At 39.0% G+C, this 72,089-nt stretch overlaps 1 non-coding gene across 1 annotated transcript; it reads left to right on the forward strand.

Moving 5' to 3' along the window:
* The first annotated feature begins 34,824 nt into the window (after positions 1-34,824).
* On the forward strand, positions 34,825-34,931 carry LOC141615832 (small nucleolar RNA R71). The gene has a single exon (XR_012530227.1). It is a non-coding gene; the product is annotated as a small nucleolar RNA R71 (small nucleolar RNA).
* Positions 34,932-72,089: the final 37,158 nt, after the last annotated feature.

Raw genomic sequence — 72,089 nt, forward strand, 5'->3', positions numbered from 1 at the left:
GGAAATTTGAGAACTATCATGCTAGTCGTGCTCTATTAGTCCACCATCCGGGCATTAGAGTGTGGCATAAGGTCATAGGGAATACCATCATTGCAAGAAAAGACACCAACCACTTTACCAAGCTCGATTGTGTTCTTCTTGAGTCGGCCTTAAATATTGGAAGGGAATTCACCAAGCCTTACAATTCTCTGAGGCTTTTGGTGGAAAGATGGCTAAATATTGATTGTGGGAAGCAAGGCACCACCGTTATTGTGAATGGAGGTCTAGTCACTCTTTTGGCTAAGTACTTTGATCCGAACTTCAACAAGGATAGCAAGTATGTGGCGAAAAAGGGTGGTCATCTCATTGATTTGGATGCTATGATTAACAAGTACAAGTGGGTCACTCATAACCCTCTTGACACCAAGTACGGGTGGCTCACCAATGAGGCTAGATCTTTTACTTTGCCTTCTAAGATTTGTCGTTTAAGTGTCCATCGGACCAACTACATCCTTCCCCTCTCAAAAGAAGCCGAGTACATCATCCGACAACAAAGGGATGAAATTGAAATGCCCTCCTCTTCCATTGTCACACCACCCTATCCTTTCAAGTACCAAAAGTTCAAACCCGAAGGTGTTGAAGCAAGAAAAGATTATGTGACTCTACTTATGCAAGAGATGCACAAGCAAGCTTTTAAGGATCGGGAAGATGCTTACTTAGCCCAATATCCACCCCTCCTTCATTTAGCTAGGCAAGGACTACTTGATCCTTCATGTCCTTTGCCTAGTTGGGCGGATAGGGAAGTCTTCTTTCCGAGTGCATCTAGGGGTGAGATTCCGGGTGATGATGAGGTTGTTGATGATAACATTGAGGAAGAGGCTAGTGAATAAGAAGAAGAGGATGATGAACAAAGTGAGCAAGAAAGTGAAGAGGGAAGTGGTGATGAGTCCACTTCTATTGAGGAAGATGATGATAATGATGATATGGTGGAATATTAGCAAGCTTTGGAGGCTCCTACCCTCTTGAGGTTTGTTTACTTCTTTCTTTGTTTTATTTACTTTATCTTGATCATGGTTGGTTGAGTCCTAGCAACATAGAGGACTAACACCTCGGTCCCATTGAGGTGTTCTTATTTTATTGTTCCCACTTTTGAAAATCCAAAATGACAAATTTAGCTTCATGCATTGCATCTTGTGTGCATGAACTACACCCAACCTTAGGACATTAGAAATAATGTCTAACTCGGTTTGGGGAAGTACATGCATACGCAACGGGAGGTAATCTAAATTACGCTCTCCGTCATAAACAAAAAACCATGCATCATGTAGTATAGATTAGTGTAGCTTGCATTTAGTGTAGAATTCATGCATCATGCTTGCATGATTTCCCATCATTTTGGCCATTGAGGACAATGCCCATATTAGTGTGGGGATGGGGAATTCTAACTTAACTTTTATTCAAAAACCCAAAAAAATCAAAAAATTTGAAAAACCATAAAAATTTGAAAATTTGAAAAACCAAAAACAAGTTCATTTCCTTTGTAGTGTAGTCATGTATATATTGTTGTATACATTGTTGTATACATTGTGTTTGTTCAATCCTTGTTCACATTGATCGACTACGCCACATCCGAGACATGAGGATATTGAAGACCGCATGGTATGATCTTTCCAATCTCCTTTTTCCTCTTTATGTTAATGACTATGTGGCTTTATTTTGATTGATGCGGTAAAACAATGTGAATTTAGGATTGCATTTAGTTTATATGTCATATTAGTTGGTAGAATCATATGCATTAGGATGTTTATATGTTAGTCGCATCATGGCATGTAGTTTGCATGTTATAAAAATTTTGCGAAACCGTCTACTTGGGAAGCTTGACAAGTGTATATAGGCCCTAGTAGATGCTTTTTCTTCTTAAGACTTTGCTTGTTAGAATACTTGTAAAACACCCTAGGATGTGTCATGCTAGTATCCTTTGACCCATGGATTAAGGCCTAGTCAAGAGTACCTTGTCGTGTGATAACTCCTTGGCTACCGTTTATTCCAAGGTGTCCCTTGAAACCATGCATCCATCCATCATCCATGTTCTACCACATTTTTGTCACAAAAGGGAATGGGCACAAAAAGAAATCAATTTGAGTTCAATGAAATGAAAAGTGAAAGAAAGTTTGCAAAATGCATCAAATGAAAAGAGGAGCAAAAATAGAACTCCTAAAGCTTCAAATATAAGGCACCCTCACTACATATAGGGTGACTTTGAAAATGTTCAAAAAGAAATGCAATGAAAAGTTGAAAGTTGTCAAGTGTTGAAATGCCAAAAATCAAAAGAAATGACAAAAGAAAGTGTTCTCAAATGTTATATGCCACAAGAAATTGGGGGAAAAACAAAAACAAAAGCAAACTCCCAAAGTGAAACTCAAATATCTATTGATCCCTTTATCCATCGTATCCATTTTAGTGCATGGTAGAGAGGGGACGACCCTTCTTCTTGTCTAGGCAAGAGGGGGAATTCCGCAATCCTCCAGTGTTTCTAACACCATAGGGAGTCTATTCTTGACAAAAGCATTTAACGATTGAGGACAAAGGTACCCTAGCTTGACACAATTTGGAGGTGATTTATTGGTATCCTTCTAGGCTTAGTAGTTTGAAGAAATTGCATCTATGAAGGAGTGTGTACCCTTGAATTGCTTCCCTTGTAGATAATTTCCGCCACTTAGATGAGGAAAGTGGTTATTCTTTTGTAGATGCATCCATTATTTGATTTTGTGTGCTTAATGTTTGGATGTGTCGCCATTTTGGCAAGACCCACCTTGCCTTGCAAGAAGGCATCCTACCTCATGATTGTCTTGTTGTGAGTTGAAGGGGCGGAGTGAGACCCGCTAATTATCTCATATCGGCTATGTTATTAGGTTAGTTTAAATAATGGTCCTAGTCTTTGTCACCTCTTTAATCGGGACGAGCAAAGGTTCGGTTTGGGGATATTTGATGTGACCATAATTAGAGCATATTTAGTCCCCGAATTAGCCTTGTTCCCATGCTTTTTATTGCATATTTGGGTCATTTATTGTCTTTATATCTTTGTTTTGCATATTCTTTGAGGTTTTGATCCCTTGGTAGGAAAGGAGTGCAAACCTTGCATTTTCATGGCAAAATGAGACTAAATTGATTGAATTCAATGACCAAGCATCAAGGAGAGACAAGATTAGAAGGCCTTTGTACATACTATAGTAGATGGGCAATGATGAGAAAAGATCCTTGCATCCCCGAGGAAATCCCCAAGGATCTTATGAAGAAAAAGGAAGAAAAGAAGAAGAAACGAAACTGCCCAGCAATCCGTGCGTCTTCCCCAGAAGACGCCCGTCTCCACCACCACAATCCGTGCGTCTTCACTCCAAGACGCCCGGGTAGCAGCTCCAGAAGACGCCCGTCTTCACCCCAAGACGCCCGGGCAGAAACCACCGAATCCGCCCGTCCCGTGCCCAAGACGCCCGGATTCCAAGGCAGACCAGTTTCGTCTTCTTCAAGCTTCAAGAAAGATGCACATATTTTTCTAGAGACCGGAGTCTCCCTAGAGACCGGAGTCTTTCCAAAAAGACCGGCGTTTCCTTAAGTAGGGACTTAATCGTCATTTAAGCCCTTAGTTAACCCTAATTCATCCACCTAATCCCCACTATAAATACCCCATTAGTCAAATTAGAAGAGCATGTTCTTCTTAGCAATCTTTAGTGTAGTTAATATCAATCAAATCTCTCTTTAATCTTGTAATCAACAATTAATCAAGTTTTAATACAAGTTTTATTTCCTTAATCTCTCTCTTGTTCATCCTTTATTTTGGGTAATTGAAGATTATTTGGGTTATTATTGGGAGATTGACAACCTCTCAATCAAGCATCAAATACTTCTTTTATTGTTTGCTTTATTATTGGAATCATTAGTAGGTATAATTCTCTTAATCCCTTCTTAATTATTGCTTATTACTTTCATTTATTCATCATGTTTCACTTTGTTGGTATGATTGACAACCTTGCTAGCATGTTCAACATGATAATGAGTGAGTAGTCACTTAGCTACGGTTAATGGGTAATTAAGGGAAACCAACATGGGGAATGATTCATGCTTAAATTAATAAGCTTTCATGGTTTATTTGCTTGCTTGTTATGATCTCATCTCATGCACATGTTATGTTTGATGAAAAGCAAGCCTATAAATCCTTGCATTTTTTACCCATCACCTATCTTTTCAATGAGACTTGTAAGACATAAACCAACTCGAGTCTCATTAGACCATGCATGTTGTTGAGTAGGGAAGACTAAGTCGACTTGTAGGTGTTGTACAATCTAATCGATTCAGCTCCGGGACCCAAACTTTCCTAGGATTGTGAGATATAAACCAACTCAATCCATCACAACAATAATTGCTTGCTTATAATTTGAGAACATGTTTGTATGATCAATTCCCATGAATCCCCTATGACCTTATGACACCCTAGTGCTTTTTATCAATTGTTTACATCCCTTTTAATTCATCTTGCTTGTTTACTTTCATTGCTATTTAGTTTAGTGATCTTCTATTCAAACCCCAATTGTGACACCCCTAAGACACCACTAGTTGCAATAGAAATCTCATCTCAATTCCCGTCCCTTGGGATCCGACCTTTACTTGCCTCTTTACTAATTGTATAGTTGTTGGTGAAGTTATAAATTGTGTTTTGGTCTAGGTGCTCCTAACGACAAGTAACCGAAAGATTTCAGATATCCCGACCAACGGTGTAGCCGATTCATCCCTTATCAATACTTTTGCTGAGTTTAACCCAAATTTCGAATAAATGTGTCCATAATCCAAATCCACATTAACTTGGGCACGGTGTAGCCGATTCATCCCTTATCAACATGAATTCGGTGGATAGACATTTATCACCCACTTCCCCTACGTAACAAGGTTTGTACCCCGGTGTGGCCGAGTGCAATCCCTCACGAAATAGGTTTTCATTGTTTCTACTTTTTGGTAAGGCTAAGTCTCAATTGTTTATTTTAGCGAGAGGTCATGTCAATTTATTATCTATCACATTTTAAGTGAACTAAAGCGGTGAACTACGATAATTGTAATTGACACGGTCGAAATACTCGATTTAAATGATAATGCATGTTTTAGTTATGGCGATTTAGCGATGCATGCGACATATAAATAAAATGCAAAGCATAAATTAAATCATAGTATGGCCTTCCTAAAATAGTAAATCTAATAAACTATTACATATTCGGAAACCAACTCCATTGGCCCCTTGAACTTCGGTTTTGGCACGCATCTCGAGGTAACACCGTCTTTAATGGATCGCCTTCTTAAGTGGCACCCTCTTCAAGGATCTCCGGAATAAATAAATTACATAACAAATTACATAATTTACTATTATACATTTGTAATTAAAATAAAAACAAAAATAAATCTATTAAATTACAAAACGGTGATACGAGATCACAATAAATTACAACCGAATCGATATTTCCATACATTTCGGGCAATACCAATTAAAAACTAAGGCCATACTAAGCAAAATTACATAATTCAAAAATTACATAAAATAAAATTATGACAATCATAAATAAAATGCAGCATTATAATATGTATGAACATGCCCAATTTTATGCGAAATCGTCTTTAATGAGCCAATATCGTATATTAATCGGTTTTTACGGATTTGCGTGATTCAACCTTTTAAAAAACACAATAATTACATAAATTCATATTTATGTACTAGTTAATTACCCTAACCATCTTAGGACTCAAAATTAGTCTCCACTAACATATTGACAATAATTAACTTTTATTTCTTAAAATTGTTCATAAATGGACTCAAAATCACAATAAAATGTCATAAACTTCAAATAAATCACAATAATTTCAAATAAATTTGAAATTTGAAATTTTAAACTCATGAACATTCTGGAAAAATACCATGACACTCATAATGTTCAAAAAACTTAGGTTAAAAATTTCGAAATTTATCGAGAAAAACAATGTTGCGGTTTATCGGATTTATCAATTATTATCATAAAAATATGAGAAAAATTATATTAATTTACTTTTCACTTTTAGATATTAAAAATATGATAAAATGCAACATGTGACATTTTTCCTTAGTCATGAAGTATGTTTTAGCAATTTTCACTAATTAAAGTCACTATTTATGTTATTTTTTATCAAAAATTCATAAATCATGCATAAGGACTTCATTATAGCCAATTATTTTACACACATCTTTTAAAATTTCATGTGACAACATACTAAATTTTTATGACCAGATTCGAAATATAACTCATATTAACCTATTTTTCCATTTAAATCCGATTTTATCATGAAAAATCCATATTTCGAGCATACAAACTCATAAAATTATGAAAATTTACAGGTCATCAAAATATAATATATGTGAAAACATATCCAAAAACCACTGGAAAAATCGAAGTTTAGCTAATTTTAGTCCTAAAATGACATTTTTATCAAAAAATCACATTTTAATGCCATTATTATATAAAATGAACAATAAAAATCCATAAATTAACCAAAATATCCTAAATATATTTTAGGACCAGAAACTTTAACATGCATAATTTATTTCGTGATATATCATAATAAACACAAATTTATAAGTTTTATTTGTTAATCGTATAACTCGGAAAAACTATAACCGATTTGCATACAAACAACCTAAGGCTCATGATACCGCTTGTTAGAAATCTATATCTCATAATACAACATATTCTTATATGTTCCAATTTAATTTAGTCATAAAATTAATTAGATCTTATGCATGCAAACATAAGTAAATATAAAGAAGAAATCATCATTCTTACATTGAGATTTCGGATCAAAGGGCACAAGTAAGATCTCCTTCTTACTTGTTCTTGAGCTCTCCTAATATGGATGAACAAAGATTCAAGGATAGAATCTCTCCCAAGGAATTATACCCAAGATAACCTCCTAAAAGACTAGTATTATTTATACTAGAACAATATTAATCTTAATAAAATTGACCCAAAACTAATGTTTTATCTCTTGTATTTCGACCAAGAGAGGAAGATATTTGGAGTTTTTATTTCTCTAGTTTTTCTTAGAGAGCATTTCAATTTCTTACACTAGAAATATTATGTGAATTATGAATGAATAATAATAGAGAAAAACTCTCTATTTGGTCTTTCAAAAACCAGTGGGAAGGAGGGAATGGGGAGTCAATGCATGGTCAAGTTTTTCTATCCAAGAAAACATAGGCTTGCATGGCTAGAGCTAAGTGTAATTATTTTGTTTCCACTCAAACAATTTAACATAATATAAACACCACACTCCCTCCATATTTCGGTCCATATGGGATAAAATGGATTCCATTTTATCTTTGTCAATTTGTCAATTTGTCACATGTCACAAGTCATGTAAAATTGTCATGTATTTTTAACGTACTAAAAATCAACGTATCAATAAAATACGTCATGTACAAAATCGACTTAGTAATTCACAATTACTTGTACCAAAACACTTTACCAATTATAAATTACAACATCTTGTATTTATAATAAATTATTCATTCAGTTCAATTGTTTCCGTAAACAATAATTTCATCTAAGTAATAAAACAATTCGATCACTTAGACCGTATCTTATTTAATCAAATTATAATGAGATACGTAAATATTACTTCCAAAATCGTCCGTCAATTTTAAGTAATTTAATTAACCCGTATCGTCATACGATCAATTAAATAATCAATTAAGAGTGTTACCCTTTAGGTATGACCTAAGGGGATCAACTGATCACCACCGTCGCACGACAGTAATGTCAAACTCTAGTTAGCCAATCATTACCGATATATGTGGACCAGTTGACAGTAAAATATTACTTCCCACATGTATTCTTAAAATGAGACTTAAACATGTGATCATCATGATCGACAGTTGTGATCGCATTATTGTCGGAGGACACATATTCCAACAGTAATGACAATTTTCAAACCCGGTTTTCTACAACCATTTCAAACAACACGCCTTTTCTAGGCCGTCGTAATGACGATTTTCAAACCCGGTTTTCTACAACCAATTCAACACGCCTTTCTAGGCCGTCGTAATGAGGATTTTCAAACCCGATTTTCTACAACCATTTCAAACAACACGCCTTTCTAGGCCATCGTATTGACGATTTTTAAACCCGGTTTTCTACAACCGTTTCAAAACACCTTTTTACGCCGTTATAATCGCCGCGTCAAGACATGGATTTTAACCTGTCTCGCGCCGACAATGGCTCTTTCAAATCCCGAGAAAGGCTCACACCCCTTTTTCAAGACTTTTTCAAATCCCGAGGACCATACACCATCCCCGAGACCTTCTCAAACATTCCAAAACTTGATTTTCAAAACATACAATTTTGAATTTCAAAAACCGTCTTTCAGAAACAGTACATTTTTTTACGAGCCGACTTAAGCTTAAACCGTCTTTTGAAAACAAACTTAAGACAACTCCCCAACTCACCGACTTTCGGAGATCCCTATTCTTCGAAAGCTGTCCATAAAGCGATAACCGAATCTTTTTGAAAATCTCTATTTTTGAAAACTAGAGTCCACCACTCCAATTCCGCCTCATGTCTATCCGGTCGAAGCAAGCGTACTTATGGGTCTTTACTTACGAGTCATCTCACCACGAGACTCGTCCAATGGAATCACGCCACTACGTTGGACGTGAGTCAAAGTTCGGTCAACACAGTCACATCATAAATCGAGTCAGCACCGAGGCACCACACACGGAATACCTCGTCTTGTTGAGTCTTATCTTTTGTTCTGTCCTTTGTGTTGTCTGCATTTAGTCATTAAACCGTGTCGGATTGGGATGTAATGTGAGCTATTTTTTACCTCAGATCCATGGCCGCGTCTTCAAATTCGTCCAACAACAACAATGACAACAGAGATGTTCCAACTGCCCATCTAGCCAGCCTGCTCACTGCTCTTAAGGTCACCCTGGACCGTGTCGAGACCCGTATCGACACCCTGAAAAACATGGAAACTTGAGAACACAACACTCCACCTTTGACTGAAACTAAGAAAAGGCTCAAACTCTTGGAAGAATAACTCCTAGCCCGTGGTAACAACATCCACCTCGAAAACAATCGAAGCATCGAACCTGTTGGGGATCAACTACCCGACAACTATACCTTGGCTGATGTACCCAAATTCAAGGGAGTGGAGGACCCACTCAATCACATTCGGGCCTTCAAAGACTACATGGCCATAAAGGGGGTCAAACAGGAACTCTTCACCCGGATCTTTCCATCATCCCTGTAACCGATCCCTCGCAAGTGGTACTACTCCCTCGACCCGAAGAACCTTACTACCAGGGACGAAGTCGCAGTTGATTTCGCTAAATAGTATGCCGACAATGTCGAAATCCAGGCTAACACCCGCACTTTTGAAGTCCTGACTCAGAATGATAAGGAAGGATTCACAGAATTCCTAACCCGTTGGAGGAGGGTAAGCACTCAATTGGTCAGTAAGCCGAGTGAATCAGCTTTGGTAGAGAAATTTGTCAACAATATCCGCCCAGTTTATGCCAACTTGCTGAGATACCAAAACATCAAAACGTCGTTAGGGTCATTGAGAGGCCTCCTCCTCGTCGTGTGGAGTCTCGCGGGCTGAAGAGACGGTGGGCGGAGACGGTTGAGGACGACGATCATGTCGCAGGTTGGGAGGCTAGACGGGTTACATCACCGCGAGGGCTGAACCTGCGGGCAGCGCATGCTTGGGCTGAGGGTTTTGACGGTAGCCAGCTGTTGCTGCGGCTAGACATTCACCTCTCCTACAGAGCACAAGAGGGCCTGGTAAGTTTTACCGCTTTGTCCAGTTTTTGTTGTTTTTGAGGTTTGATGTTTCAGACCTAAATAGGTGTTCTGACGTTGTTTGTTTCCCAATTTCAGGAGATCGCTACCATGACGACTTTCTTAGGCTTCTCCACTTGTCTGGGATTCTACGATGTTCTCCGGGCTGGTACGAGGGCGTTGATAGAGAGGTTGGCTTTGGGGCCGTTGGTGGCTGCGTGACGGGATATTCACGGTGCTTCGATTAGGTGGAACCTGTGTCTTATCCGTGCCATGTTGGACCGTTACTGGGATAAGACTTCATTGTCCCACATGGAATTTGAGAGGTCGGAGTGACCTTAGAGGACTTTGCCATGATATCACGCCTCCCCTGTGGCGGGACGCCCGTTGAGTTCCCGGAGACGCCGAAGAGAGTGTCTTCCCCTGCGGTTACGGGTTTGATCGGCAGTGTTTTGCCTGCACCCTCTGACATCAGTCCTTACTTGATCACGAACACGTATGTAAGGGATCACTTCGGGGGAGAGCGGTGGGCTACGATCTGGCACCGTTGGCGAGTCCGAAGGCTGACGCTAGAGCTGACGCCCAAGAGGCGCGGTTGTGGTTGTGGTACTTCTTGGGTACCACGTACTTTGGTGACAAGGGTAAGCGCTTGTCGACCAAGGTACTTCCTCTTCTTGCTGACCTAGACGCTTTAGGTCAGTTTGAGTAGGTTACGCCTGATTTGGCGAGTTTCACCCGGTACTTGCACGCTGCGCTGCGTCCGGAGGTGATGGGGGTTGGTAGTTCTCCAGCTTTGGTTGGTGTCGGCCTCATCTTGAAGGTACGAGAAATTTTGTAGTTTTTTGTTGAGTTTGATTTTGATTTTGAGTTTGAGTTTGATTTGTGGTTTGAATTTCGACAATTTTTTCAAAAATTGGCTGATTTATGGTTGTTGTGTTATGTTACGGGTTTGGTTTCACGCTTACTTCACCCCTCTGCGTTCGGGGACTACTAGTGACGTTCCTTCGAGTTACCCTGCCGTGAGGGCTTGGACGGTGACTCGGAAGAAGTCGACCTACGAGGACTGCAGGCGTCGGGTGAACGCCCTCCGAGTTGCTGAGTAAGTTGTTGTCTCTTACCCCTTTTGTTTTGTAGAAACAGATAGAGATAGGATGACTAGGTAGCCTGGAAAGCCCCCAGTTAGTTGATTAGTCTTTTTTCGAGCGCAGTTTGTCGGGTGGCCTTTGGTGCACTACAAAGGTGTACCAGCCGCTGTCAGGGAGCGTTTGCGACCTCGCAGCTCCCAGCGTTTGTACCTCGAGACGGCGATAGAGCCGGTTTGGTACCTAGGCTAGCGTTTAGCTCGTCAGTGCTTTACTGAGACCTTCGTGGTACCGGTCGATCCGCCTAGAGTGTTGTTCCAGGAGTGAACGCCCGACGAGGTTGAGGAGAACCTTCACGGTCAGGGAGGTGAGGAGCTGTTGTTGCGGGAGGCCGACTATGACACCTTCCGGTTGTCAAGGCTTGCCTAGTACCCAATTGAGGTATGTTTTTCCTCTATTCTTGGTTTTCATTGCCTCTTTTTGATAGAAGGGTTTGTTACCTTCGATGTGGACCCGAATTGTAGGGGGTCGATGCGTTAGGAGGAGAGAATATTTTTATGGGTTGTTGGCGGACCTCGTGTGGGTCTTGAGGCGCTGTATTTTTATTTTTTTTTACTCGTCTTTTGCTTGAAAAGAAGGGCGAGTCGTTTTTGTGCGGTTTTTGTGAATTGTTTTGTTTGGTTGGGTTTGGGCAGGATTACCCTTGTTTTGTTTTGCAGGGTTTTTTTGGATTTGTCCATTTTGTGCCGTCGTAATGCCGAAATTTCGGCTGACGTTCTTGTTTTATCCTTGATTGCAAGGGAGTGTTCGGGGCCCACCGGGTCCGTTGATGAGACTTTGGAGGACCTGTTTGGGACTGGGCTTGTTAGCACTCCGGCTAGTGCACCTGAGTTGATAGAGAGGTCGGCTTTGGGTCCGTTGGTGGCTGCTTTGCGGGATATTCACAGGGCTTCGATTAGGTCGAACCTGTGTCTTATCCGCGCCATGTTGGACTGTTACTGGAATAAGACTTCATTGTTCCACATGGAGTTTGTTGAGGTCGGAGTGACCTTAGAGGACTTTGCCATGATATCGGGCCTCCCCTGTGGCGATACGCCCGTTGAGTTCCCGGAGACGCCGGAGAGAGTGTCTTCCCCTGAGGTTACGGGCTTGATCGGTAGTGTTTTGCCCGCAGCCTCTGACATCACTCCTTACTTGATCGCGAACACGTATGTGAGGGATGACTTCGGGGGAGAGCGGTGGGCTACACTTCGGCACCGTTGGCGAGTCCGGAGGCTGAGGCTAGAGCTGACGCCCAAGAGGCGCGGTTGTGGTTGTGGTACTTCTTGGGTACCACGTACTTTGGTGACAAGGGTGAGCGCTTGTCGACCAAGATACTTCCTCTTCTTGCTGACCTAGACGCTTTAGGTCAGTTTGACTGGGTTACGCCTGATTTGGCGAGTTTCACCCGGTACTTGCACGTTGCGGCCCGTCCGGAGGTGATGGGAGTTGGTAGTTCTCCGCTTTGGTTGGTGTCGGCCTCATCTTGGAGGTACGAGCATTTTTGTAGTTTTTTGTTGAGTTTGATTTTGATTTTGATTTTGAGTTTGATTTGTGGTTTGAGTTTTGGCAATTTTTTGAAAAATTGGCGGATTTATGGTTGTTGTGTTATGTTACAGGCTTGGTTATACGCTTACTTCACTCCTCTGCGTCCGGGGACTACTGGTGACGTTCCTTCGACTTACCTTGCCGTGAGGGCATGGACGGTGACTCGGAAGAAGTCGACCAAGTCGACCTACAAGGACTGCAGGCATCGGGTGAACGCCCTCCGAGTTGCTGACGTAAGTTGTTGTCTCTTACCCCTTTTGTTTTGTAGAAACAGATAGAGATAGGATGACTAGGTAGCCTAGAAAGCCCCCAGTTAGTTGATTAGTCCTTTTTCGAGCGCAGTTTGTCGGGTGGCCTTGAGAGCACTACACAGGTGTACCGGCCGCTATCAGGGAGCATTTGCGACCTCGCAGCTCCTAGCGTTTGTACCTCGAAATGGCGATTGAGCCGGTTTGGTACCTGGGCGAGCGTTTAGCTCGTAAGTGCTTTACTGAGACCTTCGTGGTACTGGTCGATCCGCCTAGGGTGTTGTTCCAGGAGTGAACGCCCGACGAGGTTGAGGAGCACCTTCACGGTCACAGAGGTGAGGAATTGTTGTTGCGGGAGGCCGACTATGACACCTTCCGGTTGTTGAGGCTTGCCTGGTACCCAATTGAGGTATGTTTTTCCTCTGTTCTTTGTTTTCATTGCCTCTTTTTGATAGAAAGGTTTGTTACCTTCGATGCGGAACCGAATTGTAGGGCGTCGATGCGTTAATGAGGGCCCAACCCCCAGTTTTCCCGACAGAGACCACCTTTTAAGGGCCGGGTGGTGAGGAGCTACAGCTGCACCTGCCAGAGCCTGCGTTCCCTGAGGTGACCGATGCTGGCATGGAGTGGAGGTTGACAGTTCTGTGGGTGAGTTCCTGATAGGGGCATTAGGCGTGAGCCTGGCTGCTACATAAGCAGCCCCTGCCTCAACCGAAAATCCGGTTTTAGCTCATTTATCCCATATTTGAACCATGTTATGCATGTTTTGGCATGTTATAGTCATTAAACAAATGAAAAACATGATAGAAGAAGATTTTCACACCCTCATACTTACATGCTAGGCTTGAGACGAGAAATCGACGAAAGTGTCTCAACTTGTGTGGTCGGAAAACTCGGTTTGAAAACCGCTTTAGCAAAGTAAAAGAGTGTTTTAAGTTTAGTGATGGTGTAGTGGTCGAGATGGTCGGTCAAGTGGTTTAATGCACGATGATGGTACCAAACAATGTGTAAGGCTTGTGTTTACGATCGGTAGGTCGTAAACATGTGTCGGTTTGTGACTTGAGATGTCGAGTTTAGAATTTTAAGAGAGAGGTGAGGGGGCGGACGCTCGCGTAACTCTCAAATAGTGGCATTTGAGGGGTATTTATAGGTAAATGGGTGGTTGTGTGCGTTTTGAGCGACGTGGCCGTATGGGCTGCTCGAAGAGGCGCGAGCCATTTCGCGCGTCTTCTAGGTGTCTTGTCACTATCACGCAAGTGTAATCATGATTTGTTCTGTCCTAGGATTTGGATGAACTTGATTTGTACTTGACCATTAAGGATTCCGGGAAACCTTAACATGGAAGTATTTGAAAAGTTTGTTTTTTGTGTTTGACTCGATTTGACTCGTTGTTGGAGTCGGGATTTGAATTTTCGATTCGGTTTTTGGTCCGGTGTCGGTTTTGTGTCTAATTAGTGTCATTGCGACCCCGTCGTCATGCATTAAACACTCCAGGTGCTTTTGAAAAGTTTTGAAATGTTTTATATTCGAAATCGTTTTATGTTTTCCGACGTATAGTTGTACAAAACTGTCGATCAAACGCTGCGATTCCTAAGCATGTTGTAGTCCGATAATCATCGGGTGTTTGTTGGAAACTCAACAGATACTGGGTATCTACAATGGGTGATGCCGGGATCTATCCTAGCAATGTCTACCAAGGGAGTGGAAGTGAGGCGGGAATATCTACGGCGGTGGAGGCCATGGACCTTGATGAAGTATGGGAGGAGGCGGCTCGTAGGGCACCGGGGGATGAGGAGGTGAATGAAGAAGAGGGAGAGGATAAGGAGGAGGAGCAAGCTCAAGGAGGGAGCAAGACGGGGAAGAGTCGTTCCGGGTGGGCAAGGTGGGTGTCAAGCATTGGCAAGAAGAGGAAGCTCTCCGCGTAGTGATGGTTTTATGATGTGAACTCTTTAGGACTTTTCGTTATCGTTTAGAATTTTGAACACTTTAATTTTCGTGTTGTAAACCGGCCATATGGCCAATACTAGCGGACCTTGTATGATTAAATGGTGTACTGTGGTAAACACCATTTGGACTCCATTGCATGTATGCTCGACCATACGGGAACTTGGTGACCATTTGGGGCCGAAAATTTGGACTACCCAGTAACACTCGGCCGAGTGCCCTTCTCACTCGACCGAGTGGCGGTCCACTCGACCGAGTGACAGCCCCTCTCGATCGAGTAGGCCGAAAGACAGACCTGAAAACCTCTTGTAAACACCCCCCACTCGATCGAGTGGCATGACCACTCAACCGAGTGACTTTGACTCGGCCGAGTAACTGCCGAATTCGACCGAGTACAGTGGAATTTGACTCTTTCTAGGAATTTTAGACCACCTACGACGCATTTGACCTTGATTTTGGACTATGCCGACCTATTAAGAGTCGATTGACCATAGCAAACCCACACGATAGACCTTTATGAGTTTTTTACTCTTGGCCTTGTCAATTGTTTGGGCCGTATAATAAAATAGTCAAACTACAAATGATTATATAATGGCAAAAAGGGCATGAAAATCCGTATGCATTCCGTAATAGTAGAGGAAATCACATGACAAGATTGTAACACTAGTACGCGTTGTGGCGGTTCGATATGATATGTGAATGATATGTTGAATATTAAGAGTGGTTGAGCCTAGTCATAAAGAGTACTCATATACATGTATATATACATATAGTAATCATACACATAAAAACCCCATCAATAGATACCAACATTGGCCACGTATAATACATAGATATAGTGAAACAAGCCGGGACCCTTTTGAGAACACAACATGTGGTAATAATGGTTGGTTACCGGGAGAATGTCATGAGAGACTTATAGCGAACTTCGGGACGAAGTTCCCTTTTAGGGGGAGTGAATGTAGAACTCGGAAAATTTAGAAAAAGAAAGAGCACGATTCGTGGCAAAGTAGTGAGAACAAATAACACCTAGGATAGATAGGATATAATTGTGTAACAATAAGAGTTTTGATGGCAAGAGAACACACGAGAACCGAGAAAGAGGCTCGAGAGTAGACCGAGCAATATTTGGGAAAGTGAGTGAGTGGCGAACTTCGGGGACGAAGTTCATTTTAAGGAGGGAAGATTGCAATACCTGGCATTTGTGAGACCTGTACTTAGACCTAGGGACGTGTGAGGGAACCCGCATGTACTCGGAAGTAAGGGATAATCCTCCTACGAGACCAAGTAAGACCTAAACTAGACCTAGTAGACTTCCAGTGGACCGAGTAGAACCTCAAGTGGACCAAGTGAGTCGGCACTCGGTCGAGTGAGGGTGCACTTGATCGAGTGAGAGCCACTCGGTCGAGTGAACCGGTCACTCGATCGAGTGAGCTGAGTTGTACACGAGAAATGATATTTCGGGATTTCATTTTATCCCAACACCAACCCCTTCATTCTTCTTCTTCTTCCTTCTTACACTAAAACCCTCTCCCTTCTCTCTAAAATGCTCCCACATGCCCTTCCCTTGGCCTTCAAGCTTGGATTAATGGTGGAACACATCCCCTATGTCCCAATCGACCTTTGTAAGTAGAAATCTCACCCTTTCCTCTTTGTCTTATGATTAAATTCGAGTTAGGGTTACTAAGAGAGGTTAATTAGTATTTAGTTATGTAAAATGAGTAATTAGTAACTAATAATGAGGGATTTTATGTTGTATTATAGTATAGAGTGGTTAGTGATAGTTATTACATGATTTATGTAGATTGAGACGGTTTTATGAGATGGATACTTGGTGATTTTGATTAGCTTGAGGATTTTGCTAAGATGTAGGTTATTCTACTCGGTTTCAATATTGTGTAAGCATGTTTGAGTGTCTTTCCTTACTAATGCATTTATGAGTCGGTTAGTATGAATGTGGGATTGAATTCATGCATTTGGTCATATGAAAGTGTTGTTCTTCCCTTTGTCTTGTATGATTGTGTTTGTGTTGTGTTGGAGGTCTATGGTTGTGGTACTTGATTATTGAGGAGACGTAAGACGGTTGGAAAATCGTCTTGCACTCGGGTCGCCCCTTGGAGCTTCCCACTCAAAGGGGGATGTGCACACTAATGACTTGAGTCACGGAGGGACTCGTGTGGTTGAGGCACGACATCTTGCAGGGAATCCGGTTGGCTTCCGGATCTGGTACGTCTTGGCGTGTCCCGTTACCTTTGTGTGAGATGTGGTGTCGTGGGCGTGTCCCTGACACCGGTGGTTGTGAGTACGTCTGGGCGTGTCCCGGTATCGGTATGGTTATTGTATAGTCGAGTCTCATTCATATGATTATGTCGTGTCTACACCTATCAAGTCGTGTTATATGTCGTGTATTGAAACTGACGTTTGTTGTGTCCGTGTAATTGTCACCTATTTCCGAGGTGGCCTGTGTCGATCCATATGATATTTCTGATCATATGGGGAGCAGTTGTTTACAGGTTAGCTTTGGTTGCTTGCGGGAGACAGGACGAACCGTGATGACATTCGAGTCAAGCATAGTTGATTAGATTAGTTTATTAGTCATGAGTTTTATTATTCATTTCATTTATTTCCCTCATGTATATGTAATCAACTATATACTTGTTTATATTAATTGTTTCACAATTGCAACTCCGATTTCACTACCTCGGGAAACCGAGAAGGTAACAGCTCCCAATTACCTTGGCCGGGTAAGAAGGGGGTGTTACAGTTTTGACTATAGTTAGTGTAATTGTGACCCCGTCCTCGTGCATTAAACTCTCCAGGTACTTTTAAAAAGTTTTGAAATGTTTTGTTTTCGAAATCGTTTTGAGTTTTGCGACGTATAGTTATGCATAACGGTCGATTAAACGTTGCAATTCCTATGCATGTTGTAGTCCGATAATCATCGGGTGTTTGTTGGAGACACGACACATACTGGGTATCTACAGAACCCCCACTTTGACTGGGTCTTGAACAGGGCAAAAGTCAAAGTATAGCCCCCAGGTTTATCGAAGATTACAACCTGGAGACCGAAGCAACGTTGAGGAGGCTCGAGAGAATTCAGGCCAAGGACCTGCCATCGGGAAGGGCGACTCGGAGATATGAGTCAAGGTCCTGTCATCGGGAAATGTTTAGAGTCTGTCAACTGTCCGTGTGGGTCATTTAAAGTCCGTTAGACTACGTACGAAGGTTCGCAAGCCGTAATAAGGAGTCATACCTGAGGCATCTTCGGGATATGTCCTTGAGTTGTTTCTTATTTTCGGGCAAAGGCTCGCCAGCCGTGCTGCGGATATGATGGGGCTCACCAGCCGTGTTGAGGTAACGTTCTGAGGCTCGCCAGCCATGTTGAATGTGTGTTGTGAGGCTCGCCAGCCGTGTTGAATGTGATGCGTTTTGAGGCTCGCCAGGCATGTTAAATGTGCGTTGTGAGGCTTACCAGCCATGTTGATTGTGCGTTGTGAGGCTTGCCAGCCATGTTGAATGTGTGTTGTGAAGCTCGCCAGCCGTGTTGAATGTGCATTGTGAAGCTCGCAAGCCGTGTTGAATGTGCGTTGTAAGGCTCGCCAGCCATGTTGAAGGTCGAATGATCGACTATGGGAAATAGCCGTGTTGGGCGGGCCTATTTCGATAGGTCGTTGAGTTAGCGGGCTCTGTGGGGAGGCTTCTGATATTCCGCTGGGGAATTTCGGTGTTCATATTGTATGTTAGTAGCGCCGGAAAGCGATGGGCTTGTGAGCCTGGCTCCTGTTGGAAGACGGTGATTTCGAATCTCGAAGAGAGGTAACGGTTTTTATTGCTGTTTGTTTAAATCTTTTGAAATCACGGATGTGAATTCCGCCACCCCATGTTTGTTTAGGGAGATAACGGTTTTAGTTCCGTCTTCTCGTGATTTGAAATTTGCAAGGAGTAGTGAATTTGAATTTCACCATCTTGTCCGAAGGTGTGACGGTTTTTAATACCGTTGTTTTGAATTTTGAAATTTGTGGAAATAGCGAATTTGAATATCACTATCTCGTTTTTTGTGATTTGAAAACGAAGGTTTTTAATGCCGTTTATTTGAAATTTGTGAAAATAGGGAATTTGAATTTCACTATTTTGTGTTTGTGATTGAAAAAATTCCGGGTTTTAATTCCGTCGTTGAAAATTTGTGAAAATAGCGAATTTGAATTTCACTATTTGTTTTTGTATTTGAAAAATAACGGTTTTTAATTCCGTCGTTTTGAATTTTGGAATTTGTGGAAATAGAGAATTTGAATTTCACTATTTTGTCTTTTGTTAGTTGAAAATGACGGATTTTAATGCCGTTTGTTTGAAATTTGTGAAAATAGGGAATTTGAATTTCAGTATTTTGTGTTTCTGTTTGAAAAAATGATGGTTTTTAATTCCGTCGTTTGAAAATTTGTGAAAATAACGAATTTGAAATTCACTATTTTGTTTTTGTATTTGAAAAAATGACGGTTTTTAATTCCGTCGTTTGAAAATTTGTGAAAATAGCGAATTTGAATTTTATTATTTTGTTTTTTTTTTGTATTTGAAAAAATGACGGTTTTTAATTCCGTTGTTTGAAAATTGCTGAAAATAACGAATTTGAATTTCACTATTTTGTTTTTGTATTTGAAAAATGACGGTTTTTAATTCCGTCATTTGAAAATTTGTGAAAATAGCGCGGAAACTAGGCCAAAGCCCAAAGTTTCGCTGAAAGAGCAGGGACCACCTCAACTAGGCGCGAGCCTTCCTGCGAGGGAATGAGGTTCCCCTTTTTTCTGTAAAAAGTCGCGAGAAGGCTAAGCCCCTCATTTTCTTCGTCTTCTTCGCCAAAACCACGAAAATCCGCAAAATCACCATTTTTTCGACCTTGCCACATGCTCATTTTCATGCCATTGTCCTCATGTCATCTCAAGGTATGTAAATCCTCTTGAATCCACTTGAATTTGTTTGTCTTTTTGTTAATGGTATTAGGGCGAAACTCTAACCCCTCGAAAATCGATTTGGGCGTTTTTGTTTAGTCCATTTTCGAGTGAAATTGATGATAGCATTAGGTTAGAAACCTGTTTATGAGTATAGGGGTGCTTTTAGTTTGCATTTTGGTGCCCGTTCCCGCTCCCTAGGCTCGAAAAACGTGAATGAGACGGAAATTCGTCTTATTTCACAATGCCGTGTTTGTTTGCTTGAGTTGTGTGCCTCACTAGATTGCATTGTAGTCGGGGAAGACCGTCTTTGCCCCATTGAACCTTCGTTGGGTGTTGTGGGAGAATTTTGAATTTTTGTCTTTGTGAGACGGTCTTATGTTGACGAAATAAGCGTCTGTTTGGGCTCAACCTGAGCCAGTTTGTCTTGAGATGGACCTTAACGGTAGTTTAGGTCACTTTGAGACGTGATTAAATCAAGTTGTTTTGTTGTGATCGTTTTTGAATTTTGGACCTGGCTTTGCCCGAATTGGCGTAAAATTGCCTTTTTTGAGCTGTGAGAAGTACCCAGTTGTGTCGGGAATTTTTGTTCTTTATTTTGCAGACCTTGTGTGGGTCTTGAGGTGGTGGATGGTTTTTGTAGTTTTTTGTCGTTGCTTTGACTCGTCTTTTGCTTGAAAAGAAGGGCGAGTCGCTTTTTTTTTGAATTTTTTGTGAAGCGGTTTCACTGGATGAGTTCGGGCGAATTTTGAATTTCTGCTGACGTTTTTGTTTTGCCCTAATTGCAAGTGAGTATTCTGGGCCCACTGGGTCCGTTGCTGAGGCTTTAGAGGCCTTGTTTCGGGCTGGACCGGTTAGTACTCCGGCGAGTGCGCCCGAGACGGTGGTAGAGGACGTTTCGGAGGAGAAGCCCACTAAGGTGACTGTAAGAGCCGAGAGAGCTAGGGAGGCCCGTCAGGAGGCCGTTGTTGGGGTCGTCGGTGCTGAGGGTGCCACGGGGGCTCGGGAGGAGCCCGTTGTTGAGGCTGTTGGTGGTGGGAGGACTCAGACGGGGTCCGAGGTTGGTACCTCTGGGAGGAGGATTAGTACTAGGAGGAGGGGTCCTCGGATTCCTAGACAGAGACTTCAGGACGTTGTACGGATCATTGAGTGGGACCCTTCTCGCCTCGTGCAGTCTCGCGGGACGAAGATGCAGAGAGTGGAGACGGGGGCGGATGAGGTCTTCGTTGAGAACTGAGAGGTTAGACGGATTACGGTTCCGCGGGGGTTGAACCTGCGGATGACGCCTGCTTGGGCCGAGGGCTTTAATGGTAGCCAGTTGTTGTTGCGGCTAGACACTCACATCTCTTACCGTGCACACGAGGGCTTGGTGAGTCTGCTGCTTAGTTGAGTTTTTTTGCTATTTTCTTGTTGTTTCAAGCCTGAATAGGTGTTCTGATGTTGTTTGTTTCCCAATTTCAGGAGATTGATGCCATGAGGACTTTCTCAGGCTTCTCGACTTGCACGGGTTTCTACGACGTTCTCCGGGTCGGTACGAGGGCGTTGATAGAGAGGTCGGCTATGGGGCCGTTGGTGGCTGCCTAGCACGAGATTCACAGGGCTTCAATTAGGCCGAACCTGTGTTTGATTCGCGCTATGTTGGACGGTTACTGGGAAACGATGTAATACTACGGTTTTCTATGTCTATGGGTACACTATCGAGTGGGCTTACTCTGTCGAGTAAGTATGTTTTTATACGAAACACTAGTCTGTCTGATGGGTACTCGATCGAGTATGTGTGGCACTCGATCGAGTAAGGGGCACCCCATCGAGTGAGTTGGTCTTACGGGTTATTTTAGCCGGGTTTTGTTAATAATGCGGGATTAGTATTTAAGGGTTCCGTCACCCTTCTTAATCAGTTTTAAGTTTTCTAAAAACCTTTTAAAGAGAAGAAGAACTTACGTAGCTTACATTTATCGCGTTATTAGCAAATCCCAAGGGCTAGGATCGTCGCATTGTCTGGTTCTTTACACCGTTGAGTTCGTTGCGTTAAGGGTAAGATTCTTGTATTATTTATGGTGTGTTTCGTTCAGTTTCTTTAAAACCCTAATTGGGTATTGTTGGGGGTTTTGGGTGATTTTTATGGTTGTGGTGGTAATTGTATATTTGTATGTATGCATGTTATAGGAGGAGGATTCGTAGAGGAGACTCTCTGATTAGCTGCTAGATCGTCTGTGGTGATTGATATCTCAGGTAGGTTCGCCTACTCAGTACTGTTGGTTGTCTAGAGTGTCGTTTGATGTGGTTTGGTTGTTGAAGTGTCGGTGTGGTTGATCGATTGTGTTAACTGGTTTTTGTTGCGTTGTTTCATTTATCGTTGTTGTGGTGCAGCTGATTGTGATTGTTTGTCTATGATTCTAGAGGTGCGTCCTCGACTGAGTAGAGTCACTTGCGGGAGTGGCTTCACGCCCGTTGTTCGCCCTGCATGGAACCCGCCGCGGGAGGGGATGTGCACATTAATGGACATGGGTTTATCGCGCGGTATGATGAGCGGGGATTTGGTGGGTACGGCAGCGGTCCCCCAATGGACAGTTTTGAGAACCTTGTATTTCAGTTTAACAGTTTTGGAGTAGGCATGTAAACATTTTTAAACATTATTATACTTATAAGTATGTTTCGCTATTGTCTTATGATTATCATTGCCTCGGGAAACCGAGATGGTAGCACTTCCATGCCTTGAGTTGTCCTGGTAAGGCACTTGGAGTACGGGGGTGTTACAAAGTTGTATCAGTAATTTTGATCTTGTTTTAAGATGAGGCATTGGTAGACATAGTAATGGCAAGTGAGTTGTGGAACATGTGTTGTACTGATATAAAGCTGCAAGTGGTTCATAATCTGTTATTGGGACTGTGAGTATAGGGTGTTGGAAATTAGTGTCATGTTAAGTTATGTATGAATTTTTCGGTAATGAAAGAAAAGAACTTGAGGATCTAGTGTGAGTGTACGTAACAAGTGCTGATCGTGAGTTATGCTTTTGGTGATAGTAGTTTTATAGAGTTTATATAGAGAGGTATGTCGGGTTGCGGTAATGTGGAAGAGTTGGAGTGTTGGTTATGATAAGGATTTTATGGTATTGGTTAGATGGAGTGCAAAATGAGTTGAGGTATGAGAACTGTTTAAGTAAGAGAGCTTTGGAAATAGGAATGATTATAGGTGTGAGGGTATAGGTGGTTATCTTTGACATGTGGTGGTGATGAAGATAATGAGAAGATATAGCTAAGGATCTAGTATTAGTGAGTTACGAGGACGTAACATTTATCTTAAGAGGAGTAGGATGCGTCAAAGAGTGTTTGATGGTTGTACATGTTGTAGTATAATTAGAAGTAGAGTGTTGGTGTAGCATAATGAATGGATTTGTATATATTGTGGTTGATATTGTTAAAAGGTCATGGTCGTGCTTGTAGTAGTTCGATGTTTAGGAATGGGAGAATATTTCGATAGTGTTATTGACAGTTGGATGATGATGTTATGAGTGTGAGTGAACTTTGAGGACGAAGTTCCTTTTAAGGGTGGTAGAATGTAACATTCCGTTTGATGTTTATGAGTGTCTTGTTATTGGAATTTCTAGTGGATAATATGTTAGTGAAACGGAGCTAGCGGCGTCTGTGGATGGTAGTTGGTAGTGTATGGAGTTAGTATCGAGAGAGACTATAATGTAGTTGATACGATATCGCGAGCCATGTTGTGGAGGTAGGCTTAGTTGGTGGAGTTGGTGTTAAGAGTTCATGTTTGATAGGTTGGGGTTTTGTTTTGAATCCTTAGTGGCGTTGTTGTGTCTTAATCGAGTTAGTATGTTTGTTTTGGGTAAGGGTTGAACTTCAGGGATGAATTTCTTTTTAAGGAGGGAAGACTGTAATACTACGGTTTTCTATGTCTATGAGTACTCTATCGAGTGGGGCTTACTCTGTCGAGTAAGTATGTTTTTATACGAAACACTAGTCTGTCTGATGGGTACTCGATCGAGTATGTGTGGCACTCAATCGAGTAAGGGGCACTCGATCGAGTAAGTTACTTACTCGATCGAGTAAGTTGGTCTTACGGGTTATTTTAGCCGTGTTTTGTTAATAACGCGTGATTAGTATTTAATGGTTCCGTCACCCTTCTTAATCAGTTTTAAGTTTTCTAAAAACCTTTTAAAGAGAAGAAGAAGTTACGTAGCTTACATTCATCGCGTTATTAGCAAATCCCAAGGGCTAGGATCGTCGAATTGTCTTGTTCTTTACACCGTTGAGTTCATCGCGTTAAGGGTAAGATTCTTGTATAATTTATGTTGTGTTTCATTGAGTTTCTTTAAAACCCTAATTGGGTATTGTTGGGGGTTTTGGGTGATTTGTATGGTTGTGGTGGTAATTGTATATTTGTATGTATGCATGTTATAGGAGGAGGATTCGTAGAGGAGACTTTCTGATTAGCTGCTAGATCGTCTGTGGTGATTGCTATCTCAGGTAGGTTCACTTACTCAGTACGATTGGTTGTCTAGAGTGTCGTTTGATGTGGTTTGGTTGTTGCAGTGTCGGTGTGGTTGATCGATTGTGTTAACTGGTTGTTGTTACGTTGTTTCATTTATCGTTGTTGTGGTGCAGCTGATTGTGATTGTTTGTCTATGATTCTCGAGGTGCGTCCTCGGCTGAGTGGAGTCACTTGCGGGAGTGGCTTCACGCCCGTTGTTCGCCCTCCGTAGTACCCGCCACGGGAGGGGAGGTGCACATTAATGGACTTGGGTTTATCGCTCGGATAAGGTGAGCGGGGCTTAGGTGGGAACGGCTGCGGTCCCCCACTGGCGGTGAGGAGTACTTGTTGCGACGGTAGTCTGGCAGGACTACACACTTCAGTGTGTAGTCAGATATGTGGAGATAGGGTGGAGTTGTGGTGATTGAGATGATGGAATTGAGTTGTATGTATTATCGTTTTATTGCAGCTATTGGTTTTGTGTAATAAGTACTGACCCCGTTTAAATGCTTTAAAAACTGTGGTGATCCATTCGGGGGTGGTGAGCAGTTATTGAGCAGGTATGAGACGATGCGTGTGGGATGGCTGGGATGAGTCACCACGTTGCAGTTTAGAAGTCTTCCGCTTCGTCAGACACTTTATAGTTTTGGTAGTTTTTGATAGTTGACAGTTTTGAGAACCTTGTATTTCAGTTTAGCAGTTTTGGAGTTGGCATGTAAACATTTTTAAACATTATTATACTTTTATGTATGTTTCGCTATTGTCTTATGATTATCATTGCCTCGAGAAACAAAGATGGTAGCACTACCATGCCTTGAGTTGTCCTGATAAGGCACTTGGAGTATGGGGGTGTTACACATGACGTCGTCATTCCACATGGACTTTGGGGAGGTCCGTGTCACCTTGGAGGACTTTGCCCTGATATCGGGCCTTCTCTGTGGCAAGACCTCCCGGAGACGCCGGAGAGAGTGTCTTCCGCCGTGGTTACGGGTTTGATTGGGAATGTTTTGCTTGCGCCAACAAACATCGGTCCCGTCCTGATAGCGAACTCCTATGTGAGGGACCACTTCAGGGGGAGAGTGGCTGGCTTTGTTTCAGTGCCGTTAGCGAGTACGGAGGCTGAGGCTAGGGCTGACGCGCATGAGGCGCGCTTATGGTTGTGGTACTTCTTGGGTACCACGTACTTTGGTGACAAGGGTGAGCGCTTGTCGACCAAGGTACGTCCTCTGTTTGCTAACTTTGACGCCTTAGGTTTGTATGACTAAGTGACGCCGACTTTGGTGAGTTTTAGCCGTTACCTACACGCTGCGGTTCGTCCGAAGGTGATGGGGGATGGGAGTTCTCTTGCTCTGGTTGGTCCCGGCCTCATCTTGAAGGTACGAACGTTTTTGTGGTATTTTTGATTTTGGCTTTTGATTTATTTTTGTGTTTTGGCAATTTTTAAAAAATTGCCTGATTTGTGATTGTTGTGTTTTGTTATAAGCGTGGTTGTTTGCTTACTTTGTCCCCCTGCGCCCGAAGACGACGGGTGACGTGCCTTCGGTTTACCCTGCTGTGAGGGGTTGGACAGGGGAAGTCGACCAAGTCGACTTACAAGGACTACAGGCGTCGGCCCTCAGGGTTGGTGACGTAAGTCATTGTTCCTTATCTCTTTTGTTTTATAGAAAAGGATATAGATAGGATGACTAGGTAGCCTAGAAAGCCACCAGTTAGTTGATTAACTTTGCCTTGAGTGAAGTTCGTCGGGTGGCCTTGGCAGCACTACACAGGGGTACCGGCTGCTGTCAGGGAGCGTCTACGACCTCGCAGTTGCCAGCGCTTGTACCTCGAGACGACGATTGAGCCGGTCTGGCATCTGGGCGAACGTTTAGCTCGTCAGTGCTTCAGTGAGACCTTCGTGGTGCCGGTAGACCCACCTAGGGTGTTGTTCCAGGAGTCAAAAACGGATGAGGTTGAGGAGCACCTTCACGACCGTGGGGGTAAGGAGCTGTTGTTACGAGAGGCCGACTGGTGTAGCTTAGTCGTTATCGCAACCAAAACAATATTTATATCTTTACAAACTACTCTTAGTAGAGCAGTAAGCAAAGGTCGGATCCCAAGGGACGGGTATCGATTTAAGATTTCAATTGCAATTAGTTATGTCTTAGGGTGTCACAAACTGGGTTGAGATGAGATGTGGTCTAAACTAATCAACAAGATGAATGTAAAATAATGAAAACAAAGTAAGCAATTAAAGGGGTTTGTAAACAATTGATTAAGGGCACTAGGGTGTCATGGGTTCATATGGGAATCATGGAAATAAATCATACAAACATGTTCTCAAATAGAAGCAAGCAACTTGATGTTGTGATGGAATCAAATTAGTGTATGTCTTACAATTCCTAGGAAGATTTAGGTCCCAGAGCCGAATCGATCAAGACTTTACAACACCTACAAGTCGACTTAGTCTCTTCCTATTCAACTCTATGTATGGTCTAACAAGGCTCGAGTTAGCTTATATCTTATAAGCCTCATTGAAAAGATGAGAGATGGGTAAAAAATGGAAGGTTTCATAGTCTAGCATTTCATCAAACATAACATGTGCATAAGTTGAAATCACAACAAGCAAGCATTCAATTATGAAAGCATATTAAATTAAGCATAGATCTAATCCCATGATTTATTTCCCTAATTCCATATTAACCTTAGCTTAAGAAACTACTCACTCATGATCAAGTTTAACATGCTAATAAGGATGTCAATCATATTAACAAAGCAAAACATGATGAATAAGTAATGGAAATAACAATATTTAAGCAAAGATAAAAAAGGATTATACCAACTTGAGATGATCCAAAATAATAAAGCAAAGAATAATAGAACGAAACTTGATGATTGATGGAGAGTTGTCAATCCTCTAATAAACCCCACATAATCTTCTAATTACCCAACTAAAACTAAGAACAATTGAGAGATTAAGGAAAGATTAAGATGTGATTAATATTGAAATGTGTATTACAACTTGAATTAAGACTAAATTAAGAGATTTAGAAGGAGATTAGCATTTGATTCTAAGATTGATGCCAATCTAGGCAGTGCAATAGGGTATTTATACTAAAATTAAGTACAAGGCTTAGGGTTACTAAGGGCTTAAATGACGATTAAGACCCTAAGAGAAGCTTGATAATTTGCAACTCCCGAGGGACATACGCGGCCTGGTTAGCAACTCCTCAGGGACACGCGCGTCCTGGCTTTGAATATGCTCGGGTCTGTAAGAGGATCCGCTCGGGCTGGGTCTCGGGACGCTCAGATCATAGGTCTCGGACGCTCGCCCTGAGCTCGGGACGCCCGGATCCTGGGACAGGGTTTCTTCTCTTATCCTTGGCTACCTAAAAATCCGTGGGGACTGTCTTAGGGACGCACAGATCTTTCATCATTGGCCATTTCACATGATTTATTTTCTTAGGCCTCTTGTGTTGGTGTCCTCTTCGATACTTGGTCATTAGATGCGATCCATTTAGCTCCATTTTACTCCATAAATGCAAGGCTAGCAATCCTCTCCTACCAAAGACACAAAACCTGAAAGAATATGCAAAATGGGAAACTAAAGATAAGAAATGACCCTAATAGATGCTAGAAAGCATGGGAACGAGGTTCATTCGGGGACTAAATGTGCTTAAGTATGAGTCACATCAAACATCCCCAAACCGAACCTTTCCTCATCCCGAGAAAAGAGGTGGCTAAAACTATGACCTTTATTTAAACTAGCCTACTAATATAGCCAATATGAGACAATTAGCGGGTCTCACTCCGCCCCTTCAACTCACAACAAGACACCCATGAGGTAAGATGCCTTCTTACATGGCAAGGTGGGGCTTGCCAAAATGGCGATACATCCAAACTTTAAGCACAAAAAACAAGTAATGGATGCATCTACAAAAAGGAATAGCCACTTTACTCTTCTAAGTGGCGGGAATCATCTAAAAGGGAAGCAATCTAAGGGTACACACTCCATTATAGATATGGTTTCTTCAAGTTACTAAGCCTAGGAGGATACCAACAAATCACCTCCAAGTTGTGTCAAGTTAGGGTACCTTTGTCCACAATCGCTAAATGCTTTTGTCAAGAGTAGACTCCTTATGGTGTTAGAAACACCGTAGGATCGCGGAATTCCCCTTCTTGCCTAGACAAGAAGAAGGGTCGTCCCCTCTCCACCATGCACAAAAGTGGAATCAATGGATAAAGGGATCAATATGCTTTTGAGTTTCATAATGGGAGTTTGCTTTTGATTTTGTTATTCCCCCCAAATCATTGTGGAATTTTGACATTTTGAGAATAATTTCTTGCCATTTCTTTGATGTTTGGCATTTTGATACTTGGCAAAAATTTTCAATCTTTGCGTTTTTGAACATTTTCAAAGTCACCCTAATTTATAACGATGGTGCCTTTATTTGAAGCATAGGAGTTCTTATTTTTGTACTCCTCTTTTCTTTGATGCAATTTTGCAAACTTCTTGATTTTCATTTTTGATGCTTGAACTCAAATTGAGAATTTTTGTGCCCATTCCCTTTTTGTTGACAAAATATGATAGAAGTGGAAGATGGTTGCATGGTTTCAAGGGTCACCTTGGAATAAACGGTAGCCAAAGAGTTATCACACTACAAGGTACTCTTGACTAGGCCTTAGTCCATGGGTCAAAGGATACTAGCATGACACATCCTAGGGTGTTTTTGAGGTATTCTAATAAGCAAAGTCTCAAGAAGAAAAATTATCTACAAGGGCCTTATATACACTTATCAAGTTTCCTAAATAGATGTTTTCACAAAAAATTTCCTAGAATGCAACTACATGCCTTGATGCAACTAACATATATACAACCTAATGCAAATGCTTCTATCAACTATGTATGCCATATAAACTAAATGCAAGCTCCTAATAACACATTGGTTTGTACCGCATCAACCAAAATAAAGCCACATTGTCATTAACATATAAAAGGAGGAAGGAGATTTGGAATGATCATACCATGCCGTCTTCTATTTCCTTCATGCCTCGAATGTGGCGTACTCGGTCCAATAATGTGATAAGAGTGACAAACAAACACGAGTATATACAATATATACAATTCTACACTACAAAGGAATGAACATGTTTTTGGATTTTTGAGAAATTTTTCAATTTTTATCATTTTTGTTTTTATGAAATAAAAGAACATTTTTTTGAGTTTTTCGAAATTTTTCAATTTTTTTGTATTTTTCGATTTTTGAAAGGTTAGAATTTTCCATCCCTACACTAGTACGGGTATTGTCCTCAATGGCCAATACAATAGGAAATTATGCAATGCAAGCTATCTGAAAATGCATGATTTCTAAACTAGTATGCAAACTATATGACATATATAACAAGTGATGCAATCTAATCTATCCTATATGATGCATGTTTTTGATTGGTTAGAGAGCCAATTTGAATTGACTCGCATTCCTTGTGAGTGAACTTCCCCAAACCGAATAAAACACTATTTCTAGTATCAAAAGAGTGGAAGTTCATGCACAAGGCAAGGATGCAATGCATGAATTCTAATTTTGTCATTTTGGATTTTGCAAATGGGAACAAAATGTTAAACACCTCAATGGGACCGAGGTGGGAGTCCTTTGAATGGTGCTAGGACTCCAAATTACCAAGAGCCAAGAATGACTCTACAAATGATCAAGATTAAAATTTAAGACGAGGTAAAAAACAAAGTTAAAGGAGGAGTAGGAGACTCACAATGGAATAGGTTGAAACTAGGTAAATAACCCCGCACTTGTGGTATCCTCCGTAAACTTTGTTGACCTTCAATTGTCGCTCATCGTGACATCATCATCGATAGCCTCATCACCGGCATCATCATCATCGGAACTATCATCATCATCATTAACTTCTTCATCATCCACCTCCATTGGATCGGAGGATTCACCAACTTCATCATTATCGGAACTTGAACTTTTCTATTCTTCTTGGCATGAACCAATACCTTCCTCACCTTCGACGACAACAATATCCTTTCCATTAGCCACCCGGCTATCTTTATCAACATCTTGAGAAGTACGAGGTAAGAATACCTTCCTATCCGCCCAACTAAGCAAAGGACATGAAGAATCAAGAAGTCCTTCCTTAGCAAGATGTCGTAGGGGTGGATATTGGGCGTGATAAGCATTCACCCGGTCATCATAAGCTTATCTATGCATTTGTTGTATAAATTGGGTCAAGTAATCATTGCCTACCACCACATTATAGCCACTTGGTTTATATTCTTGGTAGGCAAAAGGATAGGGTGGGGTCACAATGGTAGAGGAGGAGGGCTTTGCAATTGGATCCCTTTGTTGCTTGATTATCAATTCGGCTTCTTTGGAGACGGGAATGAGGTAGTTGGTACGAAGGGTATAGATATGGTAAATCTTGGTGGGCAAGACAATGGACTTGGCTTCCTTGATGAGCCATTCAAATTTATTATCAAGATTGTCATTTTGGACCCAATGAAACTTGTTGATCAAATTACTCATATCAAGAAGGTTGCTTCCCTTAACCGGTTTGTAGGTATTATTCTAGTTGAACTCCGTGTTAAAGTGTTTAGCTAACTTTGTTACCAAGCCCCCATTTACAATAAAGGCCGCTCCTACTTTCCCATTATCAATCTCTAGCCACCGCTCAATCAATAATTGAACAATGTTGTATTTTCGGGTGGACTTTCCATTAACTTTCAAGAAGGACTCGAGGTAGACAAAGTCAAGTTCGGTGAAGTGGTTGGCTCCTTTTCTAGCGATTAATGTATTAGCTACAAACTTGTGCCAAGTTCTTATGCCCAGATGGTGAACATACAAAGCATGGCTCTCCCGGAAGGAATCAAATTTGACCGGTTATAGCCTTCCATAGGGGTACGGCATCATACTTCAAAGGCTTCTTTTCAAAATGATCATATCTGACAAGACCAAACACTTTACCAAATTCACCCTTAAGCATTCTTCTACTCTCGTTCTTAAGTCGGAACTTAACATAATTCCGAGTCTCTACCTTGTACTCCCTCAAGTAGCTTATGAACTCCATGGTCATTGAGGGGTAAGTCAATTCATTCATATCAAAGAGGGTTTTCAACCCCCATGGACTCGAAAAATGCTCTAGATTGCTCAACTACACCCAATTTTTGCAAAGTATCTTGACAAATAAACTTGGTAGCTAAAACTTTATTTTTGGCAAAGGGATAGAAATGCATTCCTATGTTTGTCGGATAAGAAAGTTACCTCCGGAAAGTTTGGCAATTGTTCTACAACCGGAATTGAAGGGGTAGCTTCCTCTATGGGATTGACGATTTCTTGGACTTGCTCCCTTGGTTGAGCTACTACCAACGCTTTAGATGCTGGAAGAGCTTGTTGCCTCTTTGACAAATTTGGGGTTTTGGGTACCTTAGTTCCGCCTTTAGTTCTTGCCATTGTATGCTCCTTACCAATTTGATATCAACAAACCAAGATGATTCTTGAATGCTCCTTGATTCTTCAAACTTCAATCAATTAGGGACTATTGAATTTTGACCCAAACCCTAGAAAAATTGATTCAATTGATGAGGAAATTGATGGTTAAATGGTCTTTTGTTGATGAAGGAGTAATTTAATTGTGTTTTGAGCAAGTTTTGATTTGATTGTGATGAATTTTGGTGAGAAATTGATGTTTTGGATGAGGGGATTGAAGGTTGAAGTGAGGCAAAATGGTTGTGATTGTGTTGTAAATGATGGAAAAGAATTGGGAAGGAGGAAGAGTCCCGTGTTTTGTCTATGTATCAGGTCTAGGACGCTCGGATTGGGGTTAGGACGCGCATATTTCTTTGCAGGAATTTCTGAGAAAACTGGGTAGGACTGGGACGGGCGTCTTGACTACGGCTCGAGTGGAATTTTGCTGAGATGCTCATCTTTCCTTTTGGACGTGCAGATTTTGCTTCAGTTAAATCTCATAAGTTTGAAGCTTCCCAGGACCCGCGGCTCGATAGTAGGATGGGCGTCCTAAAGTTAGAGGACGAGCGTCCTAAGCTCGGCTTCGGCAGATTTTCTTATAGGACTTTCTCCCACAATTTGAAGCCTTTCAGCTCCCACGTCGCAAAGCCAGGACGCGCGGATCTAGTCTGGAGATGCTCGGATTGCTCTCAGCTCCCACGAGCTCAGGTCTGCTCGCGGGGATCCTTTTCCCGTGTCATTCCTTCATCCTTTCTTTGTAAATTGTCGTGGGTTGCACTACAAAGGCTTGGTTAGCCTGGGCATTTTCCATCCCCACACTTGATCAAACAATACACATTAAAATCCCTCCCTCACTTGCTCTCATGTCAAAAAACTTGTAATAAAGCATAAGAATGCAAATCCAAAGATGACAAAGATGCAATAAAGGAAAAGAAATGCTAGTTAAGGGGTTAGAATATTTACAAATGGTGGCTTAGGTAGGACTCCACCAAACACTCATTTATTTGATAAGATTTCAAGGGGGCAAAGCCAAAGTGTTTTTGATGTTGCTTAACACTTTGTAGAAGTAGTCAAAAGCTTGCTCATTTTCATGATAAAGATCTTGCGTAGATCTTTGTGCATCGTTTTCTTCATGTTTGTACTCCGAGTCAAAGTGATGACAAGGATCCTCAAAGCCTTGGTCTAAGGTCATAGCATTTCCGATATAAGGATTGACCAATCCTTCAAATTTATCATCCCATAGACCACAAACTTCGCTTGCTTGTTCCCCAATGATGTCATGAGTTGACAAGAGCAACTCTCCTTTCTTGTTATCATGGCCAATGAGGCCTTCTTCATTACTTGTTATGATGGGTGAGCTATTCAAGCTCTCGTTGTTGTTGTTGTTGAAAATTCTATGCTCTCCGAATAGAGCTACTTGAATGTCATCGACTTTCTTCTTCCATGTGGGTGATTTTTGGCTACCCTTGGCTTTATCTTTGCATAGAGATTCTAACTTCTTCCTATCACTTTCTCGGCTATAGTGATCGAACATGAAGCATGGCTCATGTAATCGAGGAGCTCTCATAGTTATGTCAAGATTGAAATTAATTGTCTCATCCCCTACTTCAAGTGTGAGCTCTCCATGTTTCACATCGATTACCGCTCCCGTGGTATGCAAGAAAGGTCTTCCTAAGATGATAGGAATGTTGGAATCCTCCTCCATGTCTACAATGACAAAGTCTACCGGGATGAAGAATTTGCCAATTCTCACGGGCATATCCTCCCATACCCCTAGAGGTATATTTGTTGTTCGATCCGCCATTTGAAAAGTAATGTCGGTGCATTTGAGTTCTCCCATTCCTAGTCTCTTACATACCGAGTATGGCATGACACTTACACTTGCTCCAAGATCACACAATGCCTTGTTGATTGTAGTGTTGCCAATGGTACATGGAACAGAAAAACTTCCCGGATCTTTAGGCTTTGGAGGGGAATTCCCTTGAAGAATAGCACTACTCACTTTGGTAAAGGCAATAGTATCCAACTTTCGGATGGATTTCTTCTTGGTAAGAATATCCTTCATGTATTTTGCATAAGCCGGAACATGATTGATTAATTCCGTGAATGGGATTGAGACTTCTAAGTTCTTCATAATTTCCATGAACTTTCCAAGTTGCTCATCAAGCTTAGGCTTAGCTAGGCGACTTGAGAATGGAAGTCTAATCACAATAGGCTCTCTTTCCTTAGCCTTCTCTTCATTCTTCTTCTTTGAAAGTCCATTGGTAGTAGGCTCTACCTCCTTAGAGTTCTCCATAACTCTTTGCTTGTCACTATCATCCACAATATCTTCATCAATCAGCCTCTTTGGCCCCTCATATCTTGTACCACTCCTAAAATGGATGGCACTAACCGTTTCATGTCTTGGGGAGTTACCTTGAGGAGGTAATTGTCCCTTTTGTCTTTGGTAGCTAGAAGATGCAAGTTGAGTCATTTGAGTTTCTAATATTTTGGTGTAGGCAAGTATGTTGTTGATGGTGGTTTCTTTAGCTTGGCTATCTTTTTGCATTTGGGTGAAGAATTCTTGTTGGTTCTTTTGCATTTGGAGGACCGCTTTTTGAACATCAAAGCTTTGGTCATTGGATTGGTTGTAGGAAGGTTGATTTTGATATCCTTGGCTATGGTTGAAAAAGGGTCGTTGATTTAGATTTCTCATTAGAGTTGGTGTGTATGTTGGTTAAGGATTTTGGACATTTTGGCTCTTGTATAAGAGATTTGGATGGAATTTGGTTTTATCATTATAGTAGTTGGAATAAGGGGTGTCATTATTGTATGCTTGGAAAGCATTCACTTGTTCATTTGTTCCCTTACATTCATTTTGATCATGTCCTAAGGTTCCACAACTTTCACATCGTCCATTTGGGATTGAGGATGATGCCATCATATCATTGACATGTTTTTTGGGTGATTTGGAAGCTTCATCAAGCTTAGCCACAACCTTCTCAAACTTCAAATTGATGGTGTCGATATGAGCACTTAGTTGAGCACCCAATTATGTGATGGAATCTACCTCATGCTTTCCTCCTCTAGTGGCCTTTCGAGGCCTACTATATTGGGAATTATGAACCGCCATCTCTTCGATTTTGGCACATGTTTGGTTATCATCAACTTCGGTAAACCTCCTATTGGATCCCATATTAAGTACATTGCGTGAGTCTTCATAAAAGCCGTTCCAAAAATGTTGAACAAGGAACCGCTCACTAAGTCCATGGTGTGGACAATAACGACAAGTGTCCTTAAATCTCTCTCATGCTTCATATAATGATTCCTCATCCCTTTGCTTAAACCCGGTGATTTGGGCTCTCAACATGTTAGTCTTCTCCGGGGGATATAATTTCTTGTAGAAGGCAAGTGCTAACTTATTCCATGAATCAATACCAAGGGTAGCCTTGTCTAGGCTCTTCAACCATTGCTTTGCGGTACCGATTAAAGAAAAAGGAAACAATACCCATCGGATTTGGTCTTGAGTAACTCTGGTTTGAGAAATTGCATCACAATAGTCGCAAAAAGTCTCCATATGTAAATGAGGATCTTCACTAGGCATCCCTCCAAATTGACTTCTCTCAACTAATTATATGAATGCGGATTTGGCAATGAAATTACCGGTTAAATGTGGTGGTGTAGGAGTACCGTTTGGTAGGTTCTCCTCGGTTGGTACGGATTGGAATGAAAATTTAGGCATTGTAGGTTGATTTTGTGGTGGGTTTGGAATTTGGTTATCCTCTCCTTCTCTTGCAAAAGGGTTGAAAAACTCAATGTTATTTGGTTGAATGTCCGCAATCTCTCTAATACCTACAACTCTTGAAGTACCTCTAGCAACTCTTCTATTGTTGGTTAAGGTCCTTTCGATCTCGAAATCAATAGGTAATGGGTTACCTTGTGATCTCCGAGTCATGAAAAATATCAAACAACTAGAAAACAATTAGAACAATCCTTGAGGAGATTGACTACCCCAAGGTAAAGAAAGACATAACAAAAAACAATTAACAAAAACAAATTAATTTAACACCGTCCCCGGCAACGACACCATTTTCTGTGTAGCTTAGTCGTTATCCCAACCAAAACAATACTTATATCTTTACCAACTACTCTTAGTTGAGCGGTAAGCAAAGGTCGGATCCCAAGGGACGGGTATCGATTTAAGATTTAAATTGCAAGTAGTTATGTCTTAGGGTGTCACAAATTGGGTTGAGATGAGATGTGGTCTAAAACTAATCAACAAGATGAATGTAAATTAATGAAAATAAAGTAAGCAATTAAAGGGGTTTGTAAACAATTGATTAAGGGCACTAGGGTGTCATGGTTTCATAAGTTAATCATGGAAATAAATTTACAAACATGTTCTCAAATAGAAGCAAGCAACTTGATGTTGTGATGGAATCAAGTTAGTGTATGTCTTACAATTCGTAGGAAGATTTAGGTCCCAGAGCCGAATCGATCAAGACTTTACAACACCTACAAGTCGACTTAGTCTCTTCCTATTCAACTCTATGTATGGTCTAACAAGGCTCGAGTTGGCTTATATCTTATAAGCCTCATTGAAAAGATGAGAGATGGGTAAAAAATGCAAGGTTTCATAGTCTAGCATTTCATCAAACATAACATGTGCATAGGTTGAAATCACAACAAGCAAGCATTCAATTATGAAAGCATATTAAATTAAGCATAGATCTAATCCCATGATTTATTTCCCTAATTCCATATTAACCTTAGCTTAAGAAACTACTCACTCATGATCAAGTTTAACATGCTAATAAGGATGTCAATCATATTAACAAAGCAAAACATGATGAATAAGTAATGGAAATAACAATAATTAAGCAAAGGTAAAAAGGGATTATACCAACTTGAGATCATCCAAAAAAATAAAGCAAAGAATAATAGAAGGAAACTTCATGATTGATGGAGAGTTGTCAATCCTCCAATAAATCCCAAATAATCTTCTAATTACCCAACTAAAACTAAGAACGATTGAGTGATTAGGAAAGATTAAGATGTGATTAATATTGAAATGTGTATTACAACTTGAATTAAGACTAAATTAAGAGATTTAGAAGGAGATTAGTACTTGATTCTAAGAATGATGCCAATCTAGGTAGTACAATAGGGTATTTATACTAAAATTAAGTATAAGGATTAGGGTTACTAAGGGATTAAATGACGATTAAAACCCTAAGAGAAACTTGATAATTTGCAACTCCCGAAGGACATGCGCAGCCTGAGTAGCAACTCCCCAGGGACATGCGCGTCCTGGCTTTGAATCTGCTTGGGTCTGTAAGAGGATCCGCTCGGGCTGGGTCTCGGGACGCACGGATCATAGGCTTGGGACGCTTGTCCTGATCTCGGGACACCCGGATCTTGGGACAGGGTTTCTTCTCTTATTCTTGGCTACCTAACAATCCGTGGGGACTGTCTTAGGGACGCACGGATCTTTCATGATTGCCCATTTCACTTGATTTATTTGCTTAGGCCTCTAGTGTTGGTCTCCTCTGCGATGCTTGGTCATTAGATGCGATCCATTTAGCTCCATTTGCTCCATAAATGATAGGCTATCAATCCTCTCCTACCAAGGACACAAAACCTCAAACAATTTGCAAAATGGGAAACTAAAGATAAGGAATGACCATAATAGATGCTAGAAAGGATGGGAACGAGGTTAATTCGGGGACTAAATATGCTCAAATATAAGTCACATCACCGACTACGACACCTTCCGCTTATCGAGGCTTGCCTGGTACCCGATTGAGGTATGTTTTCCTCTGTTCTTTGTTTTGTTGCCTCTTTTTTTACGTTTTGGTGGAACGGTTTGTTACCTTCGACGCGACTCCCTATTGTTGGGTATCGACGCGCTCATGGGGGCCTTGCCCCCAGCTTTCCCGACACAGACCACTTTCCAAGGGCCGGGTGGTGAGGACTTACAGCTGCGTCTGCCAGAGCCGGTGACTCCTGAGGTGACCGAAACTGGCATTGAGAAGAGGTTGTTAGTTTTGAAGGTGAGTTTCTGATTTGAAGCCCTCCTTTTTGTTTGTATTTTGCTTTGCATTTTTGTTTTGTTGAAGGGCTTTTCTGGTTGTAGGTGTCGACCGTTAGTCATCAGGCTTTGTGGCAGATGGCTAAGCAGTGGAGAGCACTTGCTAGTGACCTGGCTACGAGGGAGTCTCAGCTTGTGCAAGTACCTTTTGTTGGTTAATTTTGTGTGTTTTTGCGTTGCATTTCACGTTTAGATCTTAACGACCTGTATTATGTTTTACAGGGTACTGCGGATCCGGCGGAGCTTGCTCGGGTCCGTGCTTAGTTGGACGCAGCAAGGTCGATGATCCAGGCACAAGAGCTGGGGAACATCAGTCGGGACCAGGGGCTGAAGCGTCGCGAGGACGCGTTGTGGAGCCAAGATGCACGGATTGCCTCGCTTAGGGCTCCGCTGGCTGCACCGGAGGAGCTTCGCGTCACGATGGAGTACGAAACATTGGAGAGTTTTCCTGAGAGGGGGCCCGAGTAGGAGGTGGTGTCTCCTTTGCCTGCGACTCCTCGGGAGATCGAGATTGGCCCACCAGAAAGAGCTGAGTAGTTGGTAGTTGTTTGTCTGTGTTTTGGACTTTTGTTTCTACATATGTACATTTTGCGTGAGGCGGTTTGCATATATATATTTTTGGTTTGTAGTTTGTTTGTGTTTGGCTTTTTTGTGTTGTTTTTCGGAGAAGCACGGTCAGCGGCTGATTCCCCTTTTCTTTGGCATTTGTTCCTGCATGGTTAGTGTAGAAAACAGACAACAGGTAGCACGTATGCACACACGTAAACACGCAAAAGCGTTTGATGAAAACAAAAATAACCATGATGATTCGAAGTTAAATATTGAAAATTCCGCGACAGGTCGTCACGTTTGGATATTTCAAAAGAAATTGATTTGAAATTTCAAGAGATTAATTCGAGTTTGAATTAAATTACACCGAATTTTGTTCAAAATTTATTTGTAACTTGAAAAACTAAAACTCAAACCGTCACGGATGAATTTTTAAAGAGATTTTTGCAAGTTTATTTGATTTGATATTTGCGAGATCAAGACTCGGATTTGCAAGAGTTTGAATTTTTGAAGAAAACTGACGTTGTGTTATCAATTTTCGAGTTTTGTGAAAAATGCAAAAAAACGAAAAATTTTCAGAATTTTCGACTAACATGGAAACGATCCGTCGCGGATCGGGGTGACTAGCCCTTCTCCCCTAAAAAATGAAGGGAAAAGCCCGTATGTTTAAAGCTGCGTTATGGAAACCGTGTCGGATTTCGTAAAACGCGAAAACAAGGAAATGTGAGTGTGAGAAAACATAACAATTCCCTGATAGGCCCGAAGAGGCGCGAGCCTTGAGGCGAAAAAATCTAGGTGTTAGGACGAAACACAACTTGATAGGGACAAAACAAGGTGCATATCCTGAGGAGCAGCTTAAAGAGGCGCGAGGCCATAGGCGATGCAAATGAGCTTCCCCCTTTTTCGGGAAAAAAGCGCTGATTGTTTTGTATAAATAAGGCCGTCTGTGCTTCATTGTTTCATCATCCGAAACATAAAAAACATCTCTACGAAAACCTTTCCTCTTCTTCCACAAATAATTCATGGATGCTTTTGAAAATAGGTTGCGACATTGTTGTCGGGATTTGTCGCCTCCCGAGAAGTATCAACTCGTTGTAATGGGAGTTGGTCAATTGTTTGTTCTTCGTCAAGTCAAGGTGCAATCCTCGTTTCTTGAACCATGCTATCGGTTTTCGGGCTCGAAAATCATGTTTTCGTTTTTCCGAAAGGTGAAATTTGCCCTTTTCCGAAGAAGTGGCGCCATTGGGGGATGCCGGGTTGTACTCCGGTGCTTCCTCTGACTCGGTTGTGTTACAAAGAGAAGTTTCGTTCAATGTTGGGCTTGTCAACGAGCCAAGTGAACACTCTCCTTGCTCCCCATGGTGTGGATATGTTGGCTCTCATCAACATCTTCTCAAACCGGTTGGATGTCAATGTCTCGAAGGTGGCTAGGAGAAGGGCTCTTGCCTTTTGCCTAGTGCATGCGTACCTTCTTGTCGATGACTTGAATAATGAGAGGTCAAAGTGGTATGGTAGTATGACTCTGAAAGGATTCAATAACCTTCTAATTAAACTCATTTAATTTTAGATCTATATAACTCTTTTAATTAGATGTTGATCTTATGCATGCATAACATAAATAAAATTAGGAGTAAGAATAAAATTCCTTACAATATGGAAATCGGATTTTAAGGGCACAAGTAAGAACACCTTTCTTACTTGTTCATGAGCTTAAATATTGGATGATTCCTTTTGTCCTAAATGTACGAGAACCTTTTATCAATTGCACCAAGACAACCCCCTTAAAACTACTAAATAATTAACTAGATTAGTTTAGTAGCTATCCTTAAAATATAATCTAATATTATTTTGTATTACTACTTCTAGTAATTTGTATATTAGATATTAGAACAATTAACTTTCTAAAACTTATTTTAGAGAAAAGAGAGAAGAGTAAGAAGTCATTTTTCTTAGAATGAATATGAAAAAATAAGAACAATTCTTATTATGGGGGAGGGGGAAAACCGGTGGAGAGGAGGAGAGAGGAGCGCCAATGCATGCAAAATGCTTTTTCAATTGTTCTTCTCAAAATTACTAGGGTATAGTTTATGTTTAGTAGGTAATCATTGTGTTTACCACTAATAAAATGATTTTAACCATTTCACCTAAACCACCTTAAAACCGGTTCCCCTTGTTAATATGGAATCCATTTTATTTTTGTCAATTTGTCATTTTGTCATATAACGTGTGACATGTAACATGTTATTAATAATATTAATCCATATTTAACAATTAAATATCATTACTTATATTTTAATTATACACAATAATTGACTACTAATTCACAATTACAAGTAAATAAAATGGTCCATGTTAATATAATCTACAACATATTGCAATTATTATTAACCGTTCATTCTTAATTTAATTGTTTCATAAAACAATATTTTAGTAATATAACATCTTAATTACTAAAACGAATCTCATTTAATCGAATTACAACACGATTCATATTCTTACTCACATACGTGAATTGTTCAATTGTAAGGAATTAATTAATCTGTATCAATATACAATTAATTAATTTTATCTATTAAGGGTATCGTCACTCAAGTGTGACCTTTAGGGATCAACTGATCACCACCGTATAAACGACAGTAATGTCAAACTCTAGTCAGCCAATCATTACCGATTAATGTTGACCAGTTGACTTATAAAATGAATCATCCCTTTACGTATTCTTAGTATGAGTTTCAATAATGTGATCACACTATTTTTGAGGACACATATTCCAACAATCTCCCACTTGTCTGAGACAAGTGTGCGTCACCAATTCTCCTGTCCTATTACTATCTCCCACTCAATGCAAGGTGTCTTGCAGGTCGTTCTTGCAAGTGATCATATCAAGAGTGGTTTCCTCGATCTGGAGAGTAACCATCTAACTGGAACTATCTACCAAATATACCTTCCGAGCGTGGCCACGCATTTTCAGTTCACTACTCCTCGAGTGGCCCTGAGATATTTAAATAACCCTGACAAGGAGGTGGACAATTCTTATCGCACTATTTCCTTTGCTTAGACATAGCTCATCATGACCCAAGAGATGGCCATTTGACCTCATTTACGAAAGTCGTAGCGCATAACTCAAAGTCACTCAAAAACTGTGCCAACTTGGGCGAACAGTCTTTAGTCAAAGAATTGACTCAAAATAATACTATAGTAGCTCTTGCCATGACCAGGCTATATGAATTACCAGAACTCTATAAGCGGTCATTGCCCGACAGAGTGTCCCTTACAGTCTGCCTGTGTGATCAACTAGCCATCTCTTATGACCCTATGGCACTTGAAGTTGCCATCAATCGACTCACATTCTAGTCACTTAGAGACGTCGCCTCATGTAAGTAACCAGGGGCAATTACTATGTTAATCCAGTTCACTTTAATAGGGTTCAATGTTGTCTCAACAACCTATTTGGATATAACAAGGTAATGGTTGAGTTTAAGAAACTCAAACGATAAATGCGATTATATATATATATATATATATATTACACTTATCAAGGTGAAATAAAAGCTTGGTTAATGGATATACCATGTATCCACTTGGTACAACTTTGTGAATTGCTTTTTCCTTCTATTCGATGTCATTTATAATGTCATGAATTTCTCTGAGTACATGGCTAGTCTTCTTCATAGACTGGAGCCTTTTAACTTGTAAAATGCTCCCACGGTTAGCATATAACTTGTGATAAAATACTTGGCGAAAGGATCTACCCATAGTTCCTTTATTAATCACCATATCACCACGTACTCAGACTCCATTTGTAGAACTTGCAATGATTGATACTAGAACACTTTTCTAGTCACTTACTCCTAAGTCGATAAAATCAGTCTTGGATTTTGATAAATCCTTATAGTTTTGGAAACTAGAGTTTGTGTAACCCTTCCACACAACTTAGTATGTCAACCAAACACAAGACCGGATCCTCAGTTCTTCTCAAGAATTATAATGGACGTTCTTTAAAGGTTTTCAAATGACCTTATCATATGAAATAACTTGTCATTGACTTGTTATGCTCTAAGCATATGTTTCATCAGGGGATATGCATTTATTGGCGTACATGATCGTTCTAATGGCGGAAACATTAGCAATCGATCTCATGTGATCAACAACTCACGGGGTTCAGTGAATGACTATGATTCTATAATAGCAATTCCACTTTCATCAAAATGAATAACCTCCTCAACATATGTTGACATTAAACAGATAAAGATTCTTATCAACATAAGATATTAATCCATGTGCCAATTTAAATTTCTTTATATCATAATAGATTTGGAATTTTAGAATGCATCATGTTTTTCTTTCATCGAGAATTGAAAACGAAAACACTCCTTCAATGATGGCAGTGTTAGCATGTCATCCTTAATGACATTAACATGAAAGACAATTTCTCCCACTGATCTCCATGTATAAACATGGCAATATTGACTCACACTTAAATCCATGTATACTTATGGCTTCTCGATAACTCGAGTGAAACCATTTACTCATCACTTAATTGTACTGATCATTGCAATTTTTTTGTTTTTTTATTAATTGTTAATTAAAACCTCGTGCTCATGTCACAAACACACGCATTTCTAAATACCTATTTAGAAATTGGTTTTAACATCTAACTTGATCATTCACACTATAAGGTGTAGCAATGAAGATATGGATCTTAGCATAGTTACTTTTAACTTAGCTTTGTAGACAATTCAATGTCTAACCATACAACTCTTATGCATAGAAATTCACAATGGTTCGCTAGGCTCTTATGTAAGATTGAATTGAAATTTCTCGATATAAGCACTTCATAATCATTATTAAAGATCACTTTCTTTTGGTCTCTTCACTAGTCTTGAGTTTGACTTAAGAAGCTTTCTTTTGGTCTCCTCACTAGTCTCGAATTTGACCTAAGAAGCTTTCTTTTGGTCTCCTCGCTAGTCTCGAGTTTGTTGCAAATTTTCTCCCACTCTATCTTTTGAAAAATACGCCTATTTTTTCTCGTAAGATAGCTATGCAAGCAACAAACAATTCTCAAGAGAATGTCGCACATTTTGACCTTAATAGGTGACCCTCTTGTAATGACATTGTAATCTAGTAGTAAGATAGAATAACCTTTATAAGATAAAGGATTGGACTCATATCCATGTCTTATACAATTTTAGGGTCTTAAGACCTCCCATAACTCGTATGGAGTCTTATTAGTGGTTACAAGTCTTAGTTATAAGTGGTGTTCTCAATTGATTTATAAAATTCTCTACCTTGAGTTCAAATAACTCTATTTGACTTTTCAATCGTTCTATCTTATCTCAAATAAGATGTGATATTTAATCATAAAAGCATAAGAGGGAATCAAATTCATCGCTTATGAACTCATTACAATGATCCAATCGTTGTAATTCTTTTATGATCAATTTAAGTCAAATTAATTTATGTTGTTGATGTAAAAAGTGCATAATGACAAGTTTTTAGAACAAATAAATTCCATAAACCGAATGAATTGGGTTGAAAGCCAAGTCATTAAAATTCATACAACCATTGTTTGCAAAATGGAAATAAAACAAATTTCCATGTCCAACATGGAAATCAAAAAAAGTTCTAAAACAATAAGCCAGGATACAATAATACTAAGAAGACAATACAAAATAAAATCCAAGCTTCCATAGGTCTTCTACTATGGGCGGCTACCCTAGCATCCCTTTGTTGAAGATCTTCTTCAAGCTTGCTCCTCCTTGCCTTCGTCTTTGCTCACAGGCCCTATTTTACATTTAAAGGGGGTGAGAATCACAACTTGTATCTAAATACCAAAGTTGGGATTTATATCAATAACACAATAAATTAGAGAATTTATTACCTACTGGAGCCACACATCGAGCTTTAATATCTCCAAGATACTTTGGACAATTTCGCTTCTAATGGCCCGTACCACAACAATAGTGGCACTTATCTTCGGAAGATGCGTCTTTTTTGGTCTTGGATGAGCTATTCCCAATAGCTTTTGCTTTGTCCTTGTTGGGAGTGGGTTTCTTACCCTTTCTAGCGCGTTTCTTGAATTTCCCTCTGCTCTTTTCATTTATATTGAGTACGTCCTTAGTCATACTTACATTGAGACCCATGTCTCTCTCGGCTTGTACAAGAAAGTTGTGCAATTGATGGAAAGAGGTTTTCATGTTTTGCATATTGTAGTTTACCCTAAACTGTACATAAGCTTTGATGCGGTTCAAGGAATGTAGCACTCGATCAATAACAAGTTGCTCGGGAATTTCAACCCCTTGAATTTTGAGCGTTTTAACATGCTCAATCAATTTGAGCAAATGAGGGCTCACCTCTTGAGCCTCTTTGATGTTGAGCTCAAAGAATGCGGAGGCCGCCTCATATTGGATAATTTTAGGGGCTTGCGAAAACATGGTCACAAGCTTGGTGTGGATCTCATAAGCGGTGCCGATCTTAATAGCACTCCTTTGGAGATCGGCTTTCATAGAGAAGATCAAGACATTCTTGATCGCGGCCGATTCTTTTAGGTAAGCCTCATAGGCCTCCCTAACCGCGGCGGATGACCTAGTAGTAGGTGTAGCGGGAGCGGCTTCGGTAAGGTAACGGAGCTCGTCGTCACCTTCCGCGGCCAAGCGGAGTTGCGCATCCCAATCGTCAAAGTTAGTCCCATTCTTTTCAAATTTACATCGATCCATAAAGGATCGGAGCCAAGAAGCATTAGTGAGTGGTGGAGCGGTTCCACTCGTGGAAGCGGATGAAATCGGAGTTATCATTGCAAATTAATCGAATTGACTACAAAAAGGAAATGAAGAAAACAATTAACATTTATCATTTTACTTGTAAACATTTTTAACAAGGTTTTTAAAATTATGCATTTATATAATAACCTCGCACCTAAATTATATAAATGATTCCGAGATCCATCTTTACACAAATATGGGCACGGGAAACCGATACAACCCATACTTGCATAAATTTGGTGAATTAACTCTTTAATTGATTCAACTATAGAATTCTCGGTTGATGTATTTCATAAATTCCATCTCTAGCCCCGGAACATAAGACTAGTCTTTATATCCCGTTGAGACCAACCAAATTTCGCGTGTAATAACGTTTTATTACCCCACTTACTCAATGATAGATAAAAGTACACCGGGGAACCGAATCTACCCCAAATGTCAAAGGGATTCATGAGTCCTACTATTTGGTAAGGCTATTCTCAATTTTAAATATGTGAGAGGTCTTGTCGATTTCTTATCTATCATCTTTAAGTGAATTAAGTCGATGAATACTCGATAATTATAATTGACAATAGTCGATAAAATGATTAAATATGCATGTGTAGTTATGGCGATTTGGCAATGCATGCAAACATATAAAGCAAGCAAATAAAGAAAATAAATTTCTTAGTATGGCCTTTCCTAAAATAGAAAACGTTATATTCTATTACATATTCAGAAACCAACTCATTTGGTCCCTTGAATCTTGATGTGACACGCCTCCCAAGGACAAACGCCGTCTCGATCGGAACTCCTTTCCGAATGGCACCGTCTTTAGGAAACTCCGGGATAACAAATAATAAAATAATAAAATGTACATTTTACTTACTATTATACATTTGTAAAATAAAGTCTAATAAAATAAAATAAAATTGATTCGAGATCACAATAAATTACAACCGAATAGATATTCCCTTACATTACGGGCAATATCGATTAAATCTAAGGTCATACTAAGATAAAATTACATAATTCCAAAATATATAAAAGAAATGTGACATTCATCAATGAAAAATGCAGCATTATAATATGTATCTAACATGCCAATTATGTGCCAAATCGCCCTATTTAAACTTATATCGTAAATATAAACCGGTTTTATGGATATTCGCAATTTTAACTTATTAAAATTACACAAAATATTACTAAAATATAATTTTAGTCCAAGTTAATTATCCTAACATCTTAGGACTCTAAAATTAGTCATTACTGAATTTTTGACAATAATTCAACTTGATTTAATATTTATGCTCATAATAGACCTTAAAATCATAACCTTTTATGAAATAAATCCAAATTAAATTACAATAATTTCAAAATTTGAATGTCAAATTTTTTAACATTAAGGAAAAATTCCATGATCATATTGTCAAAAATCAAGGTTAAAATTTTTCGAATTTATTTCGAGAAAAATATGGTTGCAATTAATCGGTTTTATCAAATAAAATATCTAAAGCATATAAAAATTAATCTAATAAATTTTCTAACTTTATATCTGATATGTGGGATAATAATTCAACCTAAAATAATTTTCTCATGCCATGTATTTCATTTTAGCTATTTTTTCTAAAATAGTCACTATTTATGTCATTTTTACACTAAAAAATCATAAATCATGAAACATTAATCACGTTCATCTCAAATTTTACACACAGTGAGTAAAATGTGCATGTGACAACATATTAAAATTTCATGGCCTATTTCGAAGTTTAACTAATTTTAACCATTTTACCTCCATTTATGTCATTTTTATCTCATAAAAATTATAAATCATTCAAAATAAATCACATTTATACGAAATTTTACATACAATAAGTAAAATCATGCAAAACAAAGTTTAACTATTTTTAGCATTTTAATTACCATTTTATACATTAAATGTAATAAAATTCTAAAAATCATTAAAATGAGCCACAAATCACCATAAATCATCAAAATGACCTAAATTCATTTTAGGACCATAATATATGACATGCAAAAATTTTCGTGACCTAATTATATAAATTACAAATTTCTAGTTCTAAATTAGTCGGAAAAACTACGCCGATTATGCATGCAACAACCAAAACTCTGATACCACTTGAAAGGATTCAATAACCCTATAATTAAACTCATTTAATTTTAGATCAATATAACTCTTTTAATTAGATGTTGATCTTATGCATGCATAACATACATAAAATTAGGAGTAAGAATAAAATTCCTTACAATATGGAAATCGGATTTTAAGGGCACAAGTAAGAACACCTTTCTTACTTGTTCTTGAGCTGAAATATTGGATGATTCCTTTTGTCCCAAATGTATGAGAACCTCCTATCAATTGCACCAAGACAACTCCCTTAAAACTACTAAATAATTATCTAGATTAGTTTAGTAGTTATCCTTAAAATATAATCTAATATTAATTTGTATTACTACTTTTAGTAATTTGTATATTGGATATTAGAACAATTAACTTTCGAAAACTTATTTTAGAGAAAAGAGAGAAGAGTAAGAAGTCATTTTTCTTAGAATGAATATGAAAAAATAAGAATAATTCTTATTATGGGGGAGGGGGAAAACCGGTGGAGAGGAGGAGAGAGGAGAGTCAATGTATACAAAATGCTTTTTCAATTGTTCATCTCAAAATTACTACGGTATAGTTTAGGTTTAGTAGGTAATCATTGTGTTTACCACTAATAAAATGATTTTAACCATTTCACCTAAACCACCCTAAAACCGGTTCCCCTTGTTAATATAGAGTCCATTTTATTTTTGTCAATTTGTCAATTTGTCATATAATGTATGACATGTGACATGTAACATGTTATTAATAATATTAATGCATATTTAACAATTAAATATCATTACATATATTAATTTAATTATGTACAACAATTGACTAGTAATTCACAATTACAAGTAAATAAAATGGTCCATGTTAATATAATCTACAACATATTGCAATTATTATTAACTGTTCATTCTTAATTTAATTGTTTCAGAAAACAATATTTTAGTAATATAACAACTTAATTACTAAAACGAATCTCATTTAATCGAACGACAACAAGATTCATATTCTTACTCACATACGTGAATTGTTCAATTTTAAGGAATTAATTAATCTGTATCAATGTACAATTAATTATATTTTATCTCTTAAGGGTATTGTTGTAATACCCGTCCTTTTAGGGACCCTTTGACCAGCGTTGACTGACCTTGGGAGCGGGAATAGTCTTAGAAGTAAGTGCTGAAGTCATCTTGGGTTGCGTGTTAAGAGTGGTACTCGATAGAGTAGAGGCTACTCGATCGAGTAGCTAGGTTACTCGATCGAGTAGCGGGCTACTCGACCGCGTATGTTGGGTACTCGATCGAGTACCCAGTTTTTAGCGAGGGTTTTATATCGCGTTTTGTTAAATCCGCATATCACTTCCGCCACTTTCCTCCTATCTTTCAGTCGCCTCCTTCCCTTCCCTTCACCTCAAAACCTCCATGGAAGCCTTTGTGAAGATCCTTGTGCCTTAGGAGAGCGTCTCTTGAGTCGGGTAGCGGTCTTTTGCTGAGTTTCTCCCTATAGGTATGTCATAATCATCATCCGTGTTCTTGTTCTTCGTAGTTAGGGTTTGCTTGTTAGTAATCTAGAATTGTATCCTGGTTATAGGCGTTGCTTGGTCGCTGGACATGTTATCTGTCGGCATGGATGGGTTGCGGTGGCTTAAAGGTAGGTTCGCCTACTCAGTTTCTGTAGATGGTCTAGTGTGTCGGATGTTGTGGCTGTATAGTGTTTGGTTGTTTGATATAGTAATTGTATTGTCTTTGTGGTTGTGATCATTGTTGATGGTTCGCGAGGCGTGGCCTCGGCTGAGTGGGGTCACTTGCGGGAGTGGCTTCACGCCCTAGTTTCGCCTTCTGTGGAACCCGCCACAGAAAGGATGTGCACATTAATGGACAGGGTTATCGCTCAGTATGGTGAGCGGGGATTTGGTGGGTACGGCTGCGGTCCCCCACTGGTAGGACTGGTCCAGTGGACAGTCAGTGACAGAGGATGTTGGTTTATTGTGATTGTATGTAAGGCTGTTAGCGTCGTATTGTGTTGGTAGTTGTAGTCGTTATTGCTGCGTAGTATCTCAGTACTGACCTTGTGTGGTTGTTTGTTTGTTATGTGTCTGCCGTGATCCCCTATGGTGAGCAGTCAGTCTTAGCAGGTGTTGATGTTGTTGATAGCTGGAGTCCGGGCAGGGATGAGTCCTCACGAGATATGGCGGTCATAGTGAATAGTCTTTGAGTTGTACCTGTATATCGTATTTTGGTTTAAATCGCTTGTAATATATATCTTAATAGTTCTTTTATCGACAATTTGAATATTGCTATCCTCGGGCAACCGAGATGGTAACGTCCTTATATCCTAAGGAAGGCCTAGTTAAGGCTCCTCTGAATATGGGGGTGTTACAAAGTGGTATCAGAGCGACGATTTTGGAACCTGTAACAAATGAACATAATAAACGTAGAGAGTCTAATAAAATGAACCTGGTGTATGTGTAATGGGAGCCCCAGCTGATGCTAGATTTTGGGTGAGTAGGCGCTCTCATTTCAAAATCTTGGCCCCATGACACTTAAGCCAGTCACATGGTATGGGAATGTGGGGTCCGTGTGTCTATGTGTGATATGCATGATAATTGTGCCGGAGCTACATCCGGTTAAGTCTTTGCTAGAAGTTAATAGGGGTGTGTTAGTGATATATTAGGCCGTGTATGGTAATTGTTGATGAGATCATTGAAGTTCTTTGAATGATTAGTGAGTTTATGTGATGGTTATGAGATATGTGACGAAAGTGTATGTAATGGAAATGCGTGAAAATGAAGAAATGAATGTTGCGACATGAAAAGTGAACACGTAGGTGTTTGCTATAAGTTAATAATGACGGGAGTCATATACGAGTTTACAAATCCACAGTAATTACTATGATGATAGTTATGGTATAGTTGAGTTATAATTCGAGACATAGCATATAGTAATGCATGTAAGCCTTGCTTGTTGGTTGAAAATTTTTCCGCTGCGTAATGTTTTATTCGTGCAAGATGAATTGCTTATGATAGAATGTAAGACATGATTGAATAATTTGTTTAAAAAGTATGCATTTATGTGATAAGCGAAAGAAAGAATTGATCTTGATTATATGCATCAAGTTAAGTGAACACGAGTTTCGTAGTAACAAGTAAAGTAAATTTAAGTGTAATATGACGGCGTGATTATGTTCATAGAATGACTCGGTAGCACTAGTACGGCGTGTACCTTATTAGTAGGGCGATACGTTATGCGTGGGTAACAAGTGTAAAACGTGATTGAATGCGGTAATTAGTGCCGAATCCCGAACTTAGTTTGGAATCGACACGTGGTATTATTTTGCAGGTATCTTCAAGTTACTTAGTATTTCTGACCGAGTACTTAACCATACTTGACCGAGCGCGAGTGCTTACTAGACCGAGTAGACCTAACTCGATCTAGTTAGGAAGCTATAACGTCGGGATGTGGGAAAATTCCTGCAGATACTCGATGATTTAGCTCCTACTCGATCGAGTAGGGTGGTACTCGATCGAGTACCCCAGGCACTCGATCGAGTAGGTTACTGTACAGTGATTCCTACGGGTTTCTTAAAACCCCTAATCTTTCTATTTCTTCTTCTTCTTTCCCTATATTTCGACACACCTAAACCTAATCTTCTCAAATTCCTTATTTCCTTTCAAACCTTCTCATACTCTTGGGTTAGTGGTGATTCTTGGGTTAATTTCTTTGCTTAATTTCGTTTCTTTACTTTGTTAATCAATCAAGGTATGCTTTCCTTCCTAATTTATGCGATTTATTGCTTTGAATGTGTTAGAATGGTGAAATAATCTGAAATTTTCGGTTCACATGGGTAGGTTGTTGTTTTTGATGGTTGAAATATGATTCACATGCCTCCTTTTTATGCTTGTTGGTGACTAATTGATGTAAATTAGATTAGAAATTGCAAAATTCGAAATCGAAATTTCTAGGGTTTCCAAAATTGAAATTGATTTTTGGTTATTTTACAATGGTTAGATGGTAGAATTGAGCCTTAAGTATTGTTTATATCATGTTGGAGGATAGATTTTTGATGATTTTACCCTTAGAAAGTTGCCTTAAAACTCCGTCTTAAAAGTGCCTCAAATGGAAATTCGTGATTTATAATTGAAAATTGATGTTGTAATTGACATTATAAGTATGAGTTGAACTTCAAAATGAAAGTAGAAACAATAATTGATGAAAATATGCCAAAATTATCACAGCTGTAAAGACCGTTTGAAAATTCTAATTGAGTTGTTGTTCATAATATTGAAGGGTGATAATGATATGTTCTAAGTTATTCTTGTCCATGAACTAGTAAGAATGCCTCACATGTGATTAAAAGTGTGTTTGGAACAACCTTTAGAAGCATGCTAGGATATTCGAATTTGTTGAGCATATGTAATCACCATGATAATTTCTTTCACAACTATGGCTTATGAGTAGTAATAACCTGCGCTTACATGTCAAATTTTGGAAACTGCTGGTGCATGTGTGTACTTAGCTTAATGTTCGAAGCTAACAGGCGTAGATTATGTGCTTCACATGTTGAAAGTTGTTGATAAATTGGTATGCCTAGCTGAGTATATCGAATTCGAATTACATGAAATAAATGCTTGAATGTTTATGCAAGTTGTTAAACTTATTCCTAAAGCAGATGCCGAGACTGAACCTTGGAATCCGCCAAAGTAAGCGGGGGAGGGGTAACCCACCGAGATGGGGGAGGGGAGTGGACTGTGGTACCCCGATCCCGAATACCCTACGATTGTTTTTGTTGATTTCAAGCGAGAGGGAGCGTTTTGTAGCCTTACAAAAACGCAAAATGAGACCTACGAAGTGTATAGACACGACTGTGTTAGAGGAGTTGGAGATAGAGACGGATGTCCGTCACATATTCGAGACCTTGGGTTTTACGGGTTTGTATAGGCTGAGGAAGCATACTTACCCTTTTCTTACCTTGGAGTTCATGAGCTCTTTTAGCTATGACCAGGGTCGATTGTTGAGTTTAGATTGATGAATACCGGTTTTACGTTGACTATGGATCTGTTTGCCTCTTACCTTGGGTTGGCCAAGCCTCCCAAGGACTCCATAACCGATATCCCGGTGAGTGCGGCGTCGCCGCCTAATGCCTTGCTTGACCGGGAAGCAAGCTCCCACCTCGGGCAACATCTTTGATTAATGACGTTAAAACATATTACCTTGAGAGTCTTTCTCCGTTCTCTTTCGAACCTCCTCTATGTGAAAGGATATCATAAATTGAATAATCATGAGGTCTTACTTCGATGTCTTACCTCAACCCGGAGCGGGCCAGGAAAGTGGTCTTTAATGCTCCGTCTATGGTTTGTCTTGCCCTTGCCTTGATGGCTTTTTCCTCTTCCCGTGCACGAGTTGTGGCGCTATTGCCACTCGGTTAGTTGAAAAGCTAACCTCTTTTGAGGCTTCTTCGGAGTACGTGCCTCTAGCTACCCCAGTGCCTACCATGGATCGTGACTACTATCTCGACCTGAAATGGTTGAGGACCTTGGCTGACGGTAGCCTAGCGTGGAGGGTGTGGGGCATGAGTTGGATGAAGATTCCAGCTCCTGAGCACCTCCCACCCACGGAGCCTTTGGAGCCCGCAGTAGTGACGGTGGACTCCGATGATGAGGAGGAGGAGGATGATGACAGACCCCGCCATCTGCAGACCTATCTCATCGACGGCACCATCCTCGAGGAGATGCCGAAGCCGATGAAGGGCGAGAATGCGGGAGTTGCGGTGGTGGAGAGACCCAGATTGGGGAGGGGACCCCGTCGAGTGAGGGAGAGGGCCTCGGAGACTAGGCCGCAGCCGGTAGCGCCACAGCAGCAGCAGCATCCTTTTCCGTGCTACCCTTACCTCGACACCCCGGAGACGCGATCCAGCTACTTGGCAGATAGAGTGTCATCTACCTTGACACTCCGGAACATGCACGAGATGGCGTACGCTCAGGGGATAGGGACCGAGGGACCGCATCCAGTGTGGTGGAGTGGAGTTGGGGACTACTCAGGGGTCTTCCTTTCCTACGGGGTGGATCAGTCGACGTGGGGGGCACCTCAGTCCTTTCCTTACGGTGGCTTGACTCCATGGTACGTGGGCCCAGGAGCAGGAGCAGGAGTGGATGCGGGGATCGGGTCATCGGGAGCAGGTACTTCTGGTGGTGGTGATGATGAGGTGATGTTCGAGCAGCAGCAGCAGCAGGAGGAGTGATATTCCTTGTTCTTATCTTTGTTGATGGTAGTTGGTGTTAGGTGGTGATATTGTTGTTAGACTTTAGTAGTTATTTCTTTGAGGCTTGATTCTGGACTTGTATTGTGGCCATAAGGCCGGATTTGATACGTGACTTGTTGCAGGACGTTAGAAGTCGGGGAAATCGTCCCGACTCGATCTTTATGTTGCAAAGATGTGCATGTACGTGATTTATAACAGGTTTTATAAGGCTTTGGCCTATAGGTACTCGATAGAGTACCCCGTACTCTATCGAGTAGCTGCAGGGAGACGTGATGAAAAGTTTCTGATCTTTGGGCTACTCGATCGAGTAGCCAAGACACTCGATCGAGTAGCATGGCACTCGATCGAGTACCACGACACACTCGATCGAGTAGCACTGTTACATGAGGTTTTCGAAAATTTAAAATGTTCAATTGTTTTATAATTGCAAGTTTCATATTTAACGTGGTTGTTAGTGCTTAGTAACATCGTTGAACCATTAATTCTCTATGTTGGAAGTCGTGCTTCAGTTTTCTATGCATATTGTTATTAATTAATAAACCGGTGATAGATTCTTTTGCTTAAATGCTGCATACGCCTTGTCCTCATCCCATTACCGGAATTAAATCTTCTCACATGTTTGTGCATACCATTTTAACGTACCCGCTAGATGGCGGCTAATTATCCCGGTGGCTTGTGTATGAATTCTAATTTAACGAGTTTGTGCGTAACGAGTAATGTCCACGATAGATAATATGTTTTAACCCATGTCATGAATCAAATAATAAGTAAAATGCGTGGAAATTTGGGTGGTGAACTTCGGGGACGAAGTTCTTTTTTAGAGGGGAAGAGTAATGTCGCGAAATAAAAAGGTTGTTTTTGAATAATGTTCGCTTGTTTATAATGTTGTTGGTATTATGTTTTGCTTGAGTTAAAAAAAAAAAAAAAAAAAAAAAAAAAAAAAAAATTCCTGAAGTATAACGAATTACTTTAGTTCTGTAAAGTGAGTGTGGTTGTATGTTTCAAGAGACGGTCATGAAGAAATAGTTATAGTGCGATGAATCGTATTTGGATCACGTTGCCGAGTAACATGGTGGCATTAGTTGTACCACATGAAAGTGGATATGAGACATGTTCTAGATTGATAGTTTGATAGTTGTTACTGTATGTTGGGTGATTGTGAGTGGCGATTCGCATTGCGAGTTAGATGCTTTATATATATATAGAATAACGGTTGACGGTGATAACGCTTGCATGATAGTGGTAAGAATCGATAGGTATAATTGTGGACGGTGATGATGATGACATAGGGGGGGATGGAATTTCCAAGAGGTAATGGTTTGACCGGGAAGATTGGTGAGATTGTGTTGGTTCCGTGTCGTGAGCAGGAGAGGTGAGTTGAACTTCGGGGACGAAGTTCTTTTTAAGGGGGGAAGACTGTAATACCCGTCCTTTTAGGGACCCTTTGACCAGCGTTGACTGACCTTGGGAGCGGGAATAGTCTTAGAAGTAAGTGTTGAAGTCATCTTGGGTTGCGTGTTAAGAGTGGTACTCGATAGAGTAGAGGCTACTCGATCGAGTAGCTAGGTTACTCGATCGAGTAGGGGGCTACTCGACCGAGTATGTTGGGTACTCGATCGAGTACCAAGTTTTCAGCGAGGGTTTTATATTGCGTTTTGTTAAATCCGCATATCACTTCCGCCACTTTCCTCCTATCTTTCAGTCGCCTCCTTCCCTTCCCTTCACCTCAAAACCTCCATGGAAGCCTTTGTGAAGATCCTTGTGCCTTAGGAGAGCGTCTCTTGAGTCGGGTAGCGGTCTTTTGCTGAGTTTCTCCCTATAGGTATGTCATAATCATCATCCGTGTTCTTGTTCTTCGTAGTTAGGGTTTGCTTGTTAGTAATCTAGAATTGTATCCTGGTTATAGGCGTTGCTTGGTCGCTAGACATGTTATCTGTCGGCATGGATGGGTTGCGGTGGCTTAAAGGTAGGTGCGCCTACTCAGTTTCTGTAGATGGTCTAGTGTGTCGGATGTTGTGGCTGTATAGTGTTTGGTTGTTTGATATAGTAATTGTATTGTCTTTGTGGTTGTGATCGTTGTTGATGGTTCGCGAGGCGTGGCCTCGGCTGAGTGGGGTCACTTGCGGGAGTGGCTTCACGCCCTAGTTTCGCCTTCTGTGGAACCCGCCACAGAAGGGATGTGCACATTAATGGACAGGGTTATCGCTCAGTATGGTGAGCGGGGATTTGGTGGGTACGGCTGCGGTCCCCCACTGGCAGGACTGGTCCAGTGGACAGTCAGTGACAGACGATATTGGTTTATTGTGATTGTATGTAAGGCTGTTAGCGTCGTATTGTGTTGGTAGTTGTAGTCGTTATTGCTGCGTAGTATCTCAGTACTGACCTTGTGTGGTTGTTTGTTTGTTATGTGTCTGCCGTGATCCCCTATGGTGAGCAGTCAGTCTTAGCAGGTGTTGATGTTGTTGATAGCTGGAGTCCGGGCAGGGATGAGTCCTCACGAGATATGGCGGTCATAGTGAATAGTCTTTGAGTTGTACCTGTATATCGTATTTTGGTTTAAATCGCTTGTAATATATATCTTAATAGTTCTTTTATCGACAATTTGAATATTGCTATCCTCGAGCAACCGAGATGGTAACGTCCTTATATCCTAAGGAAAGCCTAGTTAAGGCTCCTCTGAATATGGGGGTGTTACAATTGTCACTCAAGTTTGACCTTTAGGGATCATCTGATCACCACCGTATAAACGACAGTAATGTCAAACTCTAGTCAGCCAATCATTACCGATTAATGTTGACCAGTTGACTTATGAAATGAATCATCCCTTTACGTATTCTTATAATGAGTTTCAATAATGTGATCGCACTATTTTTGAGGACACATACTCCAACAGACTCTTGTACATAGAGTTGAGCAAATGGAACACACGGTTGGGATCCATCATGGTTGGTTCTCGGCGAGATCATCCAAGCTTTGGACAAGAAGAGCTCTTATGGAGGAGCTCCCTCGTTCGGATCTCCAAGGATCCTCTAAGTGTTGTTCTTGGAGAGGCTAAGGTATGTAGAGCCTCCGGCCGATTCTTGTTTTTACTCCTTCCGTCACCTTACTATGAGGACGAAGTTGTACTCGGATAGTTTCGCATCCACCGAGGCCTATAGGACCTCGAGATTGGTTGAGGAGGGTGGTCCTCATATCCGTTGGGTGGTTCCATGGTGGCACTTGAGGTCCTTCACGGTGTTTCCCGCTCCGGCCGCTTATTCTTGTTCTTTGATGGTGGTGGGTTTGAAGGTTGCTTCCTTCATCTATCCCGAAAGGCTTATGAGGCAAATGGGGCGTCAACAAAAGCTGCCCGCTCAAGATACCCTCGGATAAGAGAGTGTTTTTCGAAACTCCGAGCTTATGGAGGTCTTAGAGAGGTGGTGGGCCGCCCGGCTAACTTGGGAGGTACCAAACCTCGTTGCCACGACGTGGGTAACTCCTGCTTATGCCAAGTGGTTAAGTGCTCAAACCGTGGAAGAAAGGTCCAAGTTCCACAAGGATGAGGTCGTCGACTTGAAGTATAGAGAAGTTAGCAAAGCCAACCATGCCTTCTTTGACGACTTTGCTGATGATGTTACTGTTGGAATATGTGTCCTCCGACAATAATGCGATCACAAATGTCGATCATGATGATCACATGTTTAAGTCTCATTTTAAGAATACGTGTGGGAAGTAATTTTTTACAGTCAACTGGTCCACACATATCGGTAATGATTGGTTGACTAGAGTTTGACATTACTGTCGTGTGACGGTGGTGATCAGTTGATCCCCTTAGGTCATACCTAAAGGGTAACACTCTTAATTGATTATTTAATTGATCGTATGCTGATATGGGTTAATTAAATTGCTTAAAATTAACGGACGATTTTGTGAGTATTATTGACGTATCTTATTGTAATTCGATTAAATAAGATACTGTCTAAGTAATCAAATTGTTTTATTACTTAGATAAAATCATTGTTTACGAAACAATTGAAACTGAATGAATAATATATTATAAATACAAGATGTTGTGATTTATAATTGGTAAACCGTTTTGGTATAAGTAATTATGAATTACTAAGTCGATTTTGTACATGACGTATTTTTATTAATACGTTGAATTTTAATATGTTAAAAATGCATTACAATTACACATGACTAGTGACATGTGACAATTGACAAATTACAAAATATAAATTGGACCTCCCATTTTATAAGTGCCGAAAAAAAAATGGAGGGAATAAGGTTAATATTGTGTTTTGTTTATGTTAAGTGGAAAACATGATGATTAACCTAAATAACTAGCTTTGCATGGCTAATTGCTTTTGTGAAGAGCATCTTGGCCATGCATTGGGTCCTTTTTCTTCCCCCACTCGGTTTCCACCTAGAAAAACAAGAGTGTTTCTTCTATAATTATTCTTCTACACACTACATATTTTTCTAGTGTAATTTTATTCTATTCTCTAACATATTACTAGAACTTAGAGAGATAGAAAATACTCCATCATTTTTCCTTCTCTTGACCGAAATACTAGAGAGCAAAAACAATATTTTGGGTCAATTTTTGGTAAGATTAATATTGTTCTAGATCAAATAATATTAATCTTTTAAGAGGTTACCTTGGGTATATGCTTTTGGGAGAGATTCTATACTTGAATCTTTGTTCATCCATTATTTGGAATGCTCAAGAACTAACAAGAAGGAGATCTTGTTGGTGCCCATAAAACCGAAATCACATAGTAAGGAAAATGATTTCTTCTCTTTTAATTTAAGTTTGCATGCATAAGATTTGTAAATTAATTTTATGACTAAATTAATTGTAACATATAAGAATATGTTGTTTATGAGATATAGATTTCTAACAAGCGGTATCATGAGCCTTAGGTTGTTTGCATGCAAATCGGTTATAGTTTTTCCGAGTTATACGATTAACATATAAAACTTATAAATTTGTGTTTATTATGATATATCATGAAATCAATTATGCATGTTAAAGTTTCTGGTCCTAAAATGTATTTAGGATATTTTGGTTAATTTATGGATTTTTATTGTTCATTTTATATTATAATGGCATTAAAATGTGATTTTATGATAAAAATGTCATTTTTGGACGAAAAATAGCTAAACTTCGATTTTTCCGGTGGTTTTTGGATATGTTTTCATATATATTATCTATTGATGACCTGTAAAGTTTTATAATAAAATGAGTTGTTATGCTCGAAATATGGATTTTTCATGATAAAAATCGAATTTAAATGAAAAATAGGTTAATATGAGTAATATTTCGAATCTGGTCATATAAATTTGGTATGTTGTCACATGCAATTTTACAAGATGTGTGTAAAATAATTGGCTATAATGATGTCTTTATGCATGATTTATGAATTTGTGATGAAAAATAACATAAATAGTGACTTTAATTAGTATAAATTGCTAAAACATACTTCATGACTAAGGAAAAACGTCACATGTTGCATTTTATCTTACTTTTCAGATCTAAAAGTGAAAAGTTAATAAAAATAATTTTTCTCATATTTTTATGGTAATAATTGATAAATCAGATAAACCGCAACATTGTTTTTCCTCGTTAAAATTCGAAATTTTTAACCTAAGTTTTTGAACATTATGAGTGTCATGGTATTTTTTCAGAATGTTCATGAGTTTAAAATTTTAAATTTCAAATTTATTTGAAATTTTTATGATTTATTTGAAGTTTATGGCATTATATTGTAATTTTAAGTCCTTTTATGAACAATATTAAGAAATATAAGTTAATTATTGTCAAATGTTAGTGGAGACTAATTTTGAGTCCTAAGTTGGTTAGGGTAATTAACTTGTACATAAATATGAATTTATGTAATTATAGTGATTATAAAGGGTTAAATCACGCAAATCCGTAAAAACCGATTAATATACGATATTGGCTCCTTAAAGGCGATTTAGCATAAAATTGGGCATGTTCATACATATTATAATGCTGCATTTTATTTATGATTGTCATAATTTTATTTTATGTAATTTTTGAATTATGTAATTTTACTTAGTATGGCCTTAGTTTTAAATTGGTATTACCCGAAATGTATGGGAATATCGATTCGGTTGTAATTTATTTTGATCTCGTATCACCGTTTTGTAATTTAATAGATTTATTTTTATTTTAATTACAAATGTATAATAGGAAATTATGTAATTTGTTTTGTAATTTATTTATTCCGGAGATTCTTGAAGACGGTGCCACTTAAGACGGCGATCCATTAAAGACGGTGTTACCTCGAGATGCGTGCCAAAACCGAAGTTCAAGGGACCAATGGAGTTGGTTTCCGAATATGTAATAGTTTATTAGATTTACTATTTTTTAGGAAGGCCATACTAGGATTTAATTTATGCTTTGCATTTTATTTATATGTTGCATGCATCGCTAAATCGCCATAACTAAAACATGCATTATCATTTGATCGAGTATTTCGACCGTGTCAATTACAATTATCGTAGTTCACCGCTTTAGTTCACTTAAAACGTGATAGATAATAAATTGACATGACCTCTCGCTAAAATAAACAATTGAGACATAGCCTTACCAAAAAGTAGAAACCACGAAAACCTATTTCGTGAGGGAGTGCACTCGGCTTTACCGGGGTACAAACCTTGTTACGTAGGGGAAGTGGGTGATAAATGTCTACCCACCGAATTTATAAAGATGAGGGTTGTTTTCGGCTTTACCGATGCCCAAGTTGATGTAAATTTGGATCATGGACACATTTATTCGAAATTTGGGTTGAACTCAACGAAAGTATTCTCGACGGTTGCCGGATGTGTTTCGGGCTAAAGATAAATATTAATGTAATTTTATCGACCAAGAGTTCTAAAAGTAGAATCGGTTAAAGCGTTAATCCACCGAGTTATATTGATAAGGGTTGTATTCGGCTTTACCGATGGCTAAGTTAATGTGAATTTGGGTCTTGGAATCATTTATAATAGTTGGGTAGAGGTCACTATATAAATGCTTTACTTGTTAAATTATTTACAAGTATTATTATAACGACAAATGTTTTTTGTTTTCCACTATTCCGTTATCATTTTATTCTATTTCTTTACCACAATTCATATACGATATTATTTCGATTTTTATTCAAATCTCCATTAAAACATCGTTACTAAAGACAAAATTTGAATTTTTCTTCTAAAAACCTCGTATTATCCATTATAAGGATCTCTTGTCAAGAGTATAGATGAAAGTTATTCGTGATCAAAAGGGTTTTTGATTCTTGACTAACATATCTACTTACAATGAATTGTTTCTCATATGCTTAATTGAGTTAAGTACTTTGAAACGTTACATCATTTTGGTAACTAGATTTGTTTGAAATCAAAATTGACCAAAATACCGCAACCACTTCAATGAAAGTTTTAAGACTAAACAGAACAATTGAAGAGTAGTCTTCATAAATTTCAATTTTGCTTCTCTAAGCAAAGACTCATTGAAATGAGTGGGAGCACTCTCTTAAACCGTTAAGAAAAGGATAAGGTTTTAAAGAAGTAAAATTAGAATGGAATTGATACTAGGAAATGTTAAAAGTAAAGTTATTGAGAACTCTACTACAAAAATAGACAAAGAGGACGGTTAAAAACCGTCCTAAAACCTTAAAACAACCGTCCTAATTTCACCCGTCCTCGTTGCCTAAGATGACGGTTGACATAAAGTCAATAAGCCTCTTTTGATTTTTACAAGAGGACAGTTGGGGCTTAGAACCGTCTTCTTTGCATTTTTAAAGAGGACGGTTCTGTGTCTCAACCGTCTTGTTTTGAACATATTGCGCGCATAATTTTCGCTCCAACTTCATGACGCTTTGTCAAGGAACCGTCTTCTATATATCTTTTTCTTTTAAATCAATTTAGTGCCAATTTATGAATATAGCCCGCCCAATTTTTGGCGCCAATTTATGAATATAGCCTGCCCAATTTTTGGCGGCAATTTATAAAATCCAATTTTTGGCACCAATTTATAAAATCAAATACATGCTCATTGACAACTAGATTTTTGAAATAAAAATTGTTTCATTCATAACCTATACGACAATAGTCGTATAGCTTAATTATATCCTCCTACATTTCAGAAAATCCAACAAATCTTACATTTATACTCTTCTTTAACACACGAACCTCGTTTACCAACTTTTTCAACGACACGGTTCTCCACTTTTGCCTGAACTCAAGACTAACTTTTACGCCAAGAAATATTGTTGATGTTGTTGGGTCTAAAGGCTTAGTCTTTGGTTGTGTAGAATTGGTTGATTCCCGTGCTTTTTCTTCTCGTGTATTTTTCTGCAAGAAGGATGAAAATAAAGATAAATAGAAATGTTACACTGCAAATTCTCCAGATTTTCAAGGGAGAGGTTTATGATACATGGCTCTTTAGCATGGAAAACATTTAAGGCTGAATTATTAAGGTTAGCAATTGAAATTACCTCATTAGGACTATGAATATTACTTTGTGGCCATTGAACAAATGAGCCCTTAGCATCATTTAATATCTCCAAGTCGTCACCGGGCACCGGCAACAAAACATTTTCGGACCCACTGTAGACTTTCTTGATTGTGACTTTTTTAAAACCAACACATAGGGAGGCGCCGTGAACGGAAATAAACTCCCCATTACGTGACATGTATACCAACCCTGAAGCCACCATCTTTATCGGTTTTCCTGCCAATGATAATATAAAATTTTTCCAAGTCTACACAACTCAAATTAATATAATTTCATATGTCATCTATATAAATATATGTATAAGAATATTAAAATACCAATACTGGACTTGTAAAAAAAAAAAAAAAAGCCGCATATAAAAAGTCGACCAGCATACTAGTAATCATATGAAAATATACTAATCATACTTCATAGTAAAACATGTCAATCGTAACAGGTCATAACTCAGGCTATAACTCAGAAACAATTAAACATAAGACTCACAATTAAATAAGATGATTCCTTAGCTATGATTTTAGTACTGAGATTATCTACCAAAATTAATTTTAGGAGACTGTTTCATTAACCTATTAACTGTTAGTTTAGTTCGGTTTAATCGATAGGTAAACTGAAAAACATGATACTCATGTTGCTAGTTAGTAGTAATTTAACTATAAGACTAATACTGCTTCTTTTGATAGAAAGGCAGGTAACCATATTATAAATAGGCCATGAAGTTCGATACACAATGTCAGCTAAGTCATCCGGACAACTATCAACCCATACTTTAGCAGATTACATGAGCCATTACATGAGGTAATTTATTCCCCTGCCTACGAACAAAACCGAACTTACGCGGTCTGAAATTACAAGGCAGCATTAAAATGTCTCTATTGACAACCGAAGATTCCCATTTGATTATTAGATGAAAATTTCTTTGGTGTCAGCATACTAACAAGATTAGAACAGTCTGACGCAACAACAAGATGAGACTAATACTGCTACATTGAAAGTATGTCACTCTCTATCCGAGCTCAGATCATGATTAGCTAACTTTGATATCAGTCTTTCACCGCAAACAAATTCAAGTCATCTACACGCATAGATACATAAATATGATATAGTGAGAGAGATCATATGTACATGTAGCTTAGATACGATACGATACTTAGATACTTCATTTTAGACCATAATATTGAAAATTTCATACAAAATAGCCGTATCAGATAATCCGATACGTATTTTCTCGGATACGAGTAGACGAGTCTGAGTAACATTGGTTATAACACTGCTTTCCTTGCTTCCTGTTAGCTTATTATACGACTAAATGGTGACCTGGAGTTTTCTTAATCTGCTGTCCTTTTCTTGGTGCTTCTTGGAGATAAATTTGTAAATAATTAGTAGAGAAAAACTGTAAGAGTGTCGGAAAATAGATTGATTACCGAAGCTGGGCATTTCTAGACTAGTTTCTGAATATGCTGTTAACTCTCCATTTGGTTTAGAGGCCACAAGTGATTTTGAGGTTAAAATGCTTTTCTCTGGCTGCTCATGTAGTAATCCAGAAATGTTCTTATTCGGGGCTTAACAACTAACTACATGTACACACGACTGAATCGTCCCATTTTTAACTGTGCAGCTAACATGTCCCCGAAGAGTAATCCCAATCCATGAGACTATCCAAGAGGGGATGATAAAGATGGTTCCTATAAACCCATCAACCAAAGCAGGAAATAACTCTAACCTTAAGAGAAGTAAAAGAGGTAAAAAGACAGTCAAAAATAAATAAATAAATAAATAAATAAATAAAGAAAAAAAGGAAATCCTCTAACCTTAAGAGAAGTAAAAGTGGTCTAACTTAGAATGCTACACCGTACAAAGCAGCATAATGGCACCCGAAATCACTCGGTATCCTTCTCAAGGTGTGTATTTCAGACAAAGAAGTGTTAATTGATATTCATTTCATGGTTTTCGTTATTTATTATTTTGTGGTTTATTCCTGTTTACTCTTATTTCGACATTGTGGTTAGTTTAGGAGACGTTCTCGCTCGACAGTTGTATGCCATTGTACTGCTTTCTACGGTGTAGCTTATGAAAGACCCAGTTTCAAGAGTTTTAAGAGTTTTAGAAGCATTGAGTAATAGTTGATCAGAAATTACTTGCAAAACTGATTTCATAAAAGAAAAAAGTTATGTGCTGATCCAATTGTCAGACAGCTTTCAATTCATTAAAATATTACCTTTTTAAGCCTTCTGGTTACAAATAAAATATGGGATTGAAAAATTAAGCCTCTTGCTTTACTCTTTGTCACAATGAGTTCTATATAAATTTGATAAAATGTTACTGTAAGTTCAGTATACGAAGTATAGTATACGAAGCTGTTGTATATGTATCGCAAATTCGATGAATTGCTATTTCATACGAGTATAACTCACACACTTCACTTCATACATCAAAGTATTTTACATTCTATGAATTACCATTTCATACGAGTATAAACTCGCACTTCTTACAATCATTTTATTTGAATTTTATTCATCTTAATCAAGAGCTTGAATCCCAATTGAGAACCTCTTCCAGCAAAATCAACAAAATGGAGCAGTAGCAATAATCAAAAGTTTCAATTTTATTTCTAACCTTCTACCCAAGTCACATTAATAATCTAACCATTTCCCATTGTAAGGGTCGGTCTCATAATAATCTAACTTAAAATCGTCTTATACGAAAAGCTTGCAGTAAGAAAGATTGAAAAATTCAGCAAAATCAACCATTATACAGATAAGCACAAGAAGAGTAAGGGGATTCGGGATAAGCACAAGCAGATTAACGAAAAAATGAAGCAGTAGCACAAGCAGATTAACGAATTATCAGAAATTAAATGATGAATATGATAAGAAAAATTGCTTTCATTGTTCAATTATGGTAGTTACGAAATCAATTTGTACTAAATAAACGATTTATTATGTACTTAATGAAGAATATGACGATTGACACACACCTTGGTAAGGCGATGAATGATTGGCGGTCATCGGTGGTACGGTGTTGCTTTAGAGCGTTGATGAAGAATAATGTCATGGCGGTGGTTTGCGAGGCGCTGGTGGTAGCATCAGAGATGAACGAGAGACAGACGATGAGGGTGATTTATGCTTTAGGGTATAAGGGTTTCGTGCGTGTATTGTGTTTGAATAGGAGGATTGGTAATTTGGATCATCACTATTAAAATACAAGAAGACGGTCTAGTAATATAACCACCTTGTTTTTTAATTAGAAGATTGTTTTATTGACCAACCGTCCTTGTTGCTTTTATAACGAGGACGGGTGTCTCTATTAACCGTCCTAAATATGTAATCACTAATGACGCCAAAATAATTGACTAGTATAAGACAGTTCCGTGTCCAACCGTACTCTAAGGGGCGTCCTCTTTGAGTAAAATTGTAGTAGTGGAATAACGATACTAAACCTATCAATCCCGACCGATAAAGTTTCCATTGTGTTAATTGTTGGACGCTAGAAAGGAAACTACCCCAAATTATTTAAGAATCAACAAGTTAGTTGTGGGACATCTAATGGGACCTTCTTCTTTAAATGTTTATTTGATTGACATAAATTTTGCTAGTACTACTTCGTCAATATTAGAAACCAGTGGAGATTTTCATCATTATATTTGATACATAGGATGATTAGAATATGACGACTAGCAACAATGATGTTGAGAGATAGAGTCATTGTGTACTCAATCTAGTTTTTGAGTTTAAAGTTGTACTTAATTGTGACTATTAAGTGCATAAACTCCAAATAAGAATATAAATTTGTTAAGATACAAAAGAGGTTTCACTTTTGTGACCCTATACACCGTGATTTGACGTATGGCCAGCCCATTATCAAGGTGAATATATTCTAAACCAAACTAGAATGATATATCATGTAGATGATGCAAGACTCAAATTGGTATCCCAAGATTAAACCTTAAATTCTGGAATGATGAACGCAAAGAGTTATCGAGTACTCATGAAACCATTAGATCTTATGGTATATGCGTATCTTGTATTCAAAGCAAGATGTCTCGTGCTTTTGGTTGAAAAGTAGATCGAGGTTGTAATTCATTGATCCAAAATAGGTAGATCTTTTTCTTTTACCAACGATTTAAGTTAACGCTGATGTATTCACTTAATAAGGTAAATAGAGAAATCTTTGAAGAAGTTCAAAGATTTCAAAGAATCACGATCTAGTCATGATGGGATTATCGAAGTGAAGACTTTGATATAAGCCAAATGAAATGTGATATAGTATCACAAGTTAATCTCTCTTAACACACATTATGGGATAATGTGTGGTTGGATAAGAATTCAAACGCTATTCGATATGGTTTGGACTTCAATCAAGTTACTTTGAGTTACTTGATCCTTTTGGAAATTTTATCATTTTGTCTAAATTATTTTTCCACTAAATCTAAAACAAATCATATGACATATGAAATGGCAGGGTACCATATTTTTAAGTTTTTTCAAAAGAAACAAATGGTCATTTTTCTTACTATAATCACGAATACAACGGGATTGTGGCTCGTGAAGCTGTCTTTCTAAAATACAAGTTTATTTCTAGAAGACAGAGTGGGAGAAAATATTCAAGAGCCACAAATTGTATTGTGCCAAAGGATGTTATGTCGCAAGAAACTGGTCTTTCTTGGCTACATGAGACGTTTTGTGTAAAACGTTGTTTCTTCAAAACCTAGGAAGTTAAAGTCGTCACTTGTTGAAGATGATGAATGCATGTTACTTTTAAGAAAGTAAAAGAGCTTACAACTTACAATGAAATTGTTTGATTCAAGTTGATTACTTCTGGAAAGTAATGAACATTTGACTTACATGAGAGTGTTTAAGTCACAACTCAATACAAGGCTTAGAGCCATGAAAATCCGAAATAAAAGGCTTGATTAGTGACAAAGGGTTTTGCACTAGTTGAAATGCTTAAGTGTATTTGGATCTTCTTAGGGATTGTGTTTCATTATGATGAGATATATATAGCGAGTGAATCTAAAACCCACTTCTTCATAGAAGGAATGTATTCGATACATGTTATGAGTTTTGTAGATTCTTACAATCCTAAGATAATGTAAAACTTAAAAGAGAGTCTTAAGTAAGACATCAAAGAGTTGGAATGAATGTTTTAATCATGTTATAAAACCTGTCTCGATAAGTCGAGAAGTTGTGTTTATACATGAGGTTTAGTGGGAGTTACGGAAATTTTAATTAGTCTAATATGTGGATGACATATTGATCATTGAGAATGATTTACGACTTTTGGAGTAATATAATACATCTTTAATATCCAGATTTATGGAGACAAATCCACATGATATTAGCGTCAAATTAGAAGTCTTATGTTGATAAGATTCATGACTAGTTCAATCAAGTTGAACATATTTGATTGATTCCCTTTGCTTCCGCTGCCGAATCAATTAAATGAGTGATGATGTATAACACTTCATATACTTTGAGTATGATGAATTGTTTCAAATCGAATTTAAGTAATAGTTACCAAGTAAGCCATAAAATTACCCTTATGTGCTTGCAGAAGCATTAAGGATGTAAAGCAAAGTGTTTTTTGATGCAATTTTGTGTAAGGGTGTTACACAAATGACAATTGACAATTGAGATTGCACATGGTTTCCGACAAAAGCATAATCAAAACACATTAGGATGGTTAAGATACCATTGTGGCTATGTTATTTAAGAAATAGATTTTCTAGAATCGTTCTAGGCAATAAAGAACAATGAGAAATATTTACAACGGGAATTGAGTACGCTTGCAATCATGTGATGTGCAAGAAGGATAAGTCCCGCACACTATGAAAACAGTGGGAGCTATTTTAAGGCATGAAAGCCTATGTCTTGATTGGATCTAGACACGTACTCAGAAAGTTTTGTAATGCAAATGTATACATTACAAAGGAAAACGAGTATGTAGTAAGGTTGAGTAAAGTACAAGAAGTTGATAAAACCTACTAACCAAAGCCTACTCATGGGCTTAACATGATTAGTCATGTCATATGTCATTTCAATCGCATTCAGATGAATAACTACATATAAGATGAAAATGGATTATAAAATTATGAAGTAGTAATCAGGTATTGACTATTCATAAGATAATCACATTTGTCGTTCGAGTTTTTAAATCTAAAAACTCCTTTTATACTTTGTTACATCCAAACGGGTTATAGAGACAATATTGAACCCCGTTAAAGTGAACCTGGATGAACATGGTATTCGCCCATAGTCACTTGTATGAGGTGACGTCTCGAAGTGACTAGAGTGTGATGCGATTGATAGCAAGTTCAAGTGCCATAGAGTCATGTGAGATGACTAGTCGATCACATAGGCAGACTGTTAGGAACACCTTGTCGGGCAGTGACCGCTTATAGAGTTCTGGCAAATTTATATAGCCTGGTCGTGGCGAGAGCTACTATAGTATTCTAATGAGTAGAATCTTTTGACTAAAGACTGTTCGCCTAAGGTGGCACAGTTTCAGATTAACTTTGATTTGTGTTACTACGACCTTCGTAAATGGGGTCAAATGGGCATATTTTGGGTTATGATGGCTGTGGCTAGTCGAAGGGAATGAGTGCGATAGGAATTGTCCACCCCCTTGTCAGGGTTAAAACAATATCTCAGGGCCACTCGAGGAGTAATGAACTGGAAATGCGTGGCCACGCTCGGAAGGTATCTATGGTAGATAAATCCGGTCAATCAGTTATTCTCCAGATCTAGGAAACCACTCTCGATATGATCACTTGCAAGTACGACCTGAAAGACACCTTGCATTGAGTGGGAGATAGTAATAGTATAAGAGAATTGGTGACGCACACTTGTCGAGGACAAGTGGGAGATTGTTTGAATATGTGTCCTCCGACAATAATGCGATCACAACTGTCGATCATGATGATCACATGTTTAAGTCTCATTTTAAGAATACATGTGGGAAGTATTTTTTTACAGTCAACTGGTCCACACATATCGGTAATGATTGGCTGACTAGAGTTTGACATTACTGTCGTGCGACGGTGGTGATCCATTGATCCCCTTAGGTCATACCTAAAGGGTAACACTCTTAATTGATTATTTAATTGATCGTATGCTGATACGGGTTAATTAAATTGCTTAAAATTGACGGACGATTTTGTGAGTATTATTGACGTATCTTATTGTAATTCGATTAAATAAGATACGGTCTAAGTAATCAAATTGTTTTATTACTTAGATAAAATCATTGTTTACGAAACAATTGAAACTGAATGAATAATATATTATAAATACAAGATGTTGTGATTTATAATTGGTAAACCGTTTTGGTACAAGTAATTATGAATTACTAAGTCGATTTTGTACATGACGTATTTTTATTAATACGTTGATTTTAATATGTTAAAAATGCATTACAATTACACATGACTAGTGACATGTGACAATTGACAAATTACAAAATATAAAATGGACCTCCCATTTTATAAGTGCCGAAAAAAAAATGGAGGGAATAAGGTTAATATTGTGTTTTGTTTATGTTAAGTGGAAAACAAGATGATTAACCTAAATGACTAGCTTTGCATGCCTAATTGCTTTTGTGAAGAGCATCTTGGCCATGCATTGGGTCCTTTTTCTTCCCCCACTCGGTTTCCACCTAGAAAAACAAGACTGTTTCTTCTATAATTATTCTTCTACACACTACATATTTTTCTAGTGTAATTTTATTCTATTCTCTAACATATTACTAGAACTTAGAGAGATAGAATACACTCCATCATTTTTCCTTCTCTTGACCGAAATACTAGAGAGCAAAAACAATATTTTGGGTCAATTTTTGGTAAGATTAATATTGTTCTAGATCAAATAATATTAGTCTTTTAAGAGGTTACCTTGGGTATATGCTTTTGGGAGAGATTCTATACTTGAATCTTTGTTCATCCATTATTTGGAATGCTCAATAACTAACAAGAAGGAGATCTTTTTGGTGCCCATAAAACCGAAATCACATAGTAAGGAAAATGATTTCTTCTCTTTTAATTTAAGTTTGCATGCATAAGATTTGTAAATTAATTTTATGACAAAATTAATTGTAACATATAATAATATGTTGTTTATGAGATATAGATTTCCAACAGTTAGCCCAGATGTAATGAGGCCACCGAAGAGGAGAAGTTCGGGTCCCAAATATGGTGGGCCGTGTATGGGCTTGGCTAGGACTGAGTATGGGGTCTTGTAAAAGACCGGAGGCCGTTGTCGTTGTAGATCCGTTGAGGATCCATTCCGAAGAGGAAATCCATGTTAGGCAGGCCAACTAGAATAACAAGGGGAAGATGTACCCCGAGGGAAAAGGCAAGGGTATAATGAAAGAATGAAGACCTTCATTACCCTTTTTACTATTATGTTGTAATATTGTTGTGAGTTTTTATTATGTTGTACTAGCTAGGTATTGTTTATTTTGTGCTAATTTTATTTTGTGAGATGTCTTAGTCGACATTCAAGCTTTGACAAGTTATAGACTTTCTTAGCTTTGTTTGTTGTCAAGCTTGTAATCCTTCTCATTATTAATTGAATAAGAGGATTGCTTGTGTTAAAAGAGTTGTGAATGCTTGTCTCTTCTATCCATTTTGTAAAGGAAATTCGGTTTGATTTATTGGTGTGACTAGTCTTGTCGTCAAAGCTATCAACCAAAACAATATTTATAACTTCATAATACTCTTAGTAAAGAGGTAAGTAAAGGTCGGATCCCAAGGGACGGGTATCGATTTAAGATTTCAATTGTAAGTAACTATGTCTTTGGGTGTCACAAATTGGGTAGAGGTGAGATGTAATCTAAACTAATCAACAAGATGAATGTAAATTAATGAAAGCAAAGTAAAGCAATTAAAGAGGTTTGTAACCAATTGATTAAAAGCACTAGGGTGTCATGGGTTCATAAGGGATTAATGGAAATAGATCATACACACATGTTCTAAATTAGAAGCAAGCACTTATTGTTGTGATGCGATCGAGTTAGTGTATATCTTACAATCCCTAGGAAGATTTAGGTCCCGCAGCCGAGTCGTCTAGACTGTACAACACCTACAAGTCGACTTAGTCTCCTCCTATTCAACTCTATGCATGGTCTAACAAGGCTCGAGTTGGTTTATGTCTTACAAGCCTCATTGAAAAGATAAGAGATGGGTAAAAAAATGCAAGGTTTCATAGTCTAGCATTTCATCAAACATAACATGTGCATAGTTTGAAATCACAACAAGCAAGCAAATTAATTATGAGAACATATTAGATTAAGCATAGATCAATCCCCATGTTTGTTTCCCCTAATTCCCCATTAACCCTAGCTAAAGGACTACTCACTCATGATCAAGTTTAATATGCTAATAAGGGTGTCAATCATACTAACAAAGCAAAACATGATGAATAAATGATGTAATTAACAATAATTAAACAAGGGTAAAAGAGATTATACCTACTTGAGATGATCCAAATAATAAAGCAAAGAATAATAGAAGTAAACTTGATGATTAATGGAAGGTTGTCAATCCTCCAATAAACCCAAATAATCTTCTAATTACCCAACTAAAACTAAGAACAATTGAGAAATTAAGGAAAGATTAAGATGTGATTAATATTGAAATGTGTATTACAACTTTGATTAAGACTAAATTAAGAGAATGATTATGATAAGATGATAATTAGATTGTACAATGGGGTATTTATACTAAAATTAAGTACAAGGATTAGGGTTACTAAGTGCTTAAATGACTATTAAAACCCTAAGAAAAACTCAACAATCTTGCTCATCCCGAGGGATATGCGCGGATCGTTCTGCAACTCTCACCAGGATTCGCTCGTCCTCTCCTGAAGCACGGCTGGTCATGTAAGAAGACCCGCTTGGATTGTCTAAGAGACGCTCGGATCCTGCCTCTGGGATGCTCGTCCTAAACTAAGGCCGCTCGGATCGTGGCACAGGGTTCTCCTCTTGTTTGGCTCCTTAACAATCCGCGGGGATCGTGTTGGGGATGCAAGGATCATTTCATCATTACCCATTTCACTTTATTTATCTGCGTAGGCCTCTAGTGTCGGTCTCCTCTTGGATGCTTGGTCATTAGATGCGATCCGTTTAGCTCCATTTCGCTCCATAAATGCACGGTTAGCGATCCTCTCCTACCAAGGACACAAAACCTCAATGAATATGTAAAATGGGAAACTAAAGATAAGAAATGACCCTAATATATGCTAGAAAGCATGGGAACGAGGTTAATTCGGGGACTAAAT

The sequence above is a fragment of the Silene latifolia genome, chromosome 11 (assembly GCF_048544455.1).
Source record: "Silene latifolia isolate original U9 population chromosome 11, ASM4854445v1, whole genome shotgun sequence".
Lineage (NCBI taxonomy): Eukaryota > Viridiplantae > Streptophyta > Magnoliopsida > Caryophyllales > Caryophyllaceae > Silene > Silene latifolia.